This window comes from Populus alba, chromosome 3 (assembly GCF_005239225.2).
Source record: "Populus alba chromosome 3, ASM523922v2, whole genome shotgun sequence".
NCBI lineage: Eukaryota > Viridiplantae > Streptophyta > Magnoliopsida > Malpighiales > Salicaceae > Populus > Populus alba.
The window spans coordinates 49,410-121,498 of record NC_133286.1 but is presented as its reverse complement, the minus strand read 5'-3'; the positions used below and the strand labels follow the sequence as shown (position 1 = coordinate 121,498).

General features: G+C 34.7%; 2 protein-coding genes and 1 pseudogene across 2 annotated transcripts; all 3 read right to left on the bottom strand.

Annotated features, from left to right (window-relative positions):
* Positions 1–1,106: 1,106 nt before the first annotated feature.
* LOC118051322 (uncharacterized) lies at positions 1,107–11,405 on the bottom strand (annotated as a pseudogene).
* A 22,182-nt stretch (positions 11,406–33,587) lies between these two features.
* Positions 33,588–45,570, bottom strand: LOC118051320 (cullin-associated NEDD8-dissociated protein 1). The gene is made up of 29 exons (XM_035061935.2): positions 45,287–45,570; positions 44,713–44,822; positions 44,372–44,541; positions 43,595–43,805; positions 43,336–43,501; positions 42,813–42,942; positions 42,366–42,480; positions 42,105–42,262; positions 41,891–42,014; positions 41,580–41,630; positions 41,423–41,505; positions 40,782–40,866; positions 40,556–40,657; positions 40,353–40,451; positions 39,582–39,692; positions 39,418–39,501; positions 39,174–39,314; positions 38,910–39,002; positions 38,662–38,783; positions 38,399–38,561; positions 38,081–38,320; positions 37,717–37,965; positions 37,454–37,630; positions 37,199–37,345; positions 36,977–37,093; positions 35,061–35,229; positions 34,441–34,518; positions 34,220–34,358; positions 33,588–34,095 (listed from the first exon to the last, which is right to left on the bottom strand). The coding sequence occupies exons 2-29, from the start codon at positions 44,746–44,748 to the stop codon at positions 33,999–34,001; spliced, it is 3,657 nt and encodes a 1,218-aa protein (XP_034917826.1). The 5' UTR covers positions 44,749–44,822; positions 45,287–45,570; the 3' UTR covers positions 33,588–33,998.
* A 17,699-nt stretch (positions 45,571–63,269) lies between these two features.
* Positions 63,270–65,569, bottom strand: LOC118051328 (zinc-finger homeodomain protein 4). The gene has a single exon (XM_035061943.2). The coding sequence runs from the start codon at positions 64,304–64,306 to the stop codon at positions 63,464–63,466; it is 843 nt and encodes a 280-aa protein (XP_034917834.1). The 5' UTR covers positions 64,307–65,569; the 3' UTR covers positions 63,270–63,463.
* Between the last annotated feature and the right edge of the window lie 6,520 nt (positions 65,570–72,089).

The window sequence follows — 72,089 nt, the reverse complement described above, 5'->3', positions numbered from 1 at the left end:
TTCCCATACAAGTAGGCACCATAAGTGTTTCACCCGTAACAGAGTGTGACAAAAGCGTACTTGATGACCAGCCCAAACACAGAATTTAACACAAGAATAAATCTCATTTCTAAAATTACCATAAGCAAGCACACCCGACACCAATGACTCATCCAAAGAAAGACCCAATTGCGAAAGAGCGACCCCAAGAGTTTCTTTATCTTCACCATGCTGACCAATTGTCTCAAAAACCCGATTTAACAACTCGTCGTGTCCATTGTTGAAACATTCTTTCAAGGATGAGGCAACATCCTATGCATTTAAAAAAAAAAAAAAAAAGATACTATGAAGGCTGCTTGCAGTTGCTGCCGCTTTCCCAGGACGTTCCTAGACTACAGTCACAGCACTACTGCCTTGTGTTTTGTTCAGCAGGCAGGCAGGGAATGTTCTTTTTTTAAGTGAATTACAAACTGGTACTTATTGTCTGGGGTGAGTTTCAATTAGGTTATCTTCTCTCAACAATGGAGATTTGGTTTTTTTTTTTTTTTTTTGGATAAACAGCCATGCCCATGTCCGACATAATTAAAATACACAGCATGTACATCACACGTATGTTAATTGTTATGGAAACCCGGATGAGGACCTCTCTTGGCACTGCATAACCGTTGCTATTTATCAAAGTACTCTCCAACTCGAATCCCAACTCACCATAGGCCAAAAAAAATACTAGCTCTTTCTAAATTTTCCATCTTTAATCACTTGCTTCAGTTAAAGAGTCAACGGAGAGCACACAACATACCCTAATTTAATTTCCTCAAACAATTATCAGCACAATCCACTAAGAACAATGAGCTTATGTTACTCTTTTTATTTCTGGACCCTATTGGAAAATATTTAAAGAACGGAAGATACTTATTGCAAAAATAAAAAAGAAATAAAAAAGCATAGATTAAGTTTTCGAGAAATTAGCAAGTCCTAAAAGTTCAGATACTCACAAGCTCACCATGCACTTGGCGTCGTTGAGACTACTAGGCAATACATTGCTTAACCAGAAGTTCAGTATCTACTGGATCAGTTGGTGCAATAACGATCGAGGAAGGAGGAAAACAATGCAACTCTAATCTAATCTAATCCCCAGTCTCAACGCTTCCACCCTTGAGATGCCAATGCTTCTCTCTCTTCTGGAACTCTGTCAAGCCCTTCCCACTTCCAGCCACACCAACCTTGCCCTTGGGATCATCAGGAGATTTAAAAATGCTCTCTTTCTTACGCCCTGAGAAGAAACCAACCTGGAAGAAAAAAGGAAATGGGCATCTTATAATTACAGATCATAATGCGAATTCTAATTTTACTTCTTTGATGTTTAGTCCCGAAGAAGCACCACATTGATAAGAATTTTGAGGGAAATTAATGAGTGTTTAAGAGAACGGGGAAAGGCTACCATTAAATGGTGCCCAAAGCTCATTAGGGCTTCCCAAGTATCAAATATATACAAACTTGTGCTTCTCCAATTTGCAAGTATTTACCTTCTTAGTCTTGCCTTTGGTTGTCTGGAGCTGCTGCCATGCATCCTGTCGCTTATTTTGTGCAGCTTCAAGTTGCTCAAAGCCCTTATCTTTGACTTGAAAAGCGTGTATCTTCTTACGCCTGGCAGCTTTCTGTAGAAGAAACGAAAATTAAACCAATTAATAAGCTCGTGGAGTAAAAACAATGGCTAGAAAAACACTTAATTTGAGGTGGAAGAAGAATAGGAGATAGAGAAATATCATACAAACCCTTTTGCTCTGGGAAAAATTATCGTATACACCAACCCATACTGCACACAAACACCAAGCTGCAGAAGGCTAATCATTGAAGGCTCAAAAGAGAGACAGAAGATATTCACTCGTGGCGCAGACATCAAGTAACATTATGAATGCAGCCAGCCAAGCCAGAACCATGTATCCTCATTCATTTTTTAAATGAAATTAACTAACCAAATACAGAAAGCAACTAAAGATATTAGTGTTGAATAAACTCAATCCAGAAGCTCCTAGATGGTCAAGGAAGGCAACCACCGCCCAGCCAGCCACCAGCTGCCACCAACCGACCAGCCACCAGCCGCAGCCGCCAGCCACCAGCTGCCACAGCCGCCAGCCGCCTTCACACTTGAAGAAAGTTTGAATTTTCGTATTCTGTTTTTGTGTATAAATAGAGTGCCCAGCTTATGTTATATGTGTGGAGAGAATTGAGAGGAACACTAGAAAGAGAAAGAAGAGAGAGAGGGCGTGTAATTGTTAAGCTTTTGTGTTTAATTGTAAGCTTCGGTTTTTGTGTAATAAAACAGTGTGTTTTATCCCCTCTGAGTGTTTCAAAGCCACCACCAGTGGCTCCTCCCACCAACAATTGGTATCAGAGCCCCGTTCGTCGGAAAACAGAAGAGTTTTGGGGTATATCCGAATTTTCAAAGTTGTCAAAAACAAGTTTTGATCATTCCACAGTGTAGAGCTCATCAAGACGAACTCACTGCCGCAAGAATCAGCTTGATCGGAGGAGGAGGTAGCCCACACGCGCCGCCTGAATATTCAGCCAGATCGCCCACGCGCATCCCACGCGCCCCGAGGTTGAAGACGACTGAGCCACACGCGCGCCATATTGGAGCCGCGCCGAGCCGCTTACGCCGAGTCCTAGCCGAGCCACAAGCCGAGTCCAGCCGAGCCTCCAGCCGGTCCGTACTCCGCGCCGAGCCGAGCGAGAGAATATTCCCCCGAATATTCCCCGAATATTCCCCAGAATATTCCCGGTTCAACCCAGCGAACCGCCCGCCGTACAGAATTGGTTTTTGGACCGGTTCACCCATTTTCTGACCCGATTTCAACAAAGTTAGACCGGTTCCCTACTATTTGGACCATTCCGGATCGATCTACAGTGTCAGTTTGTCCAAATTCGGCTCCCAAAGAGGTGATATAGTCATTCCAAAAGCAAAATGACTACAGAAGGTACACATACACTCATCCCGAAGCTGACCAAAGACAACTATGATAGTTGGTGCATCAGATTGAAGGCATTTCTTGGGTCACAAGAGTGTTTGGATATTGTACAAACTGGTTATGATGAACCAGAGTCCAAAGAAAGAGAAGATGCTTTACAAGAGGCACAAAAGCAAGCCTTGAAAGTCAACAGAAAGAAGGACAACAAAGCCAAGACCATCATCTACCAAGGTCTTGATGAAGATACATTCGAGATCATAGCTTCCGCTGAAACATCACATGATATATGGGAGGCTCTCCAACAGAAATACAAAGGTGCTGACAGAATCAAGAAGATTCGTCTTCAATCTTTGAGAGGTGACTTTGAGTTATTGCAAATGAAGTCCTCGGAGTCTATTTCTGATTATCACACAAGGATTATGGTGATAGTCAACCAGATGAGGAGAAATGGAGAAGCCATCATCGATGCTCGAATTACTGAAAAAATTTTGAGATCCCTAGATCCAAAATTCGATTTTGTTGTTGTCGCAATTGAAGAGTCCAAAGATGTGGACAAGTTGACGGTTGATGAGCTTATGAGTTCTTTGCAAGCTCATGAGCAGAAGATAGTAAAGCGAAATGGAGATAAGGCCATCGAGCATGCCTTACAAGCAAAGTTGTCCCTCAAGGACATATATGAGCAAGGGGAGACTTCATCAAGTGGCTACACCACTCAAGGAGGAAGTCAACAATCCAGAGGAGGATTCCAGCAATTCCAAGGAAGAGGTTCTTGGAATACAAGTTTTAGAGGAAGAGGTGGCAGAAACACCACCAGAGGAGGTCGAGGCCAACATGCATTCACTCCCAGAGGAAGAGGAGGCGGTTACAATAACCGTGACAAGAGGAATATCCAATGTTATAGTTGCAATCAATTTGGGCACTATAGCACTGAATGTAGAAGAAAAGCTCCGTTGGAGATACGTGAGCAAGCCAACTATGTAGAGAAGGATGACAGAGAAGAAACTGCATTTCTTGTCCAACAAGGACTTGATAAGAAAAAGGAGGACATATGGTATCTAGATACTGGAGCCAGCAATCACATGTGCGGCTACCGAGAGTTATTTAGTAATCTAGATGAGACCAAGCAAGGTCTAGTTACTTTTGGAGATACCACAAAGGTTCCATTCAAAGGTAAAGGCAACATCCCAGTCAAGATGAAGAATGGCGATTCCAGCTACATCGCCGATGTCTATTATGTCCCAGCCATAAAACAGAACCTAATCAGCTTAGGTCAACTTTTGGAGAGAGGCTATACTTTTTACTCGGAGAATTGTCATCTGGCAATTAGAGACAACAATTGGAGATTAATGGCCTACGTGAAAATGTCCAAGAATAGGATGTTTCCTTTGAACATCCAGTATGATGCAGCAAGGTGTATGAGCGCCATCACCAACAGTGAAGAATGGCTTTGGCACCTGAGGCTTGGACATCTGAATTTCACGAGTCTGAAGATGCTAGCAAGCAAGAAGATGGTCAAAGGTTTGCCTCACATTGATCATCCAGATGAAGTCTGTGAGAGTTGTGTCCTCAGCAAACATCACAGATCCAGTTTTGCCAAAGAAGTCAACTGGAGAGCAAAGAGGCCACTGGAGTTAGTACACACAGATGTGTGTGGCCCAATCACGCCTATGTCGACTGGACAAAATAGGTACTTCCTCACTTTTACTGATGATTTTAGTAGAAAGACGTGGATATACTTTCTGAAGAGGAAGTCAGAAGTATTCAATTGTTTTAAAGATTTTAAAGCAATTGTGGAGAAGCAAACTGGTTACACGATCAGAACAGTGAGATCTGATCAAGGAGGAGAATATACAGCCAATGATTTTGAAGCCTTCTGTACACAACAAGGCATCAGACATCAGACAACGCCAGCTTATACACCACAGCTGAATGGTGTAGCAGAAAGGAAGAATCGCACGATTCTTGACATGGCCAGAAGTTTGCTCAAAGCAAAGAAGCTGCCCAAGCAATACTGGGCTGAAGCTGTATCATGTGCAGTGTATCTGTTGAATCGCTGCCCAACCAGAAGTTTGCAAGGTATTACTCCAGAAGAAGCATGGAGTGGTCACAAACCAAGTGTTACTCATCTACGAGTCTTTGGTTGTGTGGCATATGCAAAGATCCCAGATGCAAGAAGGAGAAAGCTCGATGATAAGAGCGAGAAATGCATCTTTGTCGGATATGGTGAAAGAAGGATGGGATACAGGCTATATAATCCCATCACGAAGAAGGTGATTACAAGTAGAGATGTTATCTTTGAAGAAGATAAATCTTGGGAATGGAATGGTGATCAAGAAGCAGTCAAATGGATCAATATGGATTTGATCCTTGAAGGTGAAGAAGTACCAACAGTACTTGTCGAAGAACCAATTATACCAGCAGCTGAACCACAAAGTCCGGTACACAGATTCCCTGTATTTAACAGAAGGAACACACCAGGAGCATCATCATCAACACCACCATCAGCATCCTCGTCAGAAGGACCAAGAAGGATACGGAATCTTGAAGAGTTGTACGATACCACTCAGGTTATAGAAGATACAACTCTATTTTGTTTCCATGCTGATAATGATCCACCAGAAAAGAAGAGAGCAATAGGTGTCAAATGGGTCTACAAGACGAAAGCCAAATTAGTGGATAAAGGGTACAAGCAGAAAGAAGGCATTGAAGGAAGAAGTGTTCATGCTTGGCATGACATCCCTCGATTGAGTTTAAAGGGGAGATTTGTTGAATAAACTCAATCCAGAAGCTCCTAGATGGTCAAGGAAGGCAACCACCGCCCAGCCAGCCACCAGCTGCCACCAATCGACCAGCCACCAGCCGCAGCCGCCAGCCACCAGCTGCCACAGCCGCCAGCCACCAGCCGCCACAGCCGCCAGCCGCCTTCACACTTGAAGAAAGTTTGAATTTTCGTATTCTGTTTTTGTGTATAAATAGAGTGCCCAGCTTATGTTATATGTGTGGAGAGAATTGAGAGGAACACTAGAAAGAGAAAGAAGAGAGAGAGGGCGTGTATTAAACTTTTGATTTGTGTAATTGTAAGCTTCGGTTTTTGTGTAATAAAACAGTGTGTTTTATCCCCTCTGAGTGTTTCAAAGCCACCACCAGTGGCTCCTCCCACCAACAATTAGAACGAGAAAGAAGTGGCCATTTTATTGTTACAAACACCAGTAAAATTCCTGCATTGTAAAAGTGGCATATGTAAGCACAACTCACCACATCCTCTGGGTCATCATGTTCTATTCGAAGCTTTGCTGGTGAAGCCATCAGAAGCAGCTTGTGCAATCTTCCTTTTGATAGCTTGTTTTGTAGCTTCAGCCACTCTTTCTGCTTCCAGTAAGCATTGAATTCAACTGGCCTCACATTGTCAAGACCCACCTGGGTTTGGCAACTGTCAGTCATGATCCACTATTCGATTAAGAGAAGAAGAGAGAGATATCATAAATGGATGCAGTGGACGAGGTCAGCAAGGCACAAAAATGAACGAGTGATGTATAGAAAAGAATGCAATAAAGTATGAGATGTGCCCCCTGTAATGGCTGAATAGTGAGATGGTTGCCTTTGTTCAAAATAACTACCAGAGAACAATTAAAAATAGAGAAAAAAAACAAGTGAATAATCTCCATCCTTTCAAGATTTGACAGTGGCCTAGATAGATGCAATAGGACTACAAGCCTAGGTCAAAAGAGATGCTCGCACGAAATTAAAACCATGACGACGACGAATTTGAAATTGGGGAGCGATACCTCTTCCCTATTTGCTTCATACCTGAACATTTAACTAATCAAGCACAGGAAAGAAAAAAAGAAGATAAAACAAACGAAAAACAGAATGATGAAAAATAAAACGAATTTCTGTGTGTTTATCACATACCACTCCCCATCTTCGCTCCATACAACTTGAACTTTTGAACCAATGGGGAACTTCTTATGTTGATCAGCCTCCTGTTTGGGGAAAAATAGGAGTGTCGATGCCTAGCATATATCCATAAAGAAATCTATAATTAATTTTATAATACTTAAAAGATGGTTTATATTACGGGTGTTCACGGTTCGGTTCGGTTCGGTTCGGTTTAGACTCAAAAAACCAACCGAACCGAATTACATTAATTTTATGAAATATTAACCGAACCGGACCGAAAACCGGTTCAAACCGAACCGGTTCGGTTCGGTTAAATCCGGTTTTTTTGGCAAAAAACCAGGAAACCTAATCCCTTCATCTAGACTCCCCCAAATCCCCTCCTCCCAGCTTTGAAAACCCGAACCTTGACCCGCCAACCCAAAACTCCACCCGGTCCTTTGGCTCTCTCATCCAAACCTTAGCAACCAAATTTGAATCCGTCATCAAAATCTACAAGAAAGACCTGGACAAGCCATCGGTGGTAGTGGATCCTCCATGTGAAAAATCGTTGTCCCATATGGCTAGAAAACAGAAACTATTTCAATCTTTCAGTGGAATTGATCAAATATGTGCCAAGTTTCCAAATGCTTGAGATAAAGATGACTTTGAGCCTTTAAATGTCCATCGCCAATCTTGCAAACGACAGACAGTAAAAGCAAAAGGAGATTGATACACAAAGGGCATTTGATCTCTTCTATGGCTGTCCCACTACTTTTTGTATGTATACAGTTGCTTATCTATATCAAGAAATGGGGAAAGAAAGATTAAGAATTAATTGAGAAGGGAAGGAGGCGGCTTTTTATGAGAGGCAAGGAGAGGCAGGCAGCTGATGTTAACTGCTAAGGTTAGCTAACTATTTATACTGAAATTTTCTATTTATTGTTTAGTGGGTCTGGTTCGGTTTGGGCCGGTTTCTGGTTCAAAACCGAAACCGAAACCGAACCGGACCTGTTAAAATTTATAGTTTTGAAAATCGGTTTTTCATTTTGGTTCGGTTTTTTCAGTTAATTTTTCTTCGGTTTAATTGGTTTTCTCGGTTAATCAGTTATTTTGAACACCCCTAGTTTATATATACACACAAACGTTCCTCCATTATAATGCACAGCCTCCCTGCACGAAAGTATAGGAGTGTAATTTACTGCTCTACTCACCTTAGGTTGAGGGTAACTAGTGTTGATATAAGTTTGTAATAATTCAACAACAACTAGGATTTAGATTAATAGGATTTAGAGTTTGTATAAATTTTAATATTAGCTAAAAAAAATCCTAGTTGATATAGGAATTATTGATGAAAAATGAATCTTAGTGTTGAAGGTTTATTAAGAAAAGGGACAGAGATATTCCTGCAATGATGCTCCCAACCAAAAAACCTCCCCTTTTTGTCTATCCTCCCCTCCTCTGCAACCCGGGTCTTAGCAATCCTTTTCAAACCTCCCCCTTACAATCCAACCTTACAAACACCTGCAAATGTCCCTTTTAAACATCCACAACACCCCCCTTTTCACCCTGCCACCCTTAACCTTTTGCAACCTTTGATTTACACAAACAATAGCCAAAACAAAAAACACTTACCTAACACAACTCCCACTCCCTTCGTCTCTACTAGGTTTTATTTTGAACGTTTCCCGTCTTGGCTATATTACCAAGATCTCAAAAAGGCTTTTTCAAAGATTAGTCCTGTTACCAACCTCTTTGTTTCTAGGAAAAAAACAAAATAAGGGAGACGATTTGATTTTGTATCTTTCTTCTCCCATTTAGAAGAAACAGACCTTTGTGACAGATTGAACCTTATATGGTTTGGATCTTTCAAAATCCATGCAAACCTAGCAAGATTTTAAACACCTACATATTTCGGGGAAAAGACAGCCTTCACCATAAAGCCAGAAACCAAAATCTCACCCAAACTAGCCCCCTCAGATACAACAGGATCTTTGTTGAAGCTCTTTTGGTCACAAAACCATCAAAGAAAACTGTGGTGTATAAGTCTACACATGATGACAAGGAATGGCTATTGAGAAGTTTAGTCGGTTCTATAGCCACAAAAGTGGACCATGCATAACTGAAGCATATAGTTTTGAAAACTGTCAAGGCAATTAGCTTTCACTTCCTAAGAGTAAGCCAAGCAGTTATCACCTTTACAGACAATGAGACCATGGAGAAAGAATTAATAAACAGTAACTCTGCCTTGAAAAACTACTTCTTTAGTATCAAACCATGGAAGAGGGAAGTAAAAGTTGTAATCAGATTTGCGTGGGTGTATATTCTAGGACTTCCTTTAATTGGATGGAATCATAGATGTATTGAATCCATGGTAGAAGACACAGACAAGTGATTGGTTATGACATTACAAGTGTGAGCCAAGGTTCACTTATAGGAGTCAAGGTGATACTGAGCCCAACCTCTTTCATGACTTTAAACAAACAACTTTTGCTGATTTTAGATGGAGAGGAATTTGATATATAAATCAAGGAAATAAAGCTAGGTTTTAGCCCCCTACTTACCACAATTAAATACTTAATGGATACATTAGGCACTGAAGAATCATATAAAGAGACATACAATAAATTTACACCTCCAGAAGAGTTTTCACCAGCCAATATAAATGAACCAGATGCTGACTGGACCTTAATAGAGCAACAGGACAAGGACATGCAAAATGACCCCTCTCTCATTCTCTGCATAAGGTATACTGGATCACCCAACAACCTAGACCAATCTAACATAACATACAAAACCTTCTGCCTTTTTCCTGAAACTAAGGAAACATATAAGCTACAGACGAAAAACCAGCAACTGCACACCGCCTCTCACCAATCATCCTTTGTAGAGCCATGCTATGACACTTTTAAGGAAAAAACACAAGGGGCAGGAACTAGTTACAGCAACCCAGATGACTCAGTAGTATCCTTTATAAGAGTGGGCCTCAATAAAAAACAAACACAAACTAAAGCCTTTTCAACCCAAGTTACAAGGCCTGCCCCAAAACTAACGAGACCCATGATACTAGCCCAAAACTAGAGCCAAAATACACATCAACAATCTTTCTTTGCCTTCATACGTGACCTAGCAGAACCACAGGAAGTAGTGGAAATAGAGTTGGAGGAAAAAATAAAAGATAAGAAGCTTAGAAGAACCAGATGTTAGATCATTCAACAAAAGGAATAATGTGATGAAAGTTAGATCATTTGCAGCTCATATTAGTATATCAGATGGAGCACCCAATCTTCTTGCAACGAAGGTAACCAACACTCAAAATAATACACCTCTAAAAGACACCACGCCATCCCCTGTTATCAAGTCATCTAGCGTTGGAAAAGAAGATAAGAACCTTAACTATGCCTCTATGGATGATTAAACCAGTGGCTTGCATCTTCATTTACCGCCTCTTTGAATCCTCAAAGCAGCCAACAAACCTCTTCAGAAGCGACCAATGAAAACACAAACGAAATTTAAGCAAAATAAGAAAACTGAAGTTGTTGCAATTAAGTGGTTGTGTTGCTAACACTATAGAGGATTGTCATTCTTCAGACTCCTTAGACTCAGGAATTCAATAAGGAAATGTTCAGTTTCAGATTACTTGTATGAAGCATCAAGACAATGGGTTTGATAGTGAAAATGAGACTTAAGAAATGATACAGGATGCAGTGGCTCTAGGTCTGGAAAACCCTCAAGAACTAAAAGTGTATGAAGAAGGCATAATGGGAAACATTGACAAAGAAGTAGATGAGTAGACATCAGTCAATCAGTTGTAAGTTTTCTACCCCGCTAAGTCTAGTCCGCCTTGGTTTTTGCTCTCTTTATAAATATCTTTACTTAGAACAACTATGGTTTAGGTATGTCACACAAAAAAAATTCCATCCAGAATAGGCTTTTAAAAAATAATGTTGGTATCTGTTTTCTTTTAGAAACAAAGAAAAATAATTGTTATGACTCCTTCATTAGAAATCTATGGAATATTGCAACTGTCAAATGGGTTTTCTAGAATCTGTAGGGAAATCAGGAGGGATTATAGCAATGTGGGATAACTCTATCTTTGAAGTTAACTCTGTAGAATTTGGGGGGCAGTGGATCAGCCTATGCGGCACACATATTCCCTTTTCTTTTCATTGTATGATAGTCGGTGTCTACGATGCATCTTCTATGTAAGAACGTACTGATCTGGGGGAAGAAATCACCACTCTTAAGTTTACTTTCAAACTACCAGTGGTGGTGCTAGGCAATTTCAATAAAACTCTACACGTTCATAAGAGAAGTAGTGGTTACCTCAATCTCTCAGGATCAACTTCATTCTGCAGATTCATATCCAATTATGAACTAAATGAATTCAATCTGTAGGGGCACCAATTCACTTGGTTTAGGGGTGGCTTTATAAGCCGTATTGACAGAGTTTTTTCTTCCCTAGATTTCCAAATGCAGTTCTCATCTCTATCTCTCTGCCATTACCCTAAAGGGATGTCTAATCATTGTCAGCTGCTCCTCCAAAGCCTTGAGGTAAACTGGGGGTAGAAGCCTTTCCATTTTATAAATTGCTGGTTGTTGCAGCTTTCTTTCTTAACAGATTTTAAGGCCCTTTTTTATAATAGCTGGAAGGAATTTCCAAATAATTTTAGACTAATTAAGAAGCTGGGGATCATGGGAAAAAAGATGAGACAATAGAATAAATCCACTTTCGGGGATCAGAATCTAAAACTTGTAGACATCTAGAACTCTATTACAACACATGAAAACTTAAGCGAAGTGCGTCCCTTGTATAAGACTAAAACAAAAAGCTCCAGGGGCTGAACTCTGAACTATGGGAGGTTAACGTAAGGGTTGAAGATATTTAGAGGCAAAAATCCCGTCAAAACTGGTGTAAAATGAGGGATAAGAACACTTATGTTTCAACTATATTAGTAAGATTAAACATAATAGTAGTCACCTAGTCTCCTCAAATGATATCAAAGAAGGGGTTGTCAACTTCTCCTCCTCCTTATTTCGCAAATCAATGTGTAAGAGAATTGAAATGGGAGGTTCGAGGTTCTCCAAAATTTTAGAAGCTACGTCAATTTGGCTAGAAAGACCACCTTCATTCGAAGAAGGGAAGCAAGTTGTGTGGGACTGTGATGGTTCCAAAGCCCCTGGCCCTGATGGTCTCACCTTCTCCTTCTATAAAAAGGTATGAAATATCATCAACTTATAGGTTTTTATGCTGGTTAAATGTTTTTTTCAGAACCGGTAAACTACCAAAGGGTATCAGCTCTTCCTTTATAACTCTGATTCCAAAAACAAAAGGGCTGACCAAATTCTCCCATTTTTTCCAATAAGCTTGATTCACGGGTTATATAAAATAGTGGCAAAGCTACTGTCCATTAGGCTTCGATGTGTTCTGACATATGTAATCAGTGTTAACCAGTCTGCATTCATTGTCAGGTGTCAGATATTAGACGAGTTCATGATAGCAAATAAGGTTGTACATGGCATCTACATCAAGAAGAAGCATAGCCTTTTACTAAAGGTAGATTACCTTAAAGCCTTTGACTCAATTTTTTGGGAACATATTGACACTAGCATGGGATACATGGGTTTTCGCTCACACTGGAGGAAGCTGATCTTTGAATGCTTATCCACTTCTAAAATAGTCATCTTGATAAATGGTTCCCCAATAAAGAATTCAATTTGGAGAGGGGTTTCGGGTAAGGGGACCCTCTCTCTCCTTTTTAATTTGACATCGCAGTTTAGGGGTTGATAGTTTTATTCAATAGGGCATCAACTTCAGGTTACTTTAAAGGCTTACAGACTGCTCCAGGATGTTATATAACTCATTTGCAATATGTCGATGACTCTCTGATTTTCCTGCCAAATGACTTTTGATCTATTCTACATGCCAAGAGGATTCTTTGTTGGTTTGAGATCATTTCCAGACTGAAAGTTAATTTCTATAAAAGCTCACTAATAGGTATTAACTTGGACAACGACTACACCTCTAGCCTGACAAACACAGTTTTCTGTCGTAGTGATGCTTTCTTGGTCAGGTACCTTGGATTACCTTTTAAAGCCAATCCCAACAAATTATTTATTTGGAAACTAGTGTTGTCCACAATCAGAGCAAAGTTAAGCACATGGAAAAGGAATTTTTTTAGCATGACGGGAAGGTTATGTCTAATTAAATCAGTCTTGAGCTCTTTTCCTTTGTTCTACATGTTTGTTTTCGCTATGCCAGAGGGTATTATTAAAGCCATCTCTTCTTTAACCCGGTCTTTTCTCTGGAAGGGAACCTCAACCTCTCATGGCATTTTTAAGGTGGCTTGGCAAAAGGTAATAAAGAGTAAATCTTCTGGTGGTCTCGGACTAGGATCCATCCACAACAAAAAATTGGCTTTACTCTTTAAGTGGCTATGGAATCTGGATAATGGAGTGGTAGGAGGCTAGCAAGAACATATTTTTTTAAAATATCGACCTCATTTTATGAATGGTATCCCTGCGTTTACAGGTTTTTTTATCTCCAGCTTGGCATGGCATGGTTTCGGCAATCTCTTCAACACAAAACATAGCCAATCTTTTACATGCAAATTTCGGGATCAAGGTGGGTGACGAGAGGAACATCTGGTTTTGTATCGACTCTTGGCTAGGCTCTGCAACCACTCTCCAACTCTTATTCCCCAGACTTTATAACCTGTCCCTGCAACAAAAAACCAGCCTTGCAGATATATCTAATTTGATAGATACATCTCTTAACCTATCCTAAAGAAGACCCCTCCAGCCCCGTGAGAGCTGCATGAGGGAGAGCTTGATCATAGAGGTGCAAGGTGGTCTTGTTTTCTCAAATGGTGAAGACCGTGAGTTATGGAAATTCCACAGCTCTGGCATATACTCAGTTCAATCAGGTTGCCTCTTCTTTGATAGTCTCTCGGTGACTGAAAATAATCATTCCCCTATTCTGCTATGGAATGGTTATGCCCCTCCAAAAAAGGGTGTGTTCATATGGCTTCTTCTTCAAGGTAGTATGAGTACAAGAAGCTTTTTAGCTGAGAGGAGAATCATTAATTATGAGGAATCTCACTATCCATTCTATTGTAAGGAAACAAAGACAATTAATCATCTTTTCCATTAGTGTCCTAACACATGGTCTCTTTAGGGTCATTTCTTGAACTAGTTCGGGTGCTTAGGCTGTTTACACACAAACCCAAATCAAAATATACAGGAATGGTCTGGCCTGATCAATGGAAATTTTCAATGATGTGCTATTACCCTCCTTATAAAGGTTTGTACTAGTCAATTTGGATAGCACGCAACCGCCTAATTTTCAAATCCAAGGCTCCGTATTGGGATATGATTTTTTATCTCACCTTTCACTGTTTGGCCTTCTGGTTGAAATCCTTAGTTAGAAATTTCAGCTACATAGGTTTAAATCTTTTTACAAATCCTAAATGTATTATGAATTGAACTAACTAATTAGGTCCCTTGTCGCTTTGGTCTTTTCTTTTCTTTTTTATTCCCATTGTATTCTATTTCTCTTTCAGCTCCACCTACTTGATGGGGCTACTTATTAGATTAGGATTTTCTTTGAGTAGTTTAATTTCTTGATTATCTAGGACTTGAGGCTTATAAATAGATTTGTAATCAAAAGCATAATACACAAGTAGGGAGATATAGAGAAAAGCTAAAAAGATGTATTGTTTGAGAAAACTCTTAATAAAAAACATCACTCCTCTCATTTTTCTTCTTGTTCTTTAGCTTTGTTCTTATCTATGTTCTTATAAATTAGCTACCATACCCTATCCTTCTTTTCCCATAAGTGGTAGCGGAGTTTAGGTTTGATTATTTAACATAGCCAATTCAAACTTTCTACTTCAATGTTGTAGGTTGACAAAGAACAACTATGAAACTTGGTGTATTTAAGTAAAAGCTTGGCTAGGTTCCTAAGATGTGTTGTTACTCAATTTTGAACCCCAAGTGCTGGAGACGGTGTATACCCGTTTTGAACCGAGTGTAGCTCATGTTTGTTGGAAAAATTGATAAAAGCAGAAAAAAGAAATATTTTTTTTCGAAACCCTGTTTGAGCTGTTTTCTGCTCTCTTTATCCTTCCCCTTTACTACCAAAATCATCAGGTTTCTTAGATTGACTAGAATGCTAAATTCATTCCTTTGTTATCTTGTTTTTGAGGTTGAATAAATCTTTTAGAATTTGCACTAAAAAATGGTTCTGTTGTCGTCGCAATTTTTTGCTCCAACTTAGGCTCTGATTTTGACTCAGTTTCGTACGATATCTGACCATCCTAGGTATATTTTGTCACTCATTACATGTTCAAAAATTGATATACACCTTTATTAGGTCCTAGGGATCATTGTTCTTAGGTCAGATTCTCAGTCATATTTGGATGCTCAGCATTTCTGTCGTGGGAAGCATATAGCCCAAGTTTGCGGGACTGATTCGAAGGATTTTTTTTGGACCAAGGACTGAATTGAAAAGTGTTAAAATGAGGATTTTAATTGAAGAAGGATATTGGAAGCTGGAGAGGGAGCTAGATCATCATAAATGATGGGATTTATACCACACCGAATGAGGAAAATCATGTTTTTGTGCAGCTGTAATTCATAGGAGACAGCAGCCTTTGACAGCTGCAAAATGCCATAAAGAGAATAACCTCACCATCATCTAATGGCTGGAATTTTATCCCTAACATAGATGGCTGGGATGATGTGTTAATGTTGGAAACAAATCACTAGAATCAGCACATAATCAATGAGAATATTGTAGTTTTCTCATTTGTATTATTTGGCTGCAAATCAGCTGGGATTTGCATCCTAGGTTAATGCATTGAATCTTTCCTAATAAGAGCTATGTATAGACTATATATACTATTCCTCTACTGACCTAAAAAAATGAGGAAGATGGCAGCAAAAAAAGAGGAGAAAAGAGAGGAGGGAATAGAGAAAACAAAGCACAAAAAGAAAAAAAAAACGGAGAGAAAAGAGCAGGAAAAAAAAGAAGAAGCCAAAGACAGGAGAAAAACGCAGAATAGAGAAGGTTTCTTTCATTCTCACAGTTACGTTACTGTGAGGTTGGGAGGATTGACAGTAGAAGAGAAGAAAAAGAGAGCAAGAAAAGAGCATAAAAAAGAAATAAAACCAAGGCGAAAAAAGGAGAAGAAAAACAAGAAAAGAAGCAGGGACTGCTTTCTGGATTGCTCCCTTTTCTGAAAAATAAAATCTGCAGAATAGGGGAGAAGAAAGTGCAGATAACCAGTAGAGAGAGAGGGACGAAGATCGCAGAAGTTAAAACTCAGGAGATGAACAAAGAATAGGGGAGAAAGAGCTGGAACAGACGATAACATTGATAGCCTCGCCAGCAGCGTTGCAACTCCTTCGTCTGCCTCCAGAAAGTGTAGATAACTACTAGAGAGGGAGCGACGAAGATTGCAGAAGTTAAAACTCAGGAGATGAACAAAGAATAGGGGAGAAAGAGATGGAACAGATGACAACACTGATAGCCTCGCCAGCAGCCTTCAGCAGCGTTGCAGCTCCTTCGTCTGCCTCCAGGTATGTTCTCTTCACCTTTTTTGCATGCATTTTCCTTTGTGTGTGTACTGTTCAAGTGAAATATAATTCACTTGAACAGTAGCCGGATCTTCTTTAAGTGTTTTTTCCCTCTTGAATAATGTCTTGGCGTGTGAATGTGTCATCCTTGTAAAAGCATGGTTTATCATTTATAGCAGTGGAGTTTGTTTGTTATAAAAAAGGGTGCACTAGTTTATCATTTATGCTTAAGCACTAGAGTGTTTGTTATAAAAAAATATATATTTTCTTGTGTGTTGCATACAGCCAATACCCTAACATGTTTTGAACGTTTTTTTTATATAAAAAAAATATTAGAAGTTTTTTGAAAAATGTGTTTTTTTGCATGGATTTCTTAAACACAACAAAAAATTGTTTTCTTGCATTTCTGGAGTTTACAACATGTTTGTAAAACTCCAAAGGGTATTGGCCAATATTCCAAAAAATTAAAAAATCTTATTTTGTGGGAATTCATCTATTATTCACCACTAATGTTTGGATAAAGAAATCCTTAAAGGACGAATATCCAAAATATTATTGGGAGTAATAAATCCGCACACATCCTTGAAAGAAGCCTTGATTATAATCGAGGACATTTCAAAAACATTTTACTCCACGGTTTACGAGCTGTGATAGTACAAAATACTAAAAAATATTGGGTTTTTTTAGCGCCCTAGAATTTCTAAATTTTTTTTTATCCCTCCTCCTTGCGATTTACGAGTCGCAAACTCTTGAAATACTAAGGAAAAAATGAGCTTTCGAAGCACATGGAATCTCCTTGGATTTTTATCGTAATAAATTTTATTTGAATCAAACCTAGAATTATTGATGGGATTAGAAAACACCAACACCATAGCAATTATAGAGCAAACCAAACACCAAGCAGCTTACCTTAGGTAGGGCGTACTAGGGGTGCTAATACCTTCCCTTTACGCAACCAGTCCCTTGCCTTAGAATCTTTGAAAGACCAGTTAGGGTTCCTAGTGACCATAAAACTAGGTGGCGACTCCTTTATATAAAAAGAAAAAAACCTGAAATTCAATCGATTGGTCGCCGCGAGGGTGTGACAAGATGGCTACTCCACTGGGGACTTAGGACTAGGCTTGGTAATTTGTTTGTTTATGCTGTGTTATTGGTTTTTGTTTTCTTATATGAATGATACTTTGTTTAAAAGCATTAGCATGCATCTTTTTTGTCATACATGGTATAATCATGCATCACTTTTATTATTATTATCTTTTTGAGGGCACACACATTTAACTTTAAGTTAAGTGGGGAACTAGCAACTTGCTTTATGACTTGAGTCAAGGTTTAAGTTTGTGTAAACCCCAACTCTTTGTTGAGTGTTTAGATTGATAGTGATTGATACACGTGCCATCCCACCATCTGCTGAACCCCCATATTGCCTTTACGAGGGCGATCACTAGGACAACAAGAGACCCTTTTTTAGAGACCAAGTAGTAAACCTACCCCATGTCTCACGTAAAGGAACTAGAACCTATCCTTAGGTTGTATGCTCCAGGATATCTTTTGCATCAAAACAAATCTAACCCCAAAGCATCTTGAATTGCAAGACTTGTGAACGAAATGGCCACCATCGCTAAATTTTCCATCATAGAGTATGGGAAAAATTTTAAACTGTCACAATTGACTAAAGGAGACTGCCTTAGAAGCGATGCTAAGAAGATGTCACCAATCAAGAACCTGAATTGCATTATGAATGAGGTGAACAAGTTAACGACTCATTTTCAGAATGTAGATAAAGATGCATTTTTTTAGGAAATACGGACGTTTGGTGGAAATTGCAAAGGTAAAAGTTTTAAGCTCAGCTGTGTGAGCCTTAGTTCATTTTTGGATCCAGACTACCGGTATTTTTCTTTCTTTTAGAAGCATATACCTATGTCCCACTATGGAGGAATATGAAATGTTGACTGAGTTTCCAAACAATCTGTATATGATTTATTTTCCTTTGAGATGTGGCAAGATCATCCCCGAATTGTCAAAACTGCTCAAAATCGCCAACTTAGAAAAGTTTTTGGAAAAGAATGCAACCGGTCTAAAATGGAGGATGCTAGAAATTGAACTGGAAAAGGAGTCAGTATTAGAAAAAAAGAGATTGATTGCCTTGGGCATTTTTGGCCTTGTGTTGCTCCCAAGCCAGATGGGTGTAGTGAGTTAAGAGGTCGCTGCTACTTATGTAGAGTATGCGAATACACAAATCAATCCAGTGGCTGCTATTTTAGCTGAAACCATCTTGACACTTAACCATTGTAGGAGGACCGGAAAAGAAGCAATGAGATGCTACACGTAATTGTTGTATATCTAGATGGTTAGCCATATCGAAACAAAAAAAGCCTGTCTTCAATAATTTTGGTGGTTCACCCAAAGACCCCTGAAGTTAGTAGAAGAAGAAGAATGGGGAGATCTAGACAACCAAGGTTGGGTTGACAAATTAGAAGGTTTGCCTAATAATGATTTTAAGTGGAGAGCCCCATGGGTAACGATAGTGGAAGTCCTAATGAGTTGTGGACAAAGACGTTGGGTGCCATTGGTAAGGATTACAGGTTATGTGAGTTATGCTCCTGCCCTAATGGTAAGGCAACTTGAGGGCATGCAGTTTATTCCAAGGACTATAGGAATTGCTCAATTCTTTGGTTTGTTCAAAGATCCCATTGCATAAGAAGTTTTGGAGATCATCTAACAAGATTGGAGGCATCTGGTTTTGGTTGAGATAGAAGGTTTAAAGGATCCAAGTGCAAGTGAAGGATATGCAAGATGGAGAGACTTAACTACTTCAGCCATGCCTTGTGTAGAGGCCAAATCTCCCCAAACTATAGAAGAGCCTATTAAGAGCAAAAGGGTCAATAATGAAGAGGAGTTAAGAAGACAAGTGGAAAAACTTTGGATAGAGTTGAGCTAAAGCAGAAAAGACAAGACAATGTTGGAAGAAATGATGCTAAAAGAAGATAAAAGGAGAGCATTTCTAGATGAGCTAATACAATTTAGAGATGCGTGAATAACAAAGCTTGAGTTAAAGCTAGGTGAGGAGAAGATTACTAGGGAAGAAAGTGAGAAGGAGCTAGGAAGGATGAGTTTGGATTGGATGCAAAGTTGCTCTGAACTTGAAGCAATGGAGATTGACTTTAACGATTGCCAAGGAAGCGCAGAATATTACCAAGAAAAATTTGTTAAGGAAAGATTGAGAACTGCGGCTTTGCCTTTTTACCTTTGGTCAGAGAGTTTGTTAAGGAAAGGGATTAAAATTTTGTATTTCTAAATGTAATAAACTTATCAAGCATTAATGAAAAGGGTGATGACCAATCTTCTTATGCAAAATTTGTCTCTTGGTGAATATGATTCAAGCAAATGACTTGAAAGGCAGTACTCCTAGCAATGTGACAAGAGAACCTATGTTTATAAGGTGGTGGCTATTATTCATTCATAAAAAGGCTGCATCCATACCCAATATAGAAAGCATTCTTATCACAATCATGTATTGTATCATGCATTTTCTTATACATCTATGCATGTATCTGTAGACCTAGAAATGTAGGTCCCTCTTCTAGAATCCACAATACTTGACTAAGGAAAAGGATGAAAAAATGAAGTAAGGTCACACCTAGGAACTTAGTACCAAAAAGAGCTTGAAGGAATTTGGAATAATGTTGCGCACCTAATTAATTTGCTCGAGCAAATGTTTTTTAGACAACTTTTTCCCTTTAATGAGATCATGCATTTTCAAAACTTCATCTTGGTGTTTTTACACATCACTTTCCGTTTTCAAAGTGGATCTTCCATAACAACATCTACACTTTACACTGAGAATGAATAGCCGGATTTTAAAGAATACATAGTAGATGTAGAAGAGGAAGAATTGGATGAAAATAACATTAGGGAATTCACAAAATTAATAAGACATTATGAACAAGCTTGGAAACCCGCTAAAGAGGAATTTGAAACAATAGATGTGGGTAATGAAAAATTATAAGAAAAAACTAAGGATAAGGATTGTGATCACTCCTAAAGTGAGAAGATTTGATTGCATTACTCCGAGATTATATAGATATGCCTGGTGGATAGGGTACTACTATTAGAAAGATGCAAACCGGTTAAGCAAAAGTTGGGAAGAACTCATTAAGATGCCTTGATCAAGGTAAAGACAGAATTTGAAAAGCAGTTGGATGTTGGTTTTCTAGAAAGTAGTCAAGTATCCTCAATGTGTGTCCAACATAGTGGTAGTACCCAAAGAGGAAGATAAAATCAGAGTTTGTGTGGACTTTAGGACTAGCCCTAAAGACAATTTTCCTTTATCACACAATGCAACTTGTAGCTCCATATATTCCTTTATGGATGGATTTTCACGCTACAATCATATGAAAATGGCACAATAGGATAAGGAGAAGACAACCATTGTAACACTATAGGGAACCTTTTGCTACAAAGTCATGATATTTAGGTTAAAAAATATCGGGGCCACCTACCACAGGGCCATGGTGGCTCTATTTCACAACATGATTAAAGTATACATGGATGACATGATTGCTAAATCTAGAGAGGGAGAGAATCATGGTCAAATATTGAAGGAATTATTTGAAAGACTACGAAAGTACAAGTTGAGGATCAACCCTCCAAGGTGTTCATTCGGGGCAAAATCTGGGAAGTTGATGGGATTTATAATGAGTGACAAAGGGATAGAAGTGGACCCTGGTTAAGTAAAGGCTATTCAATCTACGCCAACTCCCAAGACTGAGAAGGATGTAAGGAGGTTCTTGGGAAGGTCGAATTACATTGCTCAGTTTATATCCCAATTAACCAAGACTTATGACCCCATCTTCAATTGTTAAGGAAGAAGAATCTTAGAATTTGGAATAAGAGTGTGAAGAAGCTTTCACAAAAATCAAGTAGTACCTACTGAATCCACCCCTATCTATCAAGCCGAATTGCAAAATGGCAAGTTCTACTAGCTGAGTATGACATAGTATATATGACAAGGAAAGCCATAAATGTCATCGCCGATCACCTAGCTGACCATGTTGTGAAAGTTTATGAGCTGTTAAAATTTAATTTTCTTGATGAAGATGTGCTTTTAGTCGAGGAAGGGAAATCAGATTGTTGGATTATATACTTTGATGGTGTTGTGGTAACGGAGTAGGGGCAGTGCTAATCTCTCCTGATAAGAAACAGTATCCAGTTTCAGTTAAGTCGTAGTTTAAGTGCAATAACAACATAGGAGTATGAAGCTTGCATTCTTGTTTTAGAGGTGGCATTAAAGCAGAATATTATAAAGATAGATATGTATGGAGACTCAATTTTGATTATTTTCCAAGAGAAAGGAAAATGGCAAACCAAGGATGAGAAGTTGAGACCTTACTAAGAATACCTGTCTAAATTGGCAAGAGAATTTGAGGAAATAAAGTTCACCCATCTAGGAAAGGAATGAAACCATTCTAACGCTTTGGTCACGCCAGCTTCTAGGGCTAGAATAGACTTTGGGCACAAGGTACAACTGGTACACATTGATATAAGAAATAACTTAGCTCATTGTTGCTCAGTTGAAAGAGAAATAAATGGAAACCCTTGGTACTATGATATCAAGAATTTCATCCAAAACCAGACATATCCCATGGGGGCATCCAAAATCAACAAGAAGACTTTAAGGAGATTGGCAATGGAATTTTATCTTGGTGAGGAAACTTTGTATAAGAAATCATCTGACAAGACTTTGTTGAGATGTTTAGAGGAAAAAAGTGGTGAAGAAATTTATGAAAAGAGATTTGATTTATCGATATGGTTCACTAGAAAAAGATTATATCTTACAATGCCCAGAACTTCAATGGCAAGATAATAATAGAACTCTACCCTAGATGGAAAATCAAGCATTCCAATTCCTCGCCATATAGGCTAAAGATGAATGATGCGGTAGAAATTGCTAACAAGAATGTCAAGAAGATTATTCAGAAGATGATACACCTATAAGGATTGACATGAGATGTTGCCATTGGCCTTTCACGTGTTTTGCACTGCAGTCCAAACCTTAATAGGAGCCACCTCGTATATGTTGGTGTATGGAATGGAGGAAGTGATGCTTTTAAAAGTGAAAATCCCCTCATTAAGAGTATTGATAGACTTTGAGCTAGAAAAGGTAAAATGGGAAAAGGTTAGATATGAACAGCTGAATCTAATAAGTGAAAAGAGGATAGCCGCAATCTGTCATCGTCAACTTTATCAAAGAAGGATGGCCAAATCATACGACAAGAAGATTCGACCTTGAGGATTCCACGAAGGAGATCTTATATTGAAGAAAATATTGTCTTTTACCAGGAGAAAATCAGAGTAAATGGACGCCAAACAATGAGGGCCCCTTGGTGGTAAAGAAAGCATTCTCGGGAGAAACTTTATTGTTATATAGAATGGATGGAGAAAATCTAGTTAAACCTATGAATGCTGACTCTATAAAGAAATATTATGCTTCCCAGTCAATAAAATAAAGTTCGGTCATGAATTCTCTTTGTAAAGAACCTTTTTTTCATAAAACATATGATCTCATAGCATTTTAAATCTTTTACTTAAAAGAACTGTTTTTTTTTACGCATGACTAAGGAGATGACTCCATCAATTGGAGAGAACCAAATCAAATCTAAACTTGACATATTTGTGCACACACCACACTAGGGGGCAAGAAGTGCATGAAGAGCACATAGGGGTCCATAGTGAACCAAAGCCCAAAGGGGTATCATAATAAAAACTTCTAAAAAAGCATCTTTTATGAGAATTGCTAATTGCATTGAAAGTTTCAGTTTTTATGAACAAAACCAAATCTTTTGAGTTTTCCTTTTAATATAATAATAGACAATACTCAATGGAGCAAGAAAGGGCCCCATAAGGAACCAAAGATCTCTTCACCAAGAGGATAGGAAGTATAGCGCGTGGAGCATATTCTGTTTCAAGAGGACGAGTCGGACAAACAAATGGAAACAGAAGCTCAATAAGTCTACAACAGAAAGGGGGACCTATGTTTTCAAAATAGGTAACATAAAAAAAATGCATGCTATATTGTCATAACACTAACCTGGCAGGAGAATGTGTGACGAAAGCCAAAAGAGTTCCAAGTTTTTGGGAATCACTAAGAGACAATCTCAAGTCAACGGAGCTACAGAAAAGAATATGAATTGTGAACCAGTACTGTTTCATTTCCTCGAGGTAAGATGTTTTCTTTTAAAGTTTGAGATGAGCAAGTCTCCCGATATTGAGACCATTTCTTAGAAAAGCGTGGAGTTTTTTAAAAATGTTTTTGGGCAGGTCACCCGTTATTGAGACCATTTCTTAAAAAAGCGTGGAGTTTTCTAAGAATTTTAAGAGGAGCTGGTCGCCTGATATTGACACTGTTTCTTAGACAAGCGTAGAGTTTTCTAAGAATTTTAAGAGGAGCCGGTCGCCTGATATTGAAACTGTTCCTTAGAAAAGCGTGGAGTTTTCTAAGAATTTTAAGATGGGCAAGTCACCCATTATTGAGACCATTTCTTAGAAAAGCATGGAGTTTTCTAATATTTTTTAAGGTGGGCAGGTCACTCAATGATGGGTCCATGTTCTTAGAAAAGCATGGAGTGTTTTCTAAAAATTTTAAGTGGTAGACCATTGTTTAGGAAAAGCACTAAGTTTTAGCATGATTAGACACTTTATCTTTACAACAATTACTACGCGAAGCACTTGACAAATTTTGCTTCGTAAGAATTGTAAAGAGGGGTCATCTGTTGTTACTCAATTTTGGACCCCAAGTGCTGGAGACGGTGTATACCCATTTTGAACCGAGTGTAGCTCATGTTTGTTGGAAAAATTGATAAAAGCAGAAAAAAGAAATATTTTTTTTCAAAACCCTGTTTGAGTTGTTTTCTGCTCTCTTTATCCTTCCCATAACTGCAAAAATCATCAAGTTTCTTAGATTGACTAGAATGCTAAATTCATTCCTTCGTTATCTTGTTTTTGAGGTTGAATAAATCCTTTAGAATTTGCACTAAAAAATAGTTATGTTGTTGTCGTAATTTTTTGCTCCAACTTAGGCTCTGATTTTGACTCAATTTCGTACGATATCTGACCATCCTAGGTATATTCTGTCACTCATTTCATGTTGAAAAATTGACATGCACCTTTATTAGGTCTTAGGGATCATTGTTCTTAGGACAGATTCTTAGTTTGATTTGGATGCTCAGCATTGTCAAATCAAGCACCTTTTTGACCAACTAGATTACTATCAGTTTCTGTTCTGTAAAAAGATTTTATCTCACTTCGACTCCTTCATCAAAGTTGTAGTCTTAGACGCGTAGATGAATTTGAGCTTTTGAATCACTTGATTCCTATATCAGAGGCTCAAGATGTTCCCGTTTGAATATCTAGCGTGAAGGCAAAGAATTCTGCCGCGAGAAGGATATTGACCCGAGTCTGCACTAAAAACATTCTATTTTTGGCCTAGTTTTTGTGATTTTTGTTCTTAGTTCATACTCTCAGTCATATCAGGATTCTCGACATTCATCAGTTTTTGAGTTAGATCCGGAGATCCCTTTTGACCAACCAAATTACTGCTAGATTATGTTTTATAAAAGGATTTTATCTCACTCCGACTCCTTCATCAAAGTTGTAGTCCTATACGCGTAGATGAATTTGGGCTTTTGAATCACTTGATTTCGATATCAGAAGCTCAAGATATTCCCATTTGAATATCTAACATGAAGGCAGACATTCTGTCGCGGGAAGCATATAGCCCAAGTTTGCGGGACTGATTCGAAGGATTTTTTTTGGACCAAGGACTGAATTGAAAAGTGTTAAAATGAGGATTTTAATTGAAGAAGGATATTGGAAGCTGGAGAGGGAGCTAGATCATCATAAATGATGGGATTTCTACCACACCGAATGAGGAAAATCATGTTTTTGTGCAGCTATAATTCATAGGAGACAGCAGCCTTTGACAGCTGCAAAATGCCATAAAGAGAATAACCTCACCATCATCTAATGGCTGGAATTTTATCCCTAACATAGATGGCTGGGATGATGTGTTAATGTTGGAAACAAATCACTAGAATCAGCACATAATCAATGAGAATATTGTAGTTTTCTCATTTGTATTATTTGGCTGCAAATCAGCTGGGATTTGCATCCTAGGTTAATGCATTGAATCTTTCCTAATAAGAGCTGTGTATAGACTATATATACTATGCCTCTGCTGACCTAAAAAAGGGAGGAAGACGGCAGCAAAAAAAGAGGAGAAAAGAGAGGAGGGAATAGAGAAAACAGAGCACAAAAAGAAAAAAAAAACGGAGAGAAAGGAGTAGGAAAAAAAAAAAAAAAGAAGCCAAAGACAGGAGAAAAACGCAGAATAGAGAAGGTTTCTTTCATTCTCACAGTTATGTTACTGTGAGGTTGGGAGGATTGACAGTAGAAGAGAAGAAAAAGAGAGAAAGAAAAGAGCATAAAAAAGAAAGAAAACCAAGGCGAAAAAAGGAGAAGAAAAACGAGAAAAGAAGCAGGGATTGCTTTTCGGATTGCTCCCTTTTCTGCAAAATAAAATCTGCAGAATAGGGGAGAAGAAAGTGCAGATAACCAGTAGAGAGAGAGGGACGAAGATTGCAGAAGTTAAAACTCAGGAGATGAACAAAGAATAGGGGAGAAAGAGCTGGAACAGACAACAACACTGATAGCCTCGATGTATGAGAGATGATTGAAAAAGGCTTTAAGGAGCCTACAAATGGAGCAATGTTGACTTCAATCTAAAGGAAGGTCATGCAAAAGACACAGAAGAAGGATCAACTAGCACTAAAAATCATCCACCAATGTTTGGATAACACCGCTTTTGAGATAGTGACAAACGCAACCATTACCAAACAAGCATAAGAAGTTTTGCAAGCATCAAACCAAGAAGTTGACAACGTGAGAAAAAGTATATCTATAAAAAACTACATAGTGACTTTGAAAACTTACATATGCTTGAATCAGAGAATATTTCAGAATACTTTGTAAAAATATTGGCCATATACAATCAAATAAAAATATATGGGGAAAAGATGGAAGAGACACATGTGGTAAAGAAGATCCTACACTCGCTACAAAATAAGTTCCATTACATGGTGATCGTGATAGAAAAGTCATAAAATATGAATTTTCTTTCAATACAAGGTCTCATGGGAAAATTACAAGCGTATAAGAAAAGAGTCAATGAGATTGAAGAGGATATGGGTGCACAAATATTTTTTTTCAAAGCAAGATGGTTCTTAATATTCCTAAGGAGGAAGAGGAAGATTTGGAAGAGGAGGTTGAGATAACCTTAATAGATTAAACAGTTGATCAAATAAAGGGAACCGATCGACCGGTTTAACTGGCAATAGCAATCTGAGATCCAAATTTAACAGCAGGTTTGGCAAATTAAAAGTTAAATGCTATAATTGTCAAAAGACATGTTATTATACTAGGTATTACTAGAGTCCAACTAAGAGGGTTAGGGAGAATACAAATATTATGATTGAAGAAGAGAAGAAAGTCACTTTACTACTAGTAAATAATGAGAGAATACAAGACAAAGAGAACATGTGGTACCTAGATAATAGAGCTAGTAACCACATGTGTGGAGACAAAGACAAGTTCATGGATCTTGATGAAGTAATTAGAGGTAATGTCACATTTGCAAATCATTCAAAGGTTGCCATCAAATGAAAAAGGTGTGATTTTGATTAAATTGAAAGATGAAAGTCATCAATTTATTGATGATGTATATTATATACCAACAGTGAAAAGCGACATATTAAGCTTAGGTCAATTATTGAAGAAGGGGTATGAGATTAAGATGAAAGATCATACTTTAAAATTACTTGACACTAAAGGAAATATTATTGCAAAGGTAGCCATGATAAAAAATAGAATTTTCTTGCTAAACATAGAGATGGATGTGCCTAAATGCATGTGTGAGAGATGAAACTTGGCTTTGATATATGAGACTTGGGCATGTAAACTTTGATAGCTTAAAGATGATGGCATAAAAAGAGATGTTGAAGGGTTTACCATCCATTATACATATAAATCACTTATGCAAAGGATGTTTAGTGGGCAAATAATTTCACAAGAGTTTTTCAAAGGTGTTTACATCAAGAGTAAATCAACCCTTATAAGAAATACATGTCAATGTTTGTGGTCCTATCAAACCATGTTTGTTTGATCATAGTATAAGGAGACTCCTAACAGTACCTAGATCACCATAACAAAATGGCACGATGGAGAGAAAGAATAGAAGAATTCTTAACATAGCAAGAAGTATGTTCAAACCTAAAAAGATAAACACTACTACATTTAAGAGCTTAGTTAGGAGTTTGAGATAATTGGTATGCACTCATCTGGATATTCTTTATAAAGTAGAACTTGTGAGTAGGTTTATGGAGACACCAACTATGACTCAATTCAAAGCCTTGAAGTGAATTCTACCATACATCGAAGGTTTTGTTTTCTACATAGGAGACACAATTTTCACATGGAGTTCAAAGAAGCAATCTATTGTCACATTATCTGCATATTAAACTAAATATGTAGCTACTATAACATATGTTTACCATTTCATATGGCTAAGAAGATTATTGAAGGAGTTGTGAATGCCACAAGAGAAGCCTATAAAGATTTATATGGACAACTCATCAACTATTGTATTAGCTAAAAATCTAGTTTTTCATGACAAAGTAAGCACACTGACACAAAATTTTATTATCTAGGAGATTGCATTGCAAACAAGGAAGTTAAAGTCAAGTATGTGAAGACTCAAGACCAAGTCATAGATATTTTCTCAAAGCCACTCAAATATGATGTTTCTACAAAGATAAGAGATATACTGAGATTTATGAAGAATGATGACACTTGATAATGAGAAGGAGTGTTGAAGTTTAATATCATCGAGGATTTAGGCTAATAGGATTAAGAGTTTGTAAGAGTTTTAATATTAGTTAAAGGATGAATCCTAGTTAATGTAGAAATTATTTATAACAAAGGATTTGTAATAGACTAGTTTATTAAAATCCTTGTTTAATTTGAATGTTAGATTCCTTATTAGATTAGGATTTCCTTTGAGTAATTTAATTCCTTAATCATCTAGGATTTGAGGTCTATAAATAGGCTTGTATTCAAAAGCATAATACACAAGTAGATAGAGATATAGAGAAGAGCTAAAAAGATGTATCTTTTGAGAAAACTCTTAATAAAAAGCATCACTCCTCTCATTCTTCTTCTTGTTCTTTAGCCTTGTTCTTGTGTATGTTCTTATAAATTAGCTACCGCATCCTATCCTTTTTTTTTCCTATAACTAGTAGATGAATTAGCTCCTATTCCAAGATGTGATTTGAAAATCTCATAATTCTACTCGGTAGTTTCAAGAAGTTCTCCGGTTAGAGCAATGACATGCAAATGAACCAAACTTAAAATCCATAATTCATAAATCATAAATGGCTATCTTTGTTAAAATCCAAACTTAATATCTCAGTGTGAACATCACAAATTAGGTGACGAAGAAAAGCAGGTTGGCCATCACTACACATAGCACACCTGCAAATGAACCAAGATAGAAGTGATGGGCATCTTGATGAAGTTTACTAAGCTTTTACAAAGAGCTCCAATATTATTATTTTTTTATTCCACATTGTTGTTATTTCTAGAGTGTCAACAGTAGTGAGCATAAAAACCACCCTCGTCTTTTCCACACTGAAATGAAAACAAATCTCCACGAGGGCCATTAACATCTAAATTGTGTTGCAAAAGATTGAGGTAGAGAAAAGGAAAGGAATGTAACTGCATCAAAAACCTAGACACTTAAATAATAACATCTACCTAGACACCCAAATATTAACACCATCAACTGGTTTTGTGACCCACAATGTTTAGAGAAAAAATTGACTTTCCTAAAAATAGACAACCATCTGAAGAGTAACTACATTTCACAACCCCAAACGGGATGATAAAACCATATAAACATAGAGTGACCCATTTCCAAGGAAAGCTTGTTATTTCATGTGTGAATTTATTTCATACATTTTATATGAGAGATGGTATCCTTGAATGAATAGTCTAAATTGACTAGAATTGGTTAGTTTCTACCTTGTTTAAAAAGTTGTTTTGATGTGAGACTTAATATGGTAGTGAAATAAGAAATAAATTTGAATGTTTGTGTATATATGTGTGCGTGCGCGCGTGTGGAATGAGCATGTCATAAAAAATGATATGAAATATCTCTTAATACATGAGAGGTCACGAGAGTTATGCATCAACAAATACGTACTACTCGAGCTCCGATAGCATATAGGTATCATACACCTCAATATTTTTTTACTTAGTTTATCAAAATAGTTTATTGAAAATGTAATATTATGTTGTGTTAAAATGATGACTAAAGGCGAAGGAATTAGTTTCGTAGTAATGCGACTAATGTCTAGTATGGGTGAAGGAATTAGTTTCTTGATATTAAGACTAATGCCCAGTAATGGGCAATGAAATTGAATTCCCAAAAGAGGGAATACTGCTCGATAATAGGCAATGAATTTGGATTCTTGAAATAGAGAATAATGTCCAGTATGAGAGATAAATTTAGATTCCTGAAAGCAAAAATAACTTATGGACATGGGCAAAGGAAAAGATTACCATGTGTTTCGTATTAACTTGAAAGATTATGTTTTAGAAAACTAATACCTGGTAAGGGGAATAAGCTGATGATAAACATGCAATTTTGATGTGGTGAACAAATATTGTAGTATGATGAATGAATTTTATTGACTATTAATAAGAACTTATTGATAATGTTGAGTTTACAATCTAAATGTATTGTTATGTTTGTTTGATAATCTTCATGTTGTAAAATTAATTATTATTTATAAATTAATTTCAAGTACCTTATAGCCACGAATCAAATGACAAATAATTAAGATGTTTTTTTATATATAATTTTGAATGAACATATAATAGATGCTTTTTTTTAATATAATGGGTGGGGTAATTAAATGTTAATTATCTTGAAGATTATGTAATTTGAATTTGATATCTTATGTGAACTTATGATATCTCATTAGTTTCTTTTTATTATGTGACAAACATTAGTATTGTGATTATATTTCACTAATTTTAGATAATTTGAGTATTTCCCTATGAGTGGGTGTGTGTAGAGTGAACTATAATGAAATGTGATGGATGAAATGTTCTAATTTTGTGATGTGATGATTCCAAGATGATTGGATAAAATGATATGTGAAATGGTTGAGTATTGAAGTATAATAGGTTTCTAGTCGATAACTTGAAACCTCTTAGTAAAAAGGAGACTTCATTGAAATTACATTGGATTTTCTAATTTAATTCCAAGTTGTGATTATGGAGTATTTTACACATTATATCACCGAAGTCCTATGGAATATGCTCACAAATAATTATGCAATATAAGAAAAATAAAAACAAAGCATATGCATATTAAGTCATAAATATATCATCATAGAGAGATTCATTTGTATCTATGCATCAAATTTTAGAAATTTAGTATTGTTATTACAAAATTAAGTGAAAATACATTCAATTCAAAATTTAGGCATATTATACCTAATCTATGATCACAAAAGTAAAATAGGATAAGGACTACTCCTAATGTAAATGAGGTGGCCCTGAAAAGTACAAGTCATTATAAGTAATGAAATAACTATAAATAATAACTATTACATTGGAAAATATCACTATATCCTTTTTTCTTGTTTCCACCCGACACTTTAAGAACAATTTACAAAGAGTATCCTAATGTCAAGTTACTAGTATCATCTACTTTCTTTCCTTAGATAGCTAACTCATATTTTATAAATATACCGATATCAAAGCGTCCTCTTGATGTCATTAGCTTTCCCTAATTCTCATGAGTAGCTCTCTCAAATCCATTGGAGGGGGGGTTATGATAATCTTAATAAATCTCATTAGCATCATTAGCCTTCCCAACCCTTGATCAACTAATCAGAATCAAAGTAATGTCAACATCAATGAAATCCATCAATATCATTAGTTATCCAAACTCGGAGTCACTAATCAAGTCCTTTTAAATACTTTAATTTATTCATCAAAAAATGATGGTGTCAAGAATCCCATGACATCATTAACCTCCATTTCTAAGAGTAGTTAATCAAGTTTCATGTAATGTCGATATCAATGTAATCCATCAATATCATTAGCTACCTAAACTCGGAGTAATTAATCAAGTCCTTTTGGATACTTTAATTTGTCCATCGGTAATGCCGATGTTAAGAATCCCTTGACATCATTATCCTCCATTTATAGGAGTAGCTAATCGAGTTCCATGTAATATCAATATCAATGTAATCCATCAATATCATTATTTATTTAAACCCAAAGTAGTTAATTAAGTCCTTTTAGATACTTTAATTTGCCCATCGGTAATGTCGATGTCAAGAATCTCTTGACATTATTATCCTCCATTTATAGAAGTAGCTAATCAGGTTGTTCATCTTTATTTTTTATTACCCACCATTATTCATTTGTTCATTTGTTTCACATATCGATACGAAGATAAATGGGTAAATTCTAGTAATATTAAAAATACAATACTTTAACAAGTTATAAGTGTTACAAGTCCCCACTTCGGCTCGAGTCGGTGGCCTAACTGTTAAAGCATCCCCTGTAAATCAATTTACCCATTGATTAACACTACTATTTATAAATTCAAAAATCATTTTTACATTTTGATATAATAACTTTTCTTTCAAGACACATTTCATATCATAGGTTAAACCACCCTCTTTTAGATTATGTAGTTCCCAACTTAATCATAATAACATTCAAAAGAGAGATTTATGATTATCACCAAGAGCTTCACATCATTTAACTTTTTGTTATATTAACATTTCTTAATTCTAAATTTTCATTTCAATACCAAAACATGAATAAACACATTAGTCTTGTAACTTTACTTTTAGGTTCTTTATTAAGAACTTTTCTTAATGAAATTTTGAAATCATGCATAATCATCCTATCAAGTTTTTATTGTTACCCCATTCACTTTATATTCTAATTAGGTTGTACAACATCTCTTGACACAATCTTCATGCCAATTAAAATATAAAATAACTTTAACTCTCTCAATTAAGCAACATAGTAAAATAATTTAACAGTTTTGAGAAACGGTCCGATCATTTATTTAAATTGGTCTAGTCGTTTCTCAAAATAGCTAGACCGTTTCTGGTTCTAAAATAGATACCAAAATATTCATTTTCATACAAACATGTCATACACACAACACAATCAATTTTTATCTTTAGTTCAACAATTCTCCAACTGAATTGAATTCTTAAAACTTTTAAATTCATCACCATTACATAAAAAGTGAAACAATGTCACTCCTTCAAAATCATTTTCCACACCATTACTAACACAAATAAAACACAACTTAAATCAAATTTGCTTACTAATAGCTAATAAATCACCCCTTCCCTTTTTTCTTTAATGTATCCCAAACTTATTCCAAGGGCAGGCTTGATTCCTTAAAAATTTGGTCCTGTGAGTTAAAAACCACAATGGCAGCTTAAATTTGAGTTAGGAGATGACGCTTCGTCTATATTAACAAGCAATGCGTTGTCTTTATATTTTAAGAGAACAAAAAAACATACAATAGATTTCCCGCACCTTTAAATGAGAGGAAAAAAAAAAACCCCAATATGCAGGCCTAAGCTTAAAAGTCCATGCGCCTAAGCTTAAAGGTCCATACATTTGTGTTGTTCCTTCTAAAGATCAGATCCAATGCATAACTTTCATCACGAGTCTGTTTAATCGATTCAAGTTCACTTTATTTTTTAATTAAAATATTATTATCATCTATTTTATCCTTTAATATTAAATTGAATTAATTTAAAATTAAGTTTTTCAATTTTTATTTTCAAGATTATTACCACAAGTTTTATAAATCAACCTAAATTAAACAAAATAAATCAAATATTTTTCCAGCTTAGTATTAAATTAAAATCAATTTTTTTAAGAGAACACATTACCAATGCCTAGACATTTTTTTGCTCAAAAGAAATTTTACTACAACCTAGTGTTATTAGTAAAAATTCCTAATTTTTTTTTTTCCTCAATCAAAGATTACCGAGGCAAAAAGGGTCAAGCCTCCATCTCAAAGATTTAATCCAGATTCTATCAACCATATCACTTGCCAAGTACAACTAATTGTGCACCCCCTCACTGGCTTCAAATGGGAAAAGACAACATTTTCATTCATTTCTGACCCTCAAGGTTGGGCTAATTTTAAAGACGAGGGAAGAACTAATTTGACACCCTATACATTAAAAAAATCCATTACAGTTTTTCTTCTTTCTTTTTTTTTGGTATGCTGGGGTCTCGAAAATGTGCCTCGACCAATATCCTACAAAACCTCGGATTTGTAACCTCCATTATACATCCAACTCACCTATAACTTCGTCATCTTCATTTAACCCCATAAGAGCTTGGACTGCAGGCATCAAACATTTTCTCATCCCCCCGCGTGAGCTTCAATACAAACCACTGGATAGCAAGGAATCAACATGTTCACTCATTTCGGATGGAATAATACTTGTCCCAAAGGGTTGGAGATTTTGAAATTTCACTCATAAGGTTTTTGAATTTAAGGCTGCAATCTCCTCCACTGAAAAAGAAAAAACAATGATCATGCACCAACAAAAGGCAGTATGTCATTCAGCTCATTTTGTGTTTCCATTATTATGCCAGAAATAAAAACATGAAATTTATTCAGTATAAAATTTATAAACCTTGTTCGATTCAAGGATGCGATTGCTCGAAGAGCACTGCGAATCATGTCTTCATTACGATCCACTTCTTGCTTTACAGCATCTAGCTTAGGCTTAAAATTGACAGTTTTTTGGAGGGGCTCCACCAATGAGTCCAACACTGAAGTGCGAAATAAAGAGATCAGAAAATCTGTAGCACAAAGAAACCCAGCAGACTAAAGTCGGATGATTAACTCACTGACCTGCCAATACAGCAGATGGACACTTATCGGCCAATTTTGAGAGGATAAGATGACACGGCATTTTAACATCGTAATGATCTGGAACATCCAAAATAGACAAGTCAGCCAACAGTTGATAACATCAACAATAACAATCATTTTATACTCCAATCTTCATAGATGCCATTAGCTAACTAGATCTAGCTATTGATTATTGAATAATGATTTGAAATTAATCTAGCCATCATAATGATGAACAACCAAAGAAACAATCCTATTGAAGGATAGTTAGAAAAATAAAGAAATGAAGGTGTAGTATTCTTCTCAAAAGTAGTATTTTGGAAAAAGAAATTTCATATATGGATTTTATCCTTAGCTATAATGCAAATGGATATTGCAAACTGAATGTTTCTTTTCCTGGTTAGAAAAAACCCTAAACATGTTTGAAATGTTGTCATCCAATGATCCAGCTAAAGAGAGAGATTTAGTAATTAATTCATTTGTCTCTTAATTCCTAGATTTCTTTTTGCTAGGTTGCATCCCTCGACATCACTTTCATGCATAAAAACCAAACTGAATGAGTCACAAATTTAAATAACTAAACAATAATTGCGCTTGGTGAGAAGGATATTGAATACGACCATCCAGGCCTGATTTGAGGTAAGGAACAATGAAAGATGAAGGGTTCACTTGATCAAGACAACCATCCAGCAATGTGTCTACACATTCAAAAGCTGCTTTCCTCAACTCAAGGCCATCATCCACAATATGCTTGAAAGGCCCAAGATCTACAGTTCGTATCAATTCTTGCTGCAGTAAGCAAGATTTAAAATCAGAAAATCCTGCAAGGATATAATATGGGTGATACTGTACAAAAATGCAAGCAAGACCAACAGGAAGACAAAATAACATAAACATTGGAGAATATAACTTCAACATCTAATAAGGAAACCCAATTAACAGAAACATTATGTTTTTTAAATAGCAGTTACAATCAAATGCAAATTGTTAGAAACCCAAATAATCTTGCATATTGAAAAATCTAATAATGTAAAAACATTCAATGTACACAGCACAAACTATGAGATTTCAACAATGTGTTGCAAAAACATACGAGCTAATGACATTTGTAAGTCTAACAGCTACATTGTTATGCGATGCAACAGCCACATCATAGCATGTGATATAACAGCTATTACAGCAGCAACACGTCCAAAATGCTACACCTCATAAGAAAAGTGGGATGCAATATAATGGGCCCTTGAAAGTCTCACACAGCCACCATTATTTTAAAACTCGGCTGCAGAACTCACAAAAAACTCAATTGTTGAAGCTGGGGGGTTACAGCACGGCTCAATTGTTGTTAATAAAGTAAAGAAAATAGCCAGGCATCCACAAAACAAAGTATAAAAAGCAAGAAACAGGGAACACAAAGGATAACAATGGAAATGCATTAACAATTTTTTGATACAATCCATTTAATTATAAAGCCCGGTTGTCATTCATTCTGCACAAAAGCACAAAAAATGACTTCAAGGACAATTCCATCAGTTCAAGCCTTCTATAATTGGAGAAATGGATAGAACAGCATAACCTGCCCTAGCAACAGAGAATCCTTTCATCCTGAAAGGTCAATTGACTTTTGCATCCCCTTATTTGTTGTTTCTCATTGATAGCAACATATATATTGCCTCAAGCTTTTATCCACTTCTGCTTTTTTATTGTTTTTGGTTATCTTTCATTCATCATTAATATAATCATCATATTATTATAATAGCTTAAGCTGTTAGGAATCAAACAACCAAATCTTTTTTTAACAAGCATTATCTTGCAGTTATGATGCAATAACCAAAAACAACCAAATCTTTTTTTAACAAGCATTATCTTGCAGTTATGATGCAGTATGTTTAAGCTCCTTAAAATATATTTATTGTAACTTGAATAACTAAGCACACCTAAAATCAATATTTCTAGGACTCAAGAATATATGCCATTTAGCTGATCTAAGTTCATCTCAATCAATCATCCTATGGAAGTACAATGGAGTTACAAGAGAATATATGTCCTTATTACCTGATCTGAGTTCATCTCAATCTACTATTATATGAAAGTACAATGGAGTCAATATTTATCACGCAACCTAGTATGTATAATCCTAGGCTGAATGCAAAATGCCTTTCTTTCAAGTAAAACAATGATTCAGCTCACACATGCTGCCAGCATGGACATTATAGAGATGGATTCAAATAACTATTTCAAATTTTCAACACAAAGTCTAACTGATGCAAACCCTCAGCAGTGAAATATATAAATTAGAAGAAAAAGATTAAAAACAAATAAGAATTATAAGATTACCAGAGCACTGAAATCATAAGTAGTGCATGACTTCTCAGCACTATGCCAAAGCATATATAAATCAATGGGATAAAGAGATAACATTGTAAAAGACAGGACAAGTTAAAAAGTTCAAGCAATAATCCCCTACTTGCACTGTATTTAGATAAGCAGCATATGGAAGTTGCATCATTAGCTCAGAAAAGGCCAACTTTTCAATTACCTTAACAATTGTTTGATCATAGAGAAGTGGCAATAATTCAGGAAGGAGTCCCTTGATAAGGTTAGGCTTATTGTGAGCGAATGTGCTTAAGGCCAAGACAGCTGCACGCCTAACATGCTGCATGTCATATTTAAGAATAACCATCAGGTTCAAAAACCAAGCAGGCCACTACAAGCAAACACTCTGTTTATTCATCAGAGCAAATATATATCTGCAACTTACCCGGTCATGATCCTTGATAAGCATAAGAAACGATGAGATTTCCGGGTATATAATCTCGTCAATCTTCTCTGGCCGCTCAACTATTGAGTATTTTACAGCAATTACCACTGTTGCTCTGGTGAAGGCAGCTGAGCTCGTTGTTCTCACCTATAAGGAATTTAGAATTTAAAGTAAAACACAAGCCTTTGGAGCCACAAAAACTAAGAACAAACTTAAATGAAACTCTGAATGCCATTTGATTTGATGATTAGAAACCTTAAGCGCAGGAACGAGCTTTGCAGGTTCAATAAGTGCAATTTTACCAAGGCACTCAGCTACAACATTCCGAACACCCTCTTCATCACTTTCACAGTGATTAAATAGTAATTTAAGTATCTTCTCAACACTGGAATCCTGGAACTCTGCTTTATCTACTGATTGTCTTACTATAACCTGCATACTCAGGAGGTTAGAGAAGGATACATATATTTTAAAAATAACCTTCAGTTTGAAGTAGATTTAAGAATAAAAAAACAAACCTCCTTCAGAGAATGAAGCAGGAGATATTGTTTCTTCTGTTGATTGTCAATCTGGTCCAAGATAAAGGGTAGGTACTTGGAAAGATTACCAACAGCAATATTACCAAGAGCATAAGAAGCAGCAGACTTTATTTCTTCAAAAGGGGATTGGAAGGACTCAATAATAATGGTTTCTATATTTGCATGCATGCTTAGATCTTTCCTTCTCCCAATTTCTCCCAGGCATAATAGTGCAAGGTGCTGCTTCGCCTAAAAAAGAAAATCACAGTTATGAAATGCACAATTCAACTATTGTCATGGAAAAGGGTATCATCAATGCAAAGAGCATTCTTGTTACAAAATTTTACTTGTGTGCCAAACTTACTGAATTGGTACTACTGTCATCTTTGAGAATATCAGTAAGCATGTCCACAGTAGATGAACATTCTTTGTCACCTGCGGCAAGGCAGAGAACAGCCACGCATTGGGCTATTGAATGCAAAGCCTGTTTTGCAACACCTCCTGACTGTGGAGATGGCTTAGCACGTGAAAGAAGCGAGTCCAGTAAAGTGTCAAAACTTGTATTTGCGGAGTGGACTAAAGCAGCAAAAAAGTTTCGTAAAGCCTGCAAATATCAAGCAGGAAAAATTTAAAACAGGCATTGATCCAGACCACAATGTTTGGTATTGGATGAGAGTGTTACCAAAAGGGCTTGACCCTGTAGCAATGGGCTTTTAATTAATGTTAGTGCCTGAGGAAGAACTTTATTTCTAACAGCCAAACCAACATTTGGGCTCGATTTCCTGTCAGCCATCAAGGTGCAGCAAAGTTCCAGGGCAAGAGCTGCCATGTGCAAATCTGAATCACTGAGACAATGGAAAAACAAGAGAATTAGCATTTTCAGATGTAATCACAGCCAACAACCATTCCTCACTCAAAAGCATAACATCAAAAGGCGTGGAAAACCTAATCAGAGTTGAAAGTTCCACGATAATAACTTCATAAGCAGATGAACCAATTTGATCACCATAAGCTACAATTAGAGAATTCAGTGTCCCCAAAGTTGCCTGCCTTAAAGCCCGATTAGCCTATGTTCCCAAACAACAAAGCAGAATTCAGAATTTATACACAACACTCAAACGCACATTAGCCTATCTACAAATCATAGTCCAACATATTAGTACGCATTTTCTGAAGTAAACCAACTTTCATACCTTGCGTAGGAATGCAGTCAGCTCTGCAATCACATTCTCCAGGACACACGAAAGATCAATCAGAAGAGGAGAAGCAGCAATTACAGCAAAAGCCTGGATTCAGAAATTCAAAATGGCTTCCATACTCATGCATCTTAGTGATCAAGGAAATACATAATAACTTCAGATGAGAAAGCCTAACTAAATTGTCACCACAACACATAATTGGTGCAAAAACAACCCAAGGACTATTAACATCCATATAGCAATTTACATAACACTGACCTTCACAGCAGTAAGTCGTGTTATCTCATTCCCCATACGATCAACAAGTACAGGGAGACACACAGGTAATTCTGCTTTGAGGTTATCACCAAATGTTGAAATGACAAGCCCCATGCAAGAAATGGCACACTCCTTGACCTCCTGGATAGAAGAAATATGCCGCATTAGAAAAAAAATTCAGAAAAGATAAAATGATTTTCGGCATGAGAAAAACTATAGAATCAACTCTAGTTACTCTACAGACCTGGTCTTGATCTTGGTTGGTCAAACGTGACATTATGGCATTATATATTGGATGGACATAAGGTCTGAAGTCAAAACCAAAGCCCTACATCAGAACACCAATTAAATTATCAGAAATGGTCTAACAAAATCTTGAATGACAACAGAGTATATAAACAATCTAACCTGGATATTGGGACGGACAACGCGAACAAGTTCCCCACAGACTCTTAATGCCTCTGCTGTGACCTTGTAGTATCTCTCACCAACAGCAGACAAAACAGGACTAGAAAGGGCCTGCAATAACAAGCAGTATAAATCCCAGTATATGTATTACTGCTCAGGAGTCATGACTGCTGTTCCATTCATAATTGAAAATAATCACGACACAGGAAAGAAGTTACCAGTTCAAAGGAGTACAAACAGTAATGTATAAAAAAAAATTGTAAATGCATTCACAACGCAGACCAAGGGGCAGTAATAAATAAGGGATCAAGGAAATAGCATGACAAAACTTTTTTTTTTTATTAAAAATAGGGGGGGGGATGAAAAACCTCAATTTCCTTAATAATTAAAACCCATCTTGAAGATGATGAATTATTACATCAATCCTAATCATGTTGTCATTTTCAGGGGGACCAACCATTACCCAATGAATCCTATTAAAAGAAGAAAGTAAAAATCTTCACAACATAGCATTGCCAACAAAGGTTTTCCAGAGCTTAACCACTTAACAAAATATCATATATCCTCAAGCAATGATACATAATTTAAAAAAAAAAAAAAAAAAAAAGAATGGCTGAACATATTTTCTTGACATTTTAAATTTATGGCCAATAGAGCATTGCATGAGAGAAAATGCAAGGAAAAAACAAATTAAATATGAACTAAAGAATACTTCACTATTAATAACAGTACAATAAGAGGAATCGATTCCAGAATAAAACCACTGATTACCTTGATATAAAGGTGGAAAACAGAGGGTGAGTGTGAAGCCAACACCAATCTTGTAAATATAAGAGCCTCAATCTTCAAATTTGAGGTTGAAGATTTGTCCTGAGAAATATTGCACGGGAAAATTTGCATCAATAAGGATGAACAGTGTAATGCAGAAAATTAAGCACCAATGACACATCTGACTTGAGGCAAAATTCACATACATTTAATGCCTTCTCAATTCCTGGAATTAGTGACCCAATGTGTTCTGCAAGGCAGTCTGGCAAGACAACCACAAGTTCTTTCAGAACTGAAAATGCACCAACCTGTAGGCAGACAAAGGTAATGCATTTCATTTGTTTTTGTAAGGTGTGGCATGATTTATCTATGAGATGGCATGCAGTTTTTTGAGCATGCAACTCTTAATCCTCGACACATATCAGCGGTTACCTTGGTCTTGATAGATTTCTCACGCAATTGCCTGTTTATAGATTTGACAATCTTTGGCACTTCTTGCTTCAGTAACCATCTTGGGCTGCATAACAATTACACTTGCAAAATCAATTCACTGGGAGACCACACTCCTGAAGCAACAAACCAATTGCAGACAGTAATTTTGTGAACCCTATTTTATCATCTAAATCCAAAGCATGCCCATCATGCAGGCCAAAGAAATCATGTTAACACTTTGACAACTTGTTTTGCACGGTGATTTATCTGAAATGATTTTGTCCCTTTTGGATGATGCAGGGTAACACCATTTATTAGGCTTAAGAAAAAGAAAGGTAGATAAAGAATCTCAGCATTGAAGGAGCTAGCTTTGACAAACCAGTCTCAAGTAATAGTGACAGAGTAGGGCTCTGGTTATCAGTATACCCATTAATGTCAATGACACTCTTAAAGTTGATTTAAAAGCAATGTCTCTGTTCTTAAAATGTTTCAAAACCAGGCATTATTCAAATAAGAGGAGAAACACAAGGTAGACAAAAAGAAAATATACAGTGAAAGAAAATACAAAAACATTTAGCAGGTGAAATTCAAATGAATAATGTTAACACAAGTTAATTTTTTTCACAGATACAGAAACCTGCCTTGATTCATCCATGTCAATCTGCCCTTTTGTAACATTTCCAGTTTGACGTAGTAACTCAATGAATGTATTGAACACATCCATCTGCATCACAACAAAATCGGATGAGCTCTCAAATGCAGTACCTAAATTTCTGCAATTGAAAGATCAAGGCTTACCTTGACATTTTCTTCCCTTTCTTTAAATCTATCAATCAACTGAGGACAGGCCTGCACAAAAGAAAAATGAATGTTTAATACGATGATGTTTAGAAAGCCAAGATTGAATGAAGAAGTTATAAACCATTTTCTTCAACAAACAAAAGCAGAGTGTATCACATGTCAAAAATTGAAAAAACATCATTCATGTCACCCACCTAAAAGCTTGAATTCAAATTCAAACACAAACCAGCCAACCAAAACTTCAAGCAGGCTCAAACTGGACCATATTAAGAAATCACTTTACATGTGCCCAAATTATTGCAGCATACCTCCTCATATAGATTTGCAAGCACCTCAGGACGAGAAACAATCAATGCAGCTAAGCATTTAGCAGCTGCCCTTCGAACTTTCCAGCTGGCATCTTCATCATCAGTATATTCATTTGCACTCTCACTACAGAACAGCAAAGGGATTGACAAGATAAATAACAAAATCAAGAAGTACATTGATATGAGCTACAGGTATGCATTTTTTAAAACATACTCCTCCTCCTCCTCCTCAAGACTCTCATCATCAGTATCTTCTTCCATGTTATCAGTGAAGTTTGGATCATAACTTAGGTACTCCAGAGTAAGATGAAGAATTTCATGACAGTAAGAATATATGTCTCTGGGGCATCTAAGGAGAAAACTTTCTAAAGCCTGCAGCCAAAATTTAGAGGATACAACCAGAAGTAATGATCAAAAGACAAGCACATGATTAGAACCATAAAAGTAACAGAAAGGATGGGGATATATACAGCACCTGCAAGCTATATTCACGAAGCTCCTCATCATTCTCTGATGCACTTGTGCAGTAATTAATTAGCACTGGCACAGTGTCTCCAAGATGGGGTCCAAATCGATATCCCACAGCACGGCTTAAACACCAAAACACCACACAATTTGTAAGGATAGAAAAGTTTTAGCTTGTTAGGATGAGTAATAGTGGATCAGGTGTAATCTAAAGCTGACCAAAGAAACCTTTGCTACATCCAAAGATCCAATTCTACACATGGATATAAGCATGCCAGAATCCACACATTCAGAGTACAAATCTCGTTATTAGACTGGCTCACACATTGTAGTGCCAATTGTTTACCCTCATCGGCACAAAGTTTAACTTTTTCTCCTTATTTATCACAATCTTCTTTAAAAGTGAGCACAGGAAAGTGAAAGCACTATATGATAAACACACACAGTATAGCTTTACCTTAAGGAACCAATCATTTGAATGTTTGTTCGGATCATCTCAGGTTTTGCACCCTTACTTCTCAATTTCCGAACTACCTCAACTGTTGCCTTCCCCAATAAATCATCCGACAAGCTTGAAGCAAGAGATGCTGAAGACCAAAGGATAATTTTAAGCCAGATCAACAATCTATTGAGTGGATAGTTATGAAATTAAATTTATCAAAGTTGTGAATTAGCAAAAATTAAGGAAAAACCATAAAGACAGCAGGTTTGAAGGAATATATCACCTTAATTTCAAGTAAAACAACTTATCAAAATGAAGATTAGCATTGGAAAAAAAAAAACCCTTCTCAAGTACATTTAAATGTGGTCATGCATCATAGTTGGAAACTAGCCAAATTACCAACTGTTCTGATATTTTGGTTCAAAATCCAGAGCATAAACCTTTTTGTTTCGCTCAAGAGTGAATCAAGTGTATCTACAATTAAATCAAAACAATGGTATCACAAGGGAGATCATAACAAATATCTACTCAGTCTTACCAATGCATGAAACAGTCTTCTTTCTAATGGTGGCTTGATTGGAATTCAATTGGGACAAAAGCGCATTTAAAAGCACCTCATGATCATCTGCCACCAAATTTCCAAATTTATGAAGAACATCACACAAAATATCAAGACATTCACATTTTATCTCCGTGTTCAATCCCTGTGACAGAAAAGAATGTACAAATAAGTTATTGAGAAGAGGAGATGAAACTTCCAAATGACAAGACCTTGACACATGGTACTTCGAACTCACAGGGCTTGTTATTCCTTTTATCAACTGTGGAGATAGAGTGACAAGAATAGATTGAGCCAGAGATATTGCTGTGACTTCAGATACAATAGTCTTCAAAGCAATGCTTGCAATGTCACGATGCTGATCTTTACCATGTAGCAATTTTTCACATAGTTTATTAGTCATCTCCACAACTCGAGCCTCGCTGACCTTCTTCACCAAGGGAGCAAGACTGCAACAGCACATTAATGAAAAACATAAAAATCAAGATTGCAGCAACACTGTTACTTGGCATCTCTTTCATCTTCTTTTCCCTCTTGCTGTTCATACTTAAATAAACATCGCATATGGGGCATCCAGATGACAACAACCATGACTAGTTGAGTTACTCAGAAGCTACAGTGTCCATGTTGCATAAATGAAGAGAAAGCAAGACTCAAAACAAAATACAGAAACAGGAAAAGAGGTTCCCAAGGTGACTTCCCAACACTATTGACACAAGACCCCATAATTTTGTCCAAGTTGGAAATTTTAAATAGTAACTCTTAAATGCTAAATCAATATTGTCACATATTTCAAATGCTAAAGTACACATATACATTAATTAGCAAAGAGTATGCACTATCATGTCTAGTCTAAACACTAAAGATTATACAATACACAAGGACCAAAGTCTTAATATGTGGAAATATAATGATAGGAGTGAAATATATCTATCTAAATATTTTTGGATGAATTCAGCCAACACAAAATACACAAATGTCATGATGTTTATAGCAATTGCAGAGAGAGCCATACCACTTCACAGCCAATCCAGAAACATCACCAGCTGCATCATCGAGTTGCTGTAGAACAATATTTGATAACTTTATCTCCAAATCAGCATCGGCTTTAAAACCTTCCTTGTTTAACTCATTCAACAAATCAGACGTTGCCATGTATCTGTAATCTTTATCCTTACCCGTCATCTGCAAGAAAAGCCAAACAAATCAAAATATAACTGCTAGAACACCCAAAATAAATTCAATTAACTTTCACCAACTGAAAGATCCAAATGAACCATCACACAGAATTTGCAAAACCAGCCCTTCAACCACACAGTTGATCAACTCAAATACCGAATAAAATAAAAACCATACCTTCTCCAGAATACCCGTCATTTGTAAATTCGTCATCTTCGTGAAACTATATGACCAACACTCTGCTAATTAGGATCACACTTAATGCCAATATTCTGTAATATCACAACCTAAGCACAACAACAAAACAAAAAAGCAAAAGATAAAGTAATTGCATAACCACCCTGCAGTAAATTTGATGTCAAAGAACACAAAAGAAAAGGAGCTAATAATTAAGTCAAAACAATCACTTAATTTCTTAAAAAACAAAATGAAACCCATTAATCACGCAATGTCTTTATTCCATTATCCAGCATAATTTAACCAGAAAAAAAAAATCAAATTTACAATATTAAAAGGGCAAGTATCTAAAAAAACCCAGGAGAAAGGGAACAATGTGGCACGCTGGTAAGCAAAACCCTAACCTAAGCAGTTAAAAACAAATATTTTGTATGACTTCATTGCATTAACAGCAGAAACCCTAATCAGTTAAGTGTGATACAATAAAAAAAAAAAAAAAAACCCTAGAAACTGAGACTGACCCCAACCTGCACTGAAATCAAAAGCAAATTGTAGAGCAGAAAATAAAATATACCCAAGATAAGAAAAACTCGAAACTTATTGTGACCGAGTAGATGAGTTTCCGGAAGAGGGAGGGAGAGAGATTAGAAGAGAACGTTTTGATTTTGAAATTGATCTGTGCTTTTCTTTTTTTATGATGATGATGCTCTTGTGTTTTCAGTGAAGGAGTGACCGTGCGAGTGAGTGCCTCTTCATCGCCTCCAATCGTGGGCTAAAAACCTCTCTGTGGACTGCAGAGTCCACGGCCCAGAGGGAATTTGGGAATGTGTGAGTGAAGGCAGGTTCACTTCTCCTTCCTATGGTCACACACTCATGATTGCATTTAGGTTGAGGTTTGACGATGATTAGGGATTAAGCATGCTTGAGTGCGTGATAAAAATTAATTACACTTAATTATAGAGAAAAAATCATTTTATTAGCTAAAAAATTTATATTTATTTTACGTAATCTTACAAAAGGCTAAAATAACTTTTATTTATTTATTTTACCTATAAAAATATATTTTATAACAATTTTCACCAAACACATTTTAAAATTAAAAACCTAAATATTATTGTAATAAAAAAGAAATTGAAATGTCAGTTGTGCACAGATGAAATTTATCAGTATTCTTACATCTGCCAAAATTATCAAAAAAAAAAATTCATGGATGTAGATTATTAATTATTTTATTATTTAATTACAAACTAAAATTAACTATAACTAAAAAGGATCGATGTTTTATGTAGCAATAGATATTGTATATTGTGAGTGCTTTTACTGTAAATTGGACTGTTTGGAGGGGGCATAGTGAAGCTGCAGCCTGTAGGCCCCAAGCGCCTAGCCAGAGGCACGCCCCCTAAAGCTGCGGACACCTGGCATTTGGGCTGCCAGACTTGAACGTTGGGAAAGCCACGGGCATGTGCCCGTGCCCCACATTGTAGCCACCTAGTGTGGGGTTTGCCCAGCCTTAGGCGCTAGGGGCAAACCCACACGCTTGGCTTTAACCCGCGAGCCTAGGTCTGTAGACCCGCAAGGTAGGGTCTGCAGCCCCGAGCACTTGGACAACAAACTCTCGCGTTGGGTGCAGACTTGGCTGCCAAAGTCTATTCTCACGGCCCTTGGGTTCAGAGACCCGCGCGACTGAATTAGTAGACCCTACAGAGAAGAAAAAAAATATATATATTATAACAATTATCATTGTTATTATTGTTAATAATTTTTTCAAAAAAATTATTATTGTAGAAACTTTGGCCAGGAAAGTTTGACATTATTATTAATATGATAAATATTATTATCATTACTATAATTTAAAGTATTAATATTAAGAATAGAAGAAAATTGAAAACTATATATATATATATATATATATATATATGTATGTATGTATGTATGTATAATTATCATTATCATTATCATTATCATTATTTTTATTAAGACAAATTATGAAAAAAAAATTATTGTATAAACTTTGGTCAAATAAGTTTAATATTATCATTAATATGATAAGATATTATTATTTGTATTCTAAATATTGTAATCTTTATTGTAATTAAAAGTATTAATTAATTATAATTAATTAGCTTAGGCTAGCGGCACCTAGCTCTAGGGCTACCAAGCCAGGGCGTTGGGGTTAGCAACATGAACTTGGCCACGGCCCCAAGAATAAACACCTAGCGTGAGGTTTGCCCAGCCTTAGGGGCTAGGGGTAGACCCTTGCGCATGGTTGCAACCCTAGGGTGAGCGAGGTTACAGACTCGCGAGCCTAGGGTGTGCACCCGTGAGGTAGGGTCTGCAACCCTAAGTGCCTACCTAGTAGACCCACACGCTGGGTACAGACCTTGTTGCCGAAGTCTGTTCTCATACCCTTGGGTTTAGAGACCTGCGCGGCTAAATTGGCAGACCCTGTAGAAAAGAAAAAAAAGTAACAATAATTATCATTGTTAATATTTTTTTAAAAAAAAATATATTATTACTGGAGATATTTTGGCTAGATAAGTTTGATATTATTATTAATATTATTGCACCCTCATGGCGTCGCGACAACCCTCGATTGATTTCATGTTTTTCATTTTGTTTTGTTTTGTTTTGTGTAAAGGAGTTGCAACCTAGTATTTGGTCACTAGGAACCCTAACTGGTCTTTTAGAGATTCTAAGACAAGGGACTGGTTGCGTAAAGGGAAGGTATTATCACCCCTAGTACGCCCTACCTAAAGTAAGCTACTTGGTCTTTGGTTTGCTTTATAATTGCAATGGTGTTGGTGTTTTCTAATCCCATCAGTTTTTCTAGATTTGATTCAAACTAAATTTATTAAGATAGAAATCCAAGGAGGTTTCATGTGCTTTAAAAGCTCATTTTCCTCTTATTTCAAGAGTTTACAACTCGTAAATCACAAGGAGAAGGGATAAAAATTTAGAAATCTAAGATGCTTTAAAAATCTATTTTTGCCTTAGTGTTTTATACTCTCACGGCTTGTAAACCGTGGAGTAAAAAATTGAAATATTCTCGATTATAATCAAGGCTTTTTTCAAGGATGTGTGATGACTTATTATTCCTAGAAAATTATTTTGGATATTTACCACTGAGGGTTTCTTTATCCAAATATAAACAGCGAATAATAAAAAATTATTCCTAATAATATTTTGGATATTCATCTTTTGGGATTTCTTTATCCAAACATTAATGATGAATAATAGATGATTTCTCCCCAAAATAAGATTTTTATATTTTTTAGAATATTGGCCAACACCCTTTGGAGTTTTACAAACATGTTATAAAATCCAGAAATGCAAGAAAATAATTTTTGTTGTGTTTAAGAAATCCATGCGAAAAACATATTTTTAAAAGTTCAAATATTTTATATATATATAAACATTCAAAACATGTTAGGGCCGTATGCAACACACAAGAAATTTTTTTTTTGATATATATGTATATTTGCCGCATTGTGTTAAAAAATCGGGTATTCTAAATACGAGATTGATATTTAAAAAAAAAAAAAATTCAAACCTTAAACTAAATATGGAAAAAAAAATCATAAATCTCTTTTTCTTTCTTCTATTTTTTCCAAAAAAAAAAAAAAGAATCAAAAGGTCCGACCTGGTCACTTGCCCAAGTAAGTGACCCAACTGGACACAAAAAAGGGGCGTGGTCCTCTCAATGAACAAAGTAAAATGCATGGAAAGAGAGCCATTTTACTGTTCAAGTGGATTAAAATGCACTTGAACAGTGCAAACACAAAGCAGAAAAATGCATACTGTGAGAGGTGAAGAGAAAACAAACCCGGGAACAAAAGCGAAGAAATTACAACAACGTTGAAAGCGTGATGGTTGATCCATGTTCGTTTATTTGAAATCTTTTCCCCTCACTCTGTATTTGCGTCTGTTTTCTGGTTTTTTCTTACCTCTGCGTCTTCATCACTCTCTCTCCAATGGGTTCCTGCTCTTTCTTCTTCCCTTTTCTACAGATTTTATATGTAGAAAAATAAAGCAAAGACTGACAAGTAGTCCCTGCTTGTTTATGGTTTCTCTTCTCTTTTTCATTTTTTTTTTGTCTTCTTTCTCTTCTACTGCCTTCCTAATCTCATCATAGTAGTGCAAGAATGAAAGAAAGAAACTCCCTTGTTCTCTATTTTTTTTTCTACTGCTTACCTCTCTTGTGCTTTTTTCTTGTCTTTCTTTTCTTGTTTTTCCTGCTCTTTTCCTCTCCTCGCTAGGTCATTAGAAGGGCTTGTATATAGTCTAAATATATCTCTATTTAGAAAAGATTCAAAGCATTAATTCTAGGATGCAAATCCCTGCTGATCTATAGTAAAAAAATGCAAAAAAAGGAAATTGAAATACTCTGATTTCTATTCTGATTTCAGCAGTTAGTTTCCATTGATCAAAGGGTGCTACATCTCCTTTCTTTCCTTCCACAGCTGGGACTATAAGGCACCAACTATTTTCTTTGAAATGAGGCAATAAAAACATGGTATGCAGCTCTCTAATCAGCAAAACAAACATGGAAACCAGCAGGAAATTTGCAAAGAAAAAAGGAAAGAAATCAGATGGGTAAGGGTGCATGCTGCAAAGTCTCATTTTCCTTATTCGGTGTGGTAGAAATCCTATCATTTATGATGATCTAGCCCCCCTCTCCAGCTTTCAATATCCTTCTTTAATTAAATCCCTCATTTTAGCACTTTTCAATTCGGTCTTTGTAAAAAAAAAAACAAATCCTTCGAATCAGGCCCGCGAATTTGGGCTAAACCTTTCTTGCGGCAGGAATCTCTACTTTCACATTCAAATGGGAATATCTTGAGCTTGTGATATTGAAATCATATGATTCAAAATCCTAAATTTATCTACACATTCAGGTCTACAACTTTGATGAAGGATTCAAAGTGAGATAAAATTGTTTTAAAGAACAGAATCTAGCAGTAATCTGGTTGGTCAAAAAAGGTCTCTTGATGTAATTCAGAAACTAACAATGTCGAGCATCCTGATATAATTAAGAGTATGACCTAAGAATACCAATTACAAAATTTGTGATGGAAATAGAGTTTTTAGTGCAAAACTCGGTCAGGATCCTTTTCGTGGCAGAAATCTTTACTTTCACGTTAGATATTCAAACGGGAATATCTTAAGCTTCTGATATCAAAATCAAGCAATTCAAAAGCCCAAATTTATCTGCGTGTCCAAGACTACAACTTTGATGGAGGAGTCGAAGTGAGATAAAATCGTTTTATAGAATAAAATCTGGTAGTAATCTGGTTGATAAAAAAGGATCTCCTAATCTAATTCAGAAACTGACAATGTCGAGAATCCTAATATGACTGAAAGTATGACCTTAGAATAAATCAACAAAATTTGTGACAGAAATTGAGTTTTTAGTGCAAAACTCGGGTCAATATCCTTCTTACGGCAAAATTCTCTACTTTCACGTTAGATATTCCAACGGGAATATCTTGAGCTTCTGATATCGAAATCAAGCAATTCAAAAGCCCAAATTTATCTATGTGTCTAAGAATACAACTTTGATGAAGGAGTCAAAGTGAGATAAAATCGTTTTAGAGAACGAAATCTGATAGTAATCTAGTTGGTCAAAAAGGTTCTTGATCTGACAATGATGAGCATCCAAATCTGACTTAGAGTCTGCCCTAAGAACGGTGATCTCTAGGACCCAATAAAGGTGTAGGTCAATTTTACAACATGTCATAAGTGACAGAATATAGCTAGGATGGTCAAATATCGTACGAAACCAAGCCAGAATCAGAGCCTAAGTTGGAACAAAAAATTGCGACAGCAGCAGAACCAGTTTTTTTTAGTGCAAACTCTAAGGAATTTATCCAATCTTAAAGACCAGATAAAGAAGAAATGAATTTAGCATTTTAAGACTCCTGATCAATATAAGAAAACCTGACGATTTTGGTAGCGAAGGGGAAGGATAAAGAGAGTAGAAAACAACTCAAATAAGGTTTCGAAAAAATAATTTCTTTCTTGCTTTTGTCAATTTTCTAGCAAACACGAGTTAAACTCCCACACTCAGTTCAAAAGAGGTATACACTGTCTCCAACGCGTGGGGTCCAAAATTGAGTAACAAAAAAAATGATAAATATTATTATTTGTATTCTAAATATTATTATCATTATTGTAATTAAAAGTATTAATATTAAGAATAGAACAGGACCTAAAATAACATTGGATCTTGCCGTAGTGAGGACCTAAACTTTTTATAAACATAAAAGATGAGCCCACAGCGTAACACGAGACACCTAACTAGTATATTATTTAATGTACTCAAAAAGTGTTTTTTATGAAGGAAAGTTCTCTTTAAAAAGTTGGGTTTATATATATATATATATATATATATATATATGTTTAAAGCACTTAAAAAAACTTTGTAATTTGATGCAAAAACATTATGTCATAAATAAATAACTAAATTTTTTATTGCGAAACATTTTTATTCTCCTCTTAAGGACTAAAACTCATCAAGTTAAATGAGTCTTTTTTTTATTATTATTAAAAAGAACTTTTAAAAGCACAATGTGTAATAGTTTTGTGACTTAAAAAAAGGGGATATGAAGGCTTAAATGGTGTTTAATCAATCACTTATAGGCTTATAACATTTTGCCTCAAGTTTTTCATTGTTTACGGGGTGTTTTAGAGGATGGTAGTGGTTGCTTTTCAAAGTATTTTTTGTTCAGAAATACATTAAAATAATTTTTTTAAAAAAAAAATTATTTTTAACATCAGTATATCAAAACAATCTAAAAATACAAAAAAAATTGAAGTAAAGAAAAAAATAATTAATTTTTTTCAAAAATACTTTTGAAATGCAAAAATAAACAGGTCTAAAAATGCTACTTTCAACCATCCAATTTTGTTCCCCTGTACTCGTTGTTAACCATTAAATCTTTTATTTGATAGATGATTTTTATTCCATCTTTATTTTATTTTATTTCATTAGCTATAAGTGAACAAAGTAGGATATTGTTGGGAACTTGGATGTGATGTGATTGACATAGTTAACTGGGATTTGAGAAATAGGATGCCAAAAAGGAATGATGACTCGACCTCATCCTATTCCTAGTCTCTTTAATCCTAAATCACTCTTGACGTCTTGTTTCAAAAGTAAAAGTTCATCTGTTATTTTGCCTTGTTAGTTTAATATCTCTTGTACCCAATCGATTGGTTACATATGACATTTTTATATTTATATAAATATATATTTATTATTAATAAAAGCTTAATTTATCTTCAATATTCATATAATATTAGATTAATGAATCTAATATTTGATTTATTAATCTAGAATAAAAATAAAGTTCATGAGATAAAAATATTTTACAAATAAAATTATAAAGTTGTTATAATTATGGGATTCTTATTGCATCAAAGCATTATTCTTAAAATATTCTTAGTTGATGCTCTTTTAAATATTAGACATTTATTAGAGTTGTAGAAACTAATACATATTATATTTTTTTTTTATAAAAGGAAAAAATTGTTCTCATAAGTTGAGGTATAAGAGATACTTAAAACTAATATTTAAGTGTTTGTCATAAGACATGTATATTAAACTAACTCGTATGATAATTTCATATGGAGAAATCACTTATGTCTATGGAAAGGCTCACATGATGGTTGTGTAAGTGATCCTTAGACTTGTGATCACTAAGTTATATTATATAGAGAATGTTATGCTTTAATCTTGATACATGTTATCTTAATCGAGGTAACAAAATGACAGACATTGGGTATGACATGCACTATATAAAGGTACTTGAGTGATTAAAAGAGGATTCATCACCTTAAATGAATTAATGAAAATGTTCCATATGTTCTCAAATAGTATTGACTAAGAAATATTTGCCAAGGTGGAATGAAATTTGAAAAAGGTTTCAAATCTTATTTAAACAATTAATGACCAATATGTAGAGTACAAACACAATTTTATATGGCAAACATACTCCATGCTCTCTTTAGCCACTCTAATAGCTCCAACCATGAGCAACTCTAGCATCAACCATGATAGCAACAACTCTAGAAACATGAGCAGCAACAACTCCGACGACCAAACTCTCCACCGTTGCCACTGCTAACACCACGTCATCCTCTATAGCCAGACCACCTGTGCACCAAGTAGCCTGCTCCTTCTTCTTCACCCTATTCACAACGTGAATAGTAGGCGTGAAATATAATTCACGTCTTACTATTCACCCATGAATAGTGGATCCAAATTATAATTCATGTCTATGTTCATATAGTGGATGTTGGGTTGGGCTGGTTATTGCCCAACCCAAATGGTTGGGCAGGGTCTAGCCTGACCCCTAAAATGTTTTTTTTTTAAAAAAAGACTTGCTAAGCCAAATCGACCCAACCCAACCTTTTTGAGCTAAGTCCAACCCAATCAGTTGGGTCAGCCTAACACACACACACACACACACACACACACACAAACACACATATATATAAAATCCAAAAATTTTCAAGGGGTATTTTAAAATATTTTTGATTTTCTCAATTGTTTTCCCACCAATTTTGTATCATATCGGGCTGTATATTTACATTACAAGCTACAAACCCAGTATAAAATACCCAACTTTATTCGAAATATTTCTAAAAAAATTTCAAAACTTTTAAATTAATTTCTTTTTTTCAAAAAATAAAAAAATAGAAACAATATTTTCATGCATACAGCCAAATCTTAAAAAGACAAAAAAGTTGCATCGTTTTCATGTTTTTTTTTAAAAAAAATTGGATATCACAACTAGTTTATGATTATCCATTAGGATTTGGCTAAATTTTTTTTAAAAAACCCTTTACCAAGCATTTGTTTTAAGGTTTAGATGTAGACTTTAATATCTGTAGGGTATAAAGCTACACGATAGAGTACACCTTTAAATATTAAAGATACAAGGTATAAAATAAATGCAATGCTAAAATACATACTTTAGAATGGTTAGATTTTAACCCAATAAGGTAGAGAGTCTCTCTTAAAGGAAGATCTACTTTGAACCGTAAACAAGACCAATAAATAGAAACTTCACCTAAAAAAACAATCAAATAATATTGTAGCTTGCTTTAGGTATGGTGCAATTGGGGTGATGTGTTTTCCCCTTGTAGAACCAATCATTTACCTAGACTCTTGCAGACCATAGGTTCCTAGTGACCATAACACTAGGTATTGACTCTTGAACCATAATCATAATTTTATGATTAAATCCAAAAATCCTTTCCCGCAACTCACACTGACACGACCAAAAGATTGATGTCTTCTCTCAAGTGCAGGAGTATCGAAGTAATAAATAACCCAGAAAGACCGGGGTCGAATCACATGGAGGTTAACTATATAAATTATAAATAACAATAACACAACAAGAATAATAATAATAATAATAATAATAATAATAATTAGTAGTAGTAGTAGTAGTAATAATAATAATAATACTAGTAGTAGTAGTAGTAGTAGTAATGATATTAATAATAGTTAATAGTAATACTAAAGAGAGCTTTGAGATGTAAGATTGATGTAAGGATTAAACAATAATAAAAACAAATGTCAAGGTTAGAGGATCCATTAATGGTATTTCAACACAAGTATAGTATAAACTCTTATTACTCAACTGGAAACCACACATAAAGGAGGTTCCAATCAGATTATAATTGTTAACATGATTACATTAATTATCTTATTCGAGTAATGTCAATACTTGTAAATATTATCAGGTATTCATGGTGATAACTTATGTTAACAATAAATCAAGTTCCTTTCATAGCATATGTGTAGGTTATACCATACGGTTGGGCTATGAAAGTGCCAAGCATTTATTGTACCAAGGGTTATTCAACACAAATCTAGATTAACCATTTAACAAGCAAGGTATTAAGAGTGAGCAAGATAATAAATATAAAACATGTTAGTAACAAGCATTAAAGTCCATGTTGAGTTTATACTATACTTATTCTTACAGCATTAGTGTAACATTTTCATCTTGACATAATAGATTTAGCTAAACATAATAAAAGAAAGAAACATAAATAAACAAGATAAGAACATAATTATACAAATAAAGGAAAGGAAATGAAAAGCATAAACAAAAGATTAATATAACATCAAATAAAACTTAAACATTACAAAATACAAAGAAAGAGAGCAAGAGCATGATCTTGATTTGAACACCAAGATGCCTAAATGCATGGCAAATGCCTCCTTTTATAGGCCAAAATTTGAAACTATTGATTTGATGAATAATTGTTGAGTGGGTGGTCATATCTTGACTTGGTGAAAATCCTTATCTTCTTGTCTGAATAAAACGTCATTGTTAACATTAGAACTGGAACCACTTGTACTCATGAAAGTTCTAGGAAATTCTCTTAGATTTACAGGAAAAAAATTTGAGGTCATTTGGACTTCTAAAACTCAAGATATGGGTTGAACACTGAACAATATCCGGGCTGCAGGACAGATTCATTCTTCGTTATTGCTATAATTTGGACTTGAAAATGGCCTTTTTAAATCCTGACCTACACATGAAAGTTGTAGGCCTATGTCTTATCAAATTTATGTAAAAATTTGAGATCATTTGGACATCTAGAACTCAAGATATGACCTGATTACCAAACAGTATTCCAGTTTGGACTACACCAACATCTATTTTCTAAGCTTCACCCTCTCTTTATCTTCACAATTTCAGTAGTTGAATTCATCAATTAATTCTTTGATTTATGTGATAGGCCTGCATTTAAGATGAACATTTATCATAAATTAAGGTATCTTATAGTATCAGACTTGTTATTATAAAACATGCTTTAGTTAAGGAGTTATTGATACTTCAAGTGCAAAATGATGATATAAAACCTGATAAACATGCACTTTTAAGTATTAATCACACACCCCCAACCAGCTTATTACTAGTCTCTAGTAATCAAAGTGTTAAAATAGAAAAACAATTTGCAAGTTCTACAAAGCAAGACATTCATCATTCAACTTCCATTAATCTATCCAGATAAACAAACTCTCATTAAATTTATATTCCTGCTTCATATTTCTTAAACAAGATATTAATAAACCTTCTTATTATGTGCTCAATGTATGAAAACATAGATGACGTGGCTTTTGTTGGAAGAAAACCATATTATGTTCAAATGTTTAAGGTTAACTTCCTTGAGTTAGGATTATTATTTTTTCTTTTTCTCTTTTTTATTTTTATTTTTTTAATTAATTAATTAATTAATTATATACACATACAACTTAAAACACAATGTATCTTTAACCCATGTAACGAGTTTTAGGCTAATGACTCCCAGACTAGTTGGTCTTAGGGCATTAGGTGTTGAGACACTCCTACAAGTTTAACAACTCGGGTTGTAGATACTGATATGTAGATAGTGCAATGTTTGATTCCCTTAAGCTTTTCTCACTAACCCATGTAACAAGCTTTGAGCTAATAGCTCCCAAGTCAGTTGACTTTAGGGTATTAGGTGTTAAAACACCCCTTCGGGCTTAATTGTTTAGGTTAGGGAGGCTACGAAACCAAACTTATCTATGTTTTTATTATCATCAATATTATCAATTTTTTTTTTGAAAATTGTATACTATCCATTTCCCTTAGTTGTTACCTTCAACAAAAGAACATAATTAATGTAATAATCCAATGTGCAACCCACAATCATATGTTAAAGTGTGTGTGAAAATGAAGGTTTAAGAATGCTTGTTAAATGAGTATATGAGCAGAATCAAGTGATAATAATGCGAGAGTTTGTAAACCTGAATATTTCAAGAAGTATTATGATAGACTTTGGTAATAATACTTACTAAGATGCGTCTCAAGAGTTAATAAAATTTCATCCTTACTCTGCCATCCTAATAAGGATACTTACTAAGATGCATCTCAAGAGTTAATAAAACTGACTCCTTACTCTGCCATCCTAATAACAAATTTGTCAAATGGTTTTAATAATAGCAAAAATAGTTAGTAAGTTAGTTTTTTTTTTACTACTACCCTTTCCCCCCAACCAAAATGAGAGTATAGAAGACATCACCTGAAACAACGAACAATGACAAACCTGAAACACACTTAAACAAATATAAGAAGTAACAAAACAAAATAATATGCTATTAATAAAACCAAAAGACACAAGGTTTCATAAATGAAGGCTCAAATCTAATCTAAGCTTTTTACGGCTTTCCTTAGTTGACTAATTTAGGTGACTCATGCAGGGATTAATGGTAGGGATGAAAGATTGTAGTTGGTCAATCAATTATTCAACAGTAGCAGTAGATATTATGATTTGTCGTGTCGAAGATGTTAGAAATTCCTGTTCCATAGCTTGATCAAGAAAAGACAACAAATTATCATAAAAACCATTAACATTTAACAAACCTATAGGTTTATGGTGAATGTGCAATTGGGCCCAAAAAGAAATATGAAAGATCTCTTCTAATGTACCTAAACCACCTGGTAAGGCAATGAAGGCATCAACATGGTTAAACATGGCATTCAGTTTTTCAGACATTATGGGGACCTGTAGTTCCTCTCAAATTATTTTTCCAATGATGTCCCCATTTGCTAAAGCTTTAAGGACAACCCCCAAAACTTTACTGCCTCCTAAAAATACAACTATTGACACCCCCCATTAACCCAAGGCTACCTCCCCCATACACTAAATGAATCTTTCTCTCAGCTAGTACCTGACCAAGATGATTTGTTGATTCTAAAAACTCTTTTTCTTTCCTAGGACTGGATCCACCGAAAACACAAATATTTCTTATATGATGACTTGAGGAACCTGTCATTTCTACATACTTCTATATTTGATGAATGTATGGGTTGAGTAGAAATGAAGGGAAGGAAGAGAAGAATTTATAGATGAGAAATTGAAAATGCAATCATACCACCTATATGTAGGCCAGCTATTGTCTCACACTCTTTCTCTTTATTTATTTATTTTGAAAAAGCATGTATGTATAGGTAGTTGTGATTGTGGCTCATATCTTCCCTTGGTTTTACGTTCAAGAACAGCTTAAACACCCTCTATGGGTCGGGGATAGGCTTCCTATCCAGTTTTCTTAAAAACTGGCAAACAAGGTCTTTTTTAGTCAGATTCCGAAGACTAAGTCGAGCATGTTCTTTATGGAATTGTGGCCATAAATCATGAATTGCACGATGCACATCTCCACTAGGATGCATCTCAAGGGTCAACAGAAGATTATCTAAAGACCCCTTACTCAAGCCATCCTTAATGAATTGTATTTTATCTTCACGGTTTAAAGATATCATTCCTAAAGAATGACGTGTCGCATTACAAGTCCATTTGACACATCTGTGACAAACTTTCAGTTGTTTTGCACGACGTTTCTTTGCAAAAGTGCTTTTACCTGTTCCAAGTATGTGTGAAATGAAAGAATTGGAGGACTCACCTGATAATCATACCTTAGCTTCAATTAGCCAACGAATATCTTTAGGAATTCCATGATTTATTAACAACCTCAATCTTGCACACCTAGCACGATAAATTTTTGTAATTGCATTTGGAGGCAAAGCGGGAAAATACCTTTTCAATTTTTCAAGAGTGGTGTCCATTTTCAAAAAAGAATTGGAGAAGAGATTCAAAAGAAGGGAGAAAGAGCAAAGAATTGTACAAATATATACAGATATCAGTTACTATGGGAAACTAAAAGAACTGACTTAAGTCACGGAATACCATTATCTGCCATTTACCGGGGTGAGAGAGAGACTAGCAAAACTAAAACAAAACACAAAATAATGTGAGAAAAAGAATCAATTTTTATATACAGGATCACTCAATTCAATAGAGTCATTTTCAACTGAAAAATTGTCAAAATAAACTTTCAAACGATGCCCATTTACCTTGAAAACATTGCCATTTTTTGGATTCTCGATATCACAGGCCCCATATGGATACACATGTTTCACAATAAAAGGATCGCTCCATCTTGATCTTAGTTTTCCAGGAAATAAATGGAGTCAAGAATTATAAAGCAGGACTTTTTGACCAACATTGAATGTTTTTCTCAGTATTTTCTTGTCATGAAAGTCTTTGATTCTTGAATTATCATATGCATCATTTCTTATTTTCTCAAGCTCATTTATTTGCAATTTTCGCAGCTGGCTAGCATCATTAAGGTTTGAATTGAAAGCTTTAATAGCCCAATAAGCTTTATGTTCAATTTCCACAGGCAAGTGACAAGGTTTTCCATAGACTAGTCTATAATGTGACATACCTAATGATGTTTTATAAGCAATTTGATAAGCCCAAAGTGCATCATTAAGTCTTAAAGACCAGTCTTTCCTATTAGGGTTCATTGTTTTCTTCAAGATTTGTTTGATCTCCCTATTAGCAAGCTCTACTTGTCCACTTGTCAGAGGGTGATAAGGGGTGGTAACTTTGTGTGTGATTCCATAATTTTTCATTAAAGAATCAAATGGCTTGTTGCAGAAATGTGTTCCACCATCACTTATCATGGCTCGAGGGATTCCAAATCGACTCAAAATATTGTCTTTCAAAAACTTTATCACTGTTTTGTGATCATTGTTTCAACTTGGAATTGCCTCTATCCATTTTGAAACATAATTTACTGCGACTACTATATACACAAAACCAAATGATGGAGGAAATGGACCCATGAAATCTATACCCCAACAGTCAAAGATCTCAATGACAAGAATATGATTTAAATAATTCTCATCATATCTTTTCTACTATACGTGTTTTCTTCATCTTCTCATCATATCTTTTCATTTGATTGTATATGGTCAATACTCTAGTAAAGTAGTATGAAAATAATTCAAACATATATAACTTTTCAAAGTTATCTTGTAAATTTTATAGGTGTACCTTTCTAACATTGTCAGCTCTTTGATTTAATTATTGTAAAATTTCTTATACTTGCTTGGCGGTGGTTGCATTCGCCATTAATTAAAAAATGGCATCGTCTACACTGGTTGATGATTATGAGTGCTTGTAAATTCTTCCTTCACGCCTTTTGTATGGCTTCCCTTTGATCACATTGCTTCTTCTACAGACTCCTTAAAGTCCTTTTTAATTGTTTCCCACATATCTTGGGAACCTAGCCAATCTTTCACATGAATACACTAAATTTCATAATTATCCTTTGTCAAATGAGAACATTGAAGTGGGAAGTTTGTTTTGCCCATGTTAGATAATCAAAAACAAATTTTGATACCACTTGTTAGAACAAAAATTCACGTGGTAGATGTTTATAAATAGCAAAACAATAAACAAAACTAAAGAACAAGAAAAAGATTTGAGAGGAAAATAATTTTATTAAGTGTTCTCATGTCCTAGACAAATAAGGAATTAAACTACTCAAAGAGAATATTAATATGAATAATAAATATATTCTGCCGATTTAACCAATTGATTATTTATGAATTAATTGACCAGTTTCTCTATTTTTCATAAAAATCAAAATTTTATTTACTTTCAACAAGAGCAATGCTTGCATGGTGACCCAATGCCAAGGCATTGTGCTTTGGATGTCTGCTGGGATTAAATGACAGACTTCCTTATCATAATGTTTTCTTAAGTTTTTGGATATGGAAGATTATGAAATAGGGGAAAAGGCAGCAATGGTAGCATGTTCAGTGGAAGTCTCGGAATTTGCCATGATTTGAGCATCAAGTAGATCATCCAATTTTTTTCCATGAGGAGCAGCATGGATGTTTACAAGCAAGCTAAGAATGACAGCCAAGAGCACGTTATTTTGGAGAATGTTCCTCCACTTGCATGATATTGCAAGTTCTAATGTATAATTATTTTCTGAGTAATGAAAGCACACCTGTTCAATTAAAAAAACGTTCTAATTGGTGTGGTTAATGGGTCAACATGCTATACACGTTCTTACTGAACATTATTTTATAGTATTAGATTTACTCCTTGCTATTCTTACTGAACCTTTTCTTTTGAGCAAGTTATTAGTGTGTGTGGACGCGCGTGTTTTGATTGATTGTTTTTTTATATGACTAGATAGCTTGTCCATGCTTCGCTACAGGCTAGCTCAATTTTTTAGAAGTGTAAAAAAACAATGAAAAAACACTGTAAGTGTATTTTAAAAAAATTAACAATTCCACATCATAGAAAAAGAACAAAAAAGAGATATTAACCGTCAATTCCCAAGAATCCATAGGATGAAAGAAAAAAATCGAGAAAAAAATCAATGAAAAAAAAGTAAAAAAAATACTAGCAAACCTAGGTGATGAATTTTTTTTTAAAAAATCAAGATTATGAATCAATAATGAAATAAAAAATAAATTAAAATTTGATAGGGGTGTCAAGAATAAAAATTTAAAACCAAAACATCGAGGACCAAATTAACCTAAAATATCATCAAACATTAAACTGAAAGGCCAAATTGCTAATTCTTTATTCCTCAAATTCACTAAAGAGTCCAAAACAAAAATAAAAATCAAGTGAGTGATGATCAAATTTAAAGAAAAAAAAAAGATTGAGAAAATCAAAATCAAAATCAAAATACATCATTTGTTGTTCAAAATACTCAACCTGATGAGTTGACTCGTGACCTAGGGGGTTTGGGGTTTAGGTCGGCCTAAGTCTCAAATGTAATTGGAAAAAACACAAGAAAAAATTTAATACTTATATTTAATTTAAAAGCAAAAATCCTCATAAAAAACTAAAATGAACAAAGCCTGAAAAAGAAAAACCTATAGGTAACACATGCTTTTTTTTTTTTCAAAATGAATGGAAAATACCATATGAATAATAATAAAAATGAGCTAAAAAAGGAAAACCCAAGCATATTTGGGCGAACATTCAAAGCCTCGGTTAATCTTCTAAAGTTGCAAACCATTAAATTTCACACCTAGACTCAATTAAGAAGCTCAATAGAAAACAAATTCAATATTAAAAGGTGAGATAAATTAATTAATTAAAAAAAGGAATTATTGTTAAAGGAGCAAAATCTAATAAAGAGCACCAAAAAGACTGAGGCAATTCAGAATCAATTAATGTTGAAGGATAAAATAAATTGATTTAACCTAATTAAAAAAATTTGTTTCTAAAAGAGGTAGATCCAACAAAGAAAAAAAAAATCTGAGACAACTTGTGTTACTCTAAAAAAGTTAGAAAAGCCCTCTCAGAAGTGAAAAAAACTACCAAGTGATCAAACAAAAAAAACCTATGCCAACTTGGCTTAACTTTAATAACTTGTGACCCGAGATATAAGATAGGGATAACTTTACAAAAATAAAATTAAAACTTAAACTAAGTTAATAAATCATGACTCTCAAGGCTCAATAAGTTAATGTTAAATCATGAATATAAAATAAAAAATTTAGTTTTTTTAAAAGAATTTTAAAAAATACCAAACTTAAAATGGGTTATTCATCGAAACTAGTGGACTGAATCATGATTGTAGAAGATAAACATGAAATAATAATGAATAAAAATTCTCAATCATAAAAAAAGTTGAAAAAAATAAAAAAAAAAACAATGAGAACTAAATAATGCACAAAAAAATAATTGAAAGAAAATAATTAGGGATTTAATTGAAAAACAAAATAAATGAAGAAAAAGATATAAAAAAGGGCAATAAAAAAAATAATGACCAGAATTGGAAACAAAACAAAATTATATTAAATTTTAAAAAATGAAATAAAAAAATTAATGCAAAGGATAATAAATATACTAATCAAAAGAATGAGAATTAAATTGAATACCAAAATTTTATGAAATAAAATGCAAATGGATGAAATTGAAATAAAAAAAATTTAAAAATCTTAAAATCAAAATAAATAGAAATAAAAAGAATAATGACCAACTTCAAGACAAATGCAAACGGGATGCTACAAAAAAAAAAAGCTCTTTAATTTTTTTTAATGAAAAAAATATTGCAGTATCTTTTTTAAAGAAAACAAGATGTAAAAATAGAATGGTTATGTATGTATGTATGTATGATTGGTTTTTTGATATGATGAAAACAATATTGCAATTTAATTTTTTTAAAAAAACAAGTACAATTTAGAATGTTTAGCAATATTATCTAAAAAAAATTAAGAATGTTAAGCATACCTGCAGCCATATCAATATTCCATCCTGATAATCTTTTTAGCATACATGGGAGGAGGCTATTAATTAAAGAATATTGTGAATCAATTAGAATTAATTAATTCATACTAAGTGAAGATCTTAATTAGATGAGATTTAATAAAATTAAATATTTTTTATTATAATTTATTTTGATTTGTTTACATAATTTTTTGTTATATTTGATAAAAAAAAATTTATGTAAATCTATATGTAATCATCTCACCCTAATATAATTAGAATTAATAGAGATGGTGAAGGAGATAATTAATTGATAACCTCTTCGATCCATGTAATGGACTGCATTCCGATAAATAGATTAGTAACTTAAGAATCAAGTTCTGCAATCCACTTATATATACTAAAAATGGATTAATGGGCAAGAACACTCAGACAGTAACTCCACTTATAAACCTCAATTTTCCTAAATTAAGTACTTAACATTACACAACCAATCTAATTATTACTTAGTAGTAAATATTAAGAGAACTCAAGAAACAGGTCCAAAGAAAAGAAAGAAGACAGTGTAAAAACGTAGCGGAGTAATTACTCTTAAGTAACAAGTAGGGTTAAACCAAATCTAGCTAATTAAGAGAGATGGCAATGTTTAGGGTTAATCTTCTTTATTTTTATATTTTTAAGTAGCAGTGGTGGAGGGGTTCTTTTTGGCAAGATTGAGCTTGTTGTTGTGCATCCAAACCTTGAGGACTCTTCTCTTGATTCCAATCTCCTGGCAGAACTGTTGCACTACAGTTTCTTCTTGCTTTTGTAGCTTCCACCCAACTTTCTCTGCAAAGTTGAGCATTTTCTCCTTCTGTTCCTGTGTGAACTTTGTTCTATGCCTTTTCTTCATCAACTGTGCAGGCCGGGCCATCACCACTCCACCCCCATCTTCTTGCTCATCAGATTCTGAAGGAAGCGACCCCATGTTGTAAGACATTATCATTTGATGGTGGGGTGCTGCTGCTCTTGAGGGTACTAGAGTACCAGTGGCTGTAGGGTACCCTAAAGCCTCAGGAGCTAAAATGCTGGTGTGGTGGCCTAAAATAACTTTCCTTCCAACCCTGTTGAAATGTGGGTTATTATGGTACCAATCTCCACATGAGGCGTGTTCACCTTCAATTTCTCTTCTGTGAAAGTTTCTGTGACAATCGCAGGCTGAGCAAGTGAGGGCTTCTATGCTACCCTCTTCACCACTAGGCATGAACTCACCACACCCATCAGTGGCATTGCCTCCCATGGCAGCTGCATGGTTCTTGAGGCATTCTCTGTACCTAACCATTTTCTTGTAAGGCACATGATTATCATCGATACTTGCTGTGGTTATGGAAGGGCCATTGTTGGAGGGGATTTGGGGTGCCGTGGAAGAGATGATGTGGTTGTGGGGTGCAGCGTGATCGTATTGGATCAAGTGCCCATGAGCCCCGCCAAATGCATTTAATGGAATGGGGATCTCCCCCTGACGACTTGAAAGTTCCATTTCTTTCCTCTCCCTTTTTTGGGCAATTATTTCACTTGTGCCTTGTTTGTTTGTTTGGAGACCAAAAGAGAAAGAACCAGACAGGAAGCAGAACTGGGAGGCTTTGCTTAGAATTAAAAAAAAAAAAAAAAAAAATGCGGGCTGTTTTCTTAAATTCCTAGGCGTTTTTTAGTAATGACATCGTCTATTTTTCTAGAAGCAACAAAAACTAACTAGGAAACTATAGAACCTATTAACTCTTGACACCATATTTATCTAAGAAACTCCTCTTTCTTGCAAATTGATCCCCTCAAAAGCTAAAAGATCAGCTGTATATAAGAAAAAAAAAAGAGAGACCTAATCTTAGGATTCACAGCAGCTTTGGACTTTTCTTGAGGCAATTGAGCAGCAGTTGCTTTGATGGGGTGGGGGGTTGTTATATGATGAGGTAAGATTACAGTGGCCAGTCTTTTGATAAAGAAAAGCTCAAAGCAACAGACGTTTCATTAACCACCTAGCTAGACCTTCATGAATACCCATCTCACTTTCACTTCTATGGTCAACTTAGAAGAAAAAGAAAGAAGCAGAATAATTCAGTAACAGTGTAGACTCAGGAACTGGCAAAACCAATATGATCAAAATAACCACTTTCTCTCTCCACACATATCCTTCCCTGTTCATGAAAGTAAGTGGGAGAGAGAGAGAGAGAGAGAGAGAGAGAGAGAGAGAGAGAGAGTCAACACTCAAACACTCCCTAAAATACAAGAATATGATTGAGCATGGCAGCTAGTTGAAAACCCTGTTTATTTCTTTTCTAGCTCCAGAAATAGAAATGGCTCAAAGAATATGAAGACAAGATACCATCAAGAATGAACTTGCCTAATTTGATGACACTGAGCTTAAACACTTTCCATAGTGGTTGTAGAGGAAACAAGAAGGTTTTGGCTAAGAAGAAGAGAATTTGGACAGGAAAAAAGAGTATAGCAAATGGGTGGTGGAGGAGAAGAGAGAAAGAAAGCGAGACGGGAGAGAGTTTGAAAGGTGGGTTTTGCTAGTGAAGCAAGCACTAAACAAGGAGCTTATAGTAGTGTTGAGGGGCAAAAAGAAGAGAGAAGAGAGAGAAAAGCAGATTTTTACTGACAAAGAGGAATACAGTGTGTTTTAGTGAAGGAAATTAAAAATAAATAAATAAAAGAAAAACAAAAACGGTGGAGTGCTTCCTTTGCTTTGCTTGCACAATCAGGCATCAAGGTTTTACGCCATATGCAGAGCAGTGTGTCAGATAGTGGAGAGGACAGGGAGAGAGAACCACAGAAAAAAGAATTATGAAAAGAAATGTTTATTCTTCAAAAGAAATTAGCCTAAATCTCGGTGTACACTAATTAAAAAAAAAACTTGGAGGGTTTCTACTCCAACTCTTCTCACATTAGAATAGTATTTGTTTTTTTATATATATTTTTAATTTTAACTTTATTTTTTAATATTAAAATTTTTAAGGACTAAAATTCATAATTTTTTTTAATTTAATATTTATAAGATTATCATATAATGATGACGAAGACTTGACTCGAGTTTTTTTTTTTATTTTTATCATTTAACTTTGGGTTGACTGAGAATTAAGCTTTGTGATTTATTTTTATCTACATTCTATGAGGCTATCCACATCTCATGACTTAGATCACGGGTTTGACAGGTTAACTCTAGTTGACTCAAGTCATTTTTTTAATCGATTTTTTTTATAATTTCATTTTTCAACACCAGATTAATTGAGAACCGAGTTTTATAATTTATTTCAATTTATTTACTATAGAATTATTTTGGTTTTATGACCCGATCACGAGTTTGATAGATTACATCGGGTTGACTTGGGTTATTTTTATGAGTATTTTTTTTTAGTGTTATCCTTAGACATTGATTTTATTGAAAATTGAGTTTTATAATTTATTTTAATTTACTTTTTATGAGGTTATCATGATCTCATGACTTCATTTGTAGATTGACATGTTAACTCGGGTTGAATCAAATCAATCCAATATATTTTTGTCTCAATGTTTATTAAAAAAAATCTTATTTTAAATATTTTTATGTTTTTACTTGTCATTTAAGTTATTTTTGGACTTGCCAAGGCAACTAAATCGCATTAAATCAATTCTCACAATATTTAATTTTTTTTCTACTAGAAAAAGCTTTAACAATGCCTAAATATTTCTTTGCATTAATGTTTTTTAATATAATCCACAACGTAGAGTGTGTCAATTATTAGTTAACAAAAACTAAAAAAGAAGGGAGTTTTATTGTACCCTTTCTCAAAATCACTATTATTTGGAATAGTTTCCCCCCTTTCCTTGGCTTTTTTTATTTTATGTTAATTTAATTTTTTCTTCAATATTAGGTTTATTGGGGATTAAAATTCACAATTCTTTTACTTTATTTTATATGAGGTTTTCTCAATTTCATGACCTAGACCATAAGTTTGACAGGTTAACACGATTGATTTGATTTTTTTTCTTTTTTAAGTGACTTTTTTCTCTCAATGTTATCCATCTACATTGGATTGTTTGGAAATTAAGCTTTGTGATTTGTTTTCATTTGCTTTCTATGAGGTTATCCGCATCTCATAATTTGAGTTATGTGTTTGGTAGGTTAACTCATATTGATGTGAGTTATTTTCTGCGCTCTTTTTTAATTAATTTTTCAATTTCAATTACATCTTTCAGTATTAAGTTTATTTGTGGATTGAACTTCATAATTTTTTTAATTTATTTTTTTATGAGGTTATCATAATTTTATGACCCAGACTATGAGTTTGACAAGTTAGCTTGGTTGACTAATTTTTTTTTCACTTTTACTAATTGACTTTTTTTTAATCAATTATATTCTTTAATATAGGGTTGATTAGAAACTGGATTTCGTGACTTGTTTTAGTTTGTTTTCTACGAGGTTATCTTTGTCTCATGACTTAAATCACATGTTTGAGTTATTAACCCAAGTTAACTTAAGTTATTTTTTGTGTCCTTGTGTTTAATTGATTTTTATTTTTTTAACACCGTGTTGATTGAGAATTAGGATTCATAAGTTATTTTAATTTGCTTTCTATTGGGGGGTTAACCTAGGTTGACTCGGGTCATTTTTTTTATCCTTTTTTTATTATTTTTTTCCAATATCATCATTCAACATTGAATTTATTGGAAATTATGCTCCATAATTTTTTTTTGATTTGCTTTATATGGTGTTCTCATAGTTTCATGACTCATAATGTGAATTAGCATGTTAATTCATATTGATTCAAATCGATCTAATGTGTTACCTTCTTAATATTTATAAAAAAAATCATCATTTTGAATATTTATTTTGGGTCAAACTACTTTTTTATTGGTTGTCTAGGTTGTATTTGGATCCATCAAATCGACCAGGTCATATAGGAACAATCCTTACATTGTTATTCCTTTTTTTTTTCTACTAGAAAAAAAAATATCAATGTCTAGATATTATTTTTTATGTTAATTTTTTTATTCAACCTGCAACGTAGCGATGACCAATGATCTATTATCCTCTATATATCATCAGAAAAGCTAATCCCATCAATTATTGATGAAGCTAGTTTTATGCCTATAATTATATGATATAGACATGCCTTGCCTTCAACCCTTTTCATCTCATCTTTTATTGAGGGTTTTTTTTTTTTCACATTAGCATTATAGGCCAAATTATTTTCCAAAAGCACGGTTGAGAAAATATTTTTCACTTTAACATAGAAAAATTAGTTGTGTATGTACTACATACACGACCTATTAAGATGTGCATGTAGCATACGCATGCCAACAAGTTGTTGATCACAACAAATTCAACACAACCATTTAAAAAAAATAACCTAATTTCATAGTTAAAAAAAACTTTAATTGCAACACCAAAACAATTCATTACAATAAACAATATCAATTCAATTATAAATTAAACAACATAACTACATCCAACAAATTAACTCGTCAATGGGCCTGTACCATCAGAACCACTAGCATGTTATTGTCGTGCATGATAAACAACCTCACCCTCTTCTATTGCATTTTTCAAATGTTGAGCCTCTCCAACCTCGTTAAGTGAAGAACAACACGATAAAAACCAAGTATTGAAAGCACCATATAGTATCGTCAGTAGCATCACGAACCACTACCGTAGCTCTCCAACCCTCATATATTAAAAAAATCACCTAATATATGAGAAAATAATATATTATTATTTGTAAGATATAAATAAGAGTTTTAGTACATGCTAAAAAATATGGCTCTTGTGGGTGGCGGCGGCGATGGTAATGATTGTGGTAAGAGACTAATGGCTGCACGGATGGATGGCTAGAAAGAGAATCAATGATGGAGAGAGAGAAAGAGAGAGGATAGTGAGGTCTATATATCATGGTGAAGGGAGAAATGTTTTTATTTTTGTTTTTTTATATGATTGAGAAAGAGATCAAGTGACCTGAGTTGGGAATGATGTTAGGACGAGGGGGAAGGCATGAAAAGAAAGAAGTAATAAGAGAAGAAAAGAAAGAGGAAACTGGTTTTGAAATAATTAATCAAGAAGTGATTCATGTACTCATGTGCAATCTATTAAGATGCACATGTAGTATATGTGGGACTAGTGGTGATACGTGTAGTATATGCACAACTTGTTGATGTGCATGTGCTACATGCAAGTCTTAATTTGTCGCAGATGCGATACATGCACGATTGATGTTTTGTGCTAGAATGCAAAATATTTTTTTAATTGTGCTAGTTTGAGAAACAATTTGTCTTACTGTGCTAATGTGGGAAAAATCTCTTTTGGTATGGAAAATGTTACTTTTTTTTGTGGTAGGAACTGTTTTTTAAAAAAGTTATTTTTAAATTGTTTTTTATCTAAAACAAATTAAATTGATAATTTTAATATATTGATTTTAAAAATATATATATATTTAAATATCATTTGAATATATTTTTAACTAAAAAACTTTTTAAAAAACACCCTACATCAAATTTCTGAACACACACCAAGTGGTACTAGTTTACTTTGGTTTCTTTGCTAATAAAAACAGGAGGATGTTTGAAAATATATTATCTTTTATGTGAATTAATTGCTCTTCATTCTTCTGTGGTATGAGCACATTTACGTGATCTCACTAGTCACTGGCTACCTTAATTTAACAACTGTCCCATTAATTTCGACAATAAACATTGTCACGCAATTCATGTGAATGATTTATATTCAAAGACATGAAAGTGACTTTACTATCAAAATTTCTCCTATGTATGTGATGTGTATGTAGGTTTGGAGAGGGATTCTTTAAATTTAATTTCCCCCTATCATTTGCGTGCTAACAACTAATCCCTTACTTCCCAGTCCCTTCTTTTCAATTTCAAGATTTTAGGGTAAAAATAAGGCTTTTTTCGAGGGGACGAAAGCGTGATAATTAGTGGTCTTGTGATGCTCCGCCGGGCAGAATTACTGCAGAGAGAAACACTATAGTATTAATTTGTTCCCGTAGTGTTGTCTCAACAAAAGGACAACGATGCTTCCTTAGAAGGCCAATTTTTCTTGGTGGGGAGGGAGGGAGCGATCAGAGGACATGTACATGATAAAAAATATATTTATAAAACTATAAAGGAAAAGTAAAATTATAAAAGAATTTCTGTAATCATACCTTAACTCAAGCATCCCTAGTTTGAAGCCAAAAGATCCATCATTATTTTAAAACATCTTTTTAAAAACTATAATATAGAGCAAATCTATTGGATCAAACTGATCACGACCTGTGTCAATTAATTAAAATTGTTTTGGTCAAATATACAATGTTCATGCAAAGATTTCACTGATGTACGTGGGGCAATTAGCTAATATATAGCTCGGCATTTGAATTGCAAGATGATCACCTTGGGCTACATAAAACACTCTCCATTAATTAATCAAGTGATCATTCATTAGGCTATCATAAGATTTCTCAACCACTGCTTAATTTCTTATCTTGGTCAGTTAATAAAATAGTAATTAATCACTGTAATTTTTATTTTTTACGACAACTTGGATCTTTCTGGGTTTTTGTAAAGTCATAATCTAGTTATATTGAAATCAAACACATGTACTTTTTTCCCTATTCCAAACGGTTAATTACTCCCCTAAAAAAATTGTTAAAATCAAGATGCAAAGCTAGCTGTAGATGTCACAATTGAAGGTAACTTTCTGGTGTTGATCAGGACGGGTTTAGGAAAAAAGAGAAAAGAATATATATTATACTACTCATGACTTTGATATAATATTGGTTACCTTTAGCCATTATACTATGGAGAAAAAAAAAAAAGAATTTTAGTCCCACCTTTATTAAATGTAATTATCCGAGTCACTTTATTCTTCATTATCCCTGCCTTTATTCTACAATCCACAGCACATTTAGAGACTTTATCCTTCTTTATCCTTTTTTATTTTATTTTTTGTTTTTATCTTTGTTGTCCCTTGTTCTAGTAATTCCTCGTGACTGCTACTACTTTTTCTTTTTCGCCTTTCTTTATTCTATACACTATCGTTTTCTTAGTGTATGAATTATCTTGCAAGAAGAGAATTACTTTTTCATCGCCAAAACATCTTGTATAATCTGCAGGTAACATGGATTGACAAATTGCATGGTATTAACACCATCAGTTCTCTCACATCATGTACTGCAACTGATTTAAGAGCGAGGTGAAAGGCTTAATTATGGCACTGGGAAAAGGGTCCACAGGTATAAATGGTGTTGATGGCACATCGTTGATCACAATTCTCAAGATGTTCAGAGCAAAAATTTCTTGCTTTTAGGGGGAGGAACATTTGTATCCATCAATCTCAATCACTGCCAGCCCATGTTCTCTGTATATGGCTTTGAGAGTGATCTATTCAGCCTTTCCGAACGTTTGTATTCAAGATAAGCTGTCCATGTTTTGAAGTTACGATAATATGTACACACATTATTACCATGTGTAATTCTAACAGCACAGAGTGCCATATTATAGGGAATTAGTAAGGATCTTTTCACCAAAAGAAAAATATATATATTACCCAAGAAATTAAGGATCTATCCTATTAAAAATAAATAAATAAAATAAACAGCGGTTTAAGGAAAGAATGGCCAAGAAATTTTGTTGGATCAATATTTATGCAGAATCGTGGGCATGAAAACCTTTTTTTTCCTTCCTTTATGGTAAGGAAATACTTATTATTGGGGCCGGGGATCTTATGATGAGCGTGGACGATTTATCAACTGTTCTACATACACTATGCTTGCTTAAGAAAAAACATCTAATTTTGTTTGTGTTACCCATTCTTTAATTTATTTTCACTATAGTTTACCTTAGAAAAGTTAGAATTAAGAGTTTTAGTATTGCATTTGTTTCTATTTTTCAAAATACTTTTAAAAATTATTTTTCATTTGAAAAAGTTGATATTTTTAATTTTTTTTTATTATAATGGTTTATTGATATTAAAAATAAAAATAAAAATAAAAAATATTATTTTAATATATTTTCAATTGAAAAATATTTATGTATTATAATATTAAACAAACCAAGTTCATAAACTGTAGTAGATGCAAAAATGTGTTTATGGTTTTACTTTTTTTTTTTTAATTGGATGTTTAACTAGCTTTATTGTAATTTACTTACAAATCGATTAATTAATGAACCCGCTGTGATAAATCAAGAAATTATAATTTTTTTTTTCGATAAGATTACTCGGGAAAAAAAAGAGAAGAAGAAGAACAAGAAGAAGCAAACAATGACATGTTAAACTACTTCACAACTTTAAA

Bases quoted from the DNA above. Each gene is read 5' to 3' on its own strand.
- LOC118051328 (XM_035061943.2), bottom strand. From the start codon at position 64,306: ATGGAACTTTCAAGTCGTCAGGGGGAGATCCCCATTCCATTAAATGCA.
- LOC118051320 (XM_035061935.2), bottom strand. From the start codon at position 44,748: ATGACGAATTTACAAATGACGGGTATTCTGGAGAAG. The intron at 43,806-44,371 runs GTATGGCTCTCT...GTGCTGTTGCAG, and splicing joins TCTGGATTGGCTGTGAAGTG to TCTTGCTCCCTTGGTGAAGA. The intron at 39,693-40,352 runs GTAATCAGTGGT...TTGTTATTGCAG, and splicing joins TTTTCCACCTTTATATCAAG to GCCCTTTCTAGTCCTGTTTT.